Source organism: Gavia stellata, chromosome 1 (assembly GCF_030936135.1).
Source record: "Gavia stellata isolate bGavSte3 chromosome 1, bGavSte3.hap2, whole genome shotgun sequence".
Classification (NCBI taxonomy): Eukaryota; Metazoa; Chordata; class Aves; order Gaviiformes; family Gaviidae; genus Gavia; species Gavia stellata.
In genome coordinates this window covers 29,434,713-29,505,731 of record NC_082594.1, presented here as the reverse complement: position 1 = coordinate 29,505,731, position 71,019 = coordinate 29,434,713, and the positions used below count along the sequence as shown (strand labels likewise).

Here is a 71,019-nt window from a genome sequence, read left to right as displayed (position 1 = left end):
CTCCCGGGGAGCTGGGATCACGGCGGGCTCTCTTCGCTGGGGCTGCGGAGCCGCAGGCTTCGTGTGGTGGCCTGCGGGGCCTCCGCCGGGAAGGGGTGCCGGCGGCTTGCCGATGCCGGCTTCTCTCCGGGGGAGCGGGGAGGCTGCTGGCGGGGCCGTGTCCACTGCTGTGGGAGCCGGTTCCCTCCCCGGGACCGTGAGGCTGTGCCCCAGGCAGGTCTAAGGGAGCAGAGACGCAGGGGGACGGTGTGCGGGGCCTCCCGGCGGAGGTGCTGATGTCTGCAGGGAGCGCTTGGACCCGCTCCCCCGGGCTTTCGCCCGCGCTTGCCGGAGCAGTCTGGGGCTGCGCCCTCCCAGAGGTGCCAGCTGGGGCTCCTGTGTGCTTCATAGCTTGAAGCAGGGGAAAATGCTTCATCGTGAGGTAAAGATGCTGTTTTAAAGTTATTGTCACTGTGGCGTATTAGGTATAGTCAAAGAACCTTCATCACACTGCTGAGTGCACTGACTCTCACTAGCCTTATAGATAAAGATTGTGCTCTGTCTGCTGGTAACGTGAGCGTGAGTCTGCTGTAGGATGCTGGTATTCGCTGTTTCTCATACTGATCTCTCTTTAACTAGATGTGCTTCTCTTAAGACCAGCAGAGCAACAACAGGCAAAATGACAACTGTGAGGTATGAACAAGGGGCAGAGCTAACAGAAGCATCCAGGTGAGTGAAATGAACTGTACCAGTGTATGGTTTTGGGATTGCAGTATGCTGTGTGTGGTCCTCTGCTTAGAGTTTCTTAATGCTTTAAATATAACAAAGAGAATAATGATGGAGTGCTTGAAGTTTATATAGCATATAGTTTTTATATTTCCCCCCCTTAAAATGCTGTTGTCTGTGAGGAGTGACATCTGTGAGAGAAATATGCTGTTGTGACTGACTTCTTGTAAGTAGTTAAGACCTACAGAGCACCTAGCCTTGGTATAATAAGCTCATGGCAGTAAAGCCTGTTCTCTTCTAGCTTTCAGAAATACTGTCAAGCTCTCTTGCAGAGCAAGAGCATCTTGCTCTACTCTCCTTAAAAGCCTCAAGTCTGAAGTTCAGTGTGTGGAGGAAATTGGTTCTTCTAGTATATCCTCACTTTCTTCTCTTCCACCCTAGTAGTTAAAGACTAGATACAGTAGCCTGTGGCAGAGAGCTTGTTCCAGCTTGGACAACAAGTAGATGCAGAGTGCTCAGCAAAACAAACTCCCTCTGAGGGAGGCATTATCTAGAACTGAATTCTTGTGTGAGAGCACAGTGGAAACAGTGTACTCAGACTTGGTTTCTGTTTTCTGTTTGAGTTCAAGATTGGTTTCCTAACACAAAACACTACTGTTGCTCATTCTTATTTTGGCTTATTTTAATCACAGTAGAGGATAAGAAGGTGGCATTTGGTGCACATCATGTGTCTACAAGTATAAGCAAGTGACCTGCAGCAAAATTGCTGTAGCAGCAGCAACCTGCTTTAATGAGTGAAGCATTTCAGCTGTACATTAAGAGGAAACTCCCAAATGAATATCCTATAAGGAGAGCTAGGAAGCAAAGCTGAATGGCCATACATCAATAGAGCTTTGCTTCAGTTCTAGGAACAAAGTGACGATACTGGTGTCTGGAGATACTGGAGCTGAAAAACTAGCTTTAAATAACAAAATTGTTGGGGGAGGTGAGTGGGGAATCATTCATCTCTTCAGCCTGATACTGAGTGCAGGTGGTGAACCATCAGTACTGGTTGCTGATGCTGTAGGAAATGCATCATTGAACCTTTTGCTTAAGAGGGGGTTAGCCCACAGTGTAGAAGCAGCACTGGTGCATGGGTCTGTTGTGGAGGAGAAAGAATACTTGGATCCTCTGAGTTGTTATGCTAATGCTTCAAACATGCTAGATTGCCTCGGAGCAGCACAGAAACATCAATATTGAATACGTGAATGTAGTTGCTCCTGCCCAAGAAGCAATGATGCCAGAGATGGAGCAAACACTGTGGCTGTGCTATTATGCAGCACAGTATTTCTGTGGAGAAGGCTGAATTAGAAACTCCTGGATGTGGATGTTACATTTTATTTTCTCTGAAGTCATCATGTGGCCTTTGAAGCTTCTCAGGTGGCTGAACAAAAAGTTGATCTAAAGAGACCCTTTTAAGGAAGTTATGGCTAGCAGCCACTACCCCAAAAAAATGCTGTTCTAGCACTAGCTCAGCTGCTGCTGCTCTGGTCTTCCAGTTTCCGGTCTGGTATCCTGCCCTGCACAAAAACATCTCTGTGCTATGGCTTTTCCTGGTGAAAACATCTCTGAACAAGTAGTTTATAGTAATAGCATTAATGTCTTTTGGACTCTCTGAAGCAATTTTGCATATGCATATTTCCAGGACTTCCAGAGTCTGGACTGTTAAGTCCTCAGCAGACTCTTGGATGCCCTACTTCAAAGGCCTTTATCCTATTGCTGAAAACATCTGTTCCCTTCCTCCCCCAAAAGAGAAACTTCTGAAAGATGGATTGCTAACAGGAACTTGGTCAGTATGAGCCAAGGGGTTCTGCTGTGCCAACATATGGGAAGTCTTTCTTTCTCTGGTACTATGCCTGTGCTCTGGCTCAGGCTGCTGCTCACTGCTCAGCTGATAGTTAATAGTCCTTTCTCTGGAATAACAAAGGGTAGCAATGTATAAAATCGGCATCTGTATCAGTATGTGACTTGTGTTATTCCTTTGCCAGCTCTCCAACAGCGGAAGAGCCCACAGTAAAGATTGATGATGGTCGTGATGAGGATAATGAACCAGACAGCTGTTCCAAGTAAGCTAATGATATACTAAACGCTTTGCTTTCCACTTTTGGGGGTAACTTCTGAGCCAAAATAAGAAGGCAGATGGCTTGCTGAAGTAGAGATAAGCCCAGTAAGTTACTTGACATTGACCTTTGTTGTAGCACATAATAAACACAAGTAAGTCCAGGAAGCTTCTTTACACCTCTAGAGATGAAAGCCCAACCCAAGAACTAGCTACAAGTCCATCATATTATGGAGAATGCATAGTCCAAACTGCATTGATTAAATTTTCCCAAAGGAATGAGTTTGGGAGAGCACAGAAGGACAAATGCTGGTGAGAAAATTAGTATCTGAGGCGAATGATAGCATCATGCCCTTGTCAAGACCAAACTGTCTGAACTTGCTAGTGATTAATTCTGTTCTTGAAGTAGTTCTTTTCCAACAGTGTTTAGCTCTTGTCACCAGATTACTAACTTACAGCATACTTAGTCAAAACAGTGACAAGTGAGTAGACTTGTTTCTCTGTTCCTGCAGCTCAAGAACAGTAAGATTAAGCCTGTTATCTCAGTTCTTCTATGTGACAATGTGTCTTTCTAGAATTCAGAAGTTGGCATTTACAAATGCATTTCACAAAGGCTTTAAGCGAAGTATGTGAGCAGATGTGCCACATTCTCTTTAACTGATTTAAGATGTTGGCAGGCCAAATTGTAGGGCTGTATTTATATTTCAGTCTTTTGTGCACCTAATAAAGGTACTTGTCCTTAAACTGTGGAAGTTGAACTCTTGGCGTACTTCCTACACTTGCATTGTAGGATTGACTGGGCAAAGACATAGACCAGCAAACTGTTAGTGTAATTATTGCAGTGCTTCCATAGATATTAGACATTCTAAATGCAAGGAGAACATCCTATATGCTAGGCTGCCTTCAAGACAAGACTTGTTATCACGCCCTTGACTTCCAAGGCAAAAGTGGGTATGACAACCTAAGTATCTCCTTCCTGCTTAAGGATGCAGATGTTTGCTGGCTAGACCTTGTTTCTTAGTTCAAACTTTAGAACTTAATAATGAGAAGTATTGGCTAATTCAGTAAGCCCAGCAAAATGCTTCCTCATCACTACAAAGATACCCAGCCTTGTCTTAAAGTTATTGAGGTGTTAAGGATGTGCACCAGGTGGAATGCAATGCTCAAGTTACCCTAGAGGAAACAAGTAGCTCAGACAAGATCACTGGGGTGCAATATACATTATTGAGCTGACAAAGACTTCCTGTAACAGTGGTATCTCTAATGATGGTGGGGAGGGGAAGTGTAGAAACTGTGTATATAGCAGGAAAGATAAGGTAGATATGTGAACAATACAAAAGGAATGTACCAGTATTTTTTTGTCAGTATGTCAGAACCTTTCATTAGTGATATACTTGGAGAAGGTGTTTTCTTTTAAGTGTCTAAGAAAAGACTTGGTGCTTATGGTAGTGAAGTAATCCCAAGATTGGGACTGGCAATCTGTTTTTCAAAATGTCAGAACTTGGGGTTTGCACATAATTGCTTCTACCTTAGTTCTTGGTGTAGCCTAAAAAGACTTTCAGCTAGCAAGATAGTTACACAAAGGCATAGCTTTAAACTAGAAGGCTTAAGTACACCAAAGAGGCAACAGATCTTCTGTGGCAGAACACAGGAGCTGGAACCCTGCTACAGCTGGAGATACCTCTCACAATTGGAAGAACTTAGCTTCAGTAACTCATTTTCTTAAAAGGCACTTGAGTCTTCAATCTGAAAGCCAAACCAATATTTCTTTTTTTTTTTAAAGGTAGAAAAGGGATTTGTCTTGCTGTATTCCAAGAGCACAGAATCAGTAGTGGAGCTATTAACAAGTGCAGCTTTTTCCAGCCCTGGAAAAAAATCCTCTAGCATAATAAGCTAGTATCTTGAACAAGATACCTTAAGAGATGTTTATCCTTTAATCTTCCTCTTGACCAATAGCTATTATATAAGCCCCTTTCTTAAAGCTTATAACTGAGCATTAAGCCAGACTTCTAGTGTCATTGGAATTGTGACAGTGAATAGTGTTATGCATAAGTATGTACTGCTGTACTTCTAGGGTCTGTAATTCATAAATATACTTCTAACAAGTGGTCAAAGTATTACTTTAAGTACTGTCTTAACCTATATACTTCATAAATGCAACTGAATAATCTCCTCTTAAAAAAACCCACTACTGTACAGAATTCTAAAACCAAAAGAATGTGAACAAAAGAATGTAACAGTGCTCTTATGGCTAATATCAGTAGCAAAATGTCACTTGTCTTGATACCAATTCTCTTCTCCTGCAGTGCAATTAGGAGGAAAATTTCCCCATTTGTGATGTCATTTGGATTCAGGTAAAATATCATGCTTGTAATGATATGGGCAAGGTAGAAATAGTCTTTATTTATGGTGTAAGAACTTGGAAAGTTCCTTGAACAACAGTGACTCCAACCTGCTCTGTCTGGAAAGTATTGAATCCCCTATCACTCCTGAAAGGGTGACTTGAAAAGTACTTTGATTCGGAAAGGAGCCATAAACAGATATTGACTACATTCTCCAAGGAGAGCTGAAAGTCAGAACTTTAAATGCCATTGACTTGGATAAAAGCTCTATAATGGCTTACTCCAGGCTGTGGCAGTCTTTGAACAATCAGTTGGTCAGTTATATGCAGTCTAGGTGCTGCAACAAGGCAAGCTATTAAAGATAGTTATTTTTAAGGGACTACACTAAGTCACAAGTGGGAGGGAAGGTGAGTGAGCTGAAAGACAGCACTGACACTTGAATGCTTTAAAGCATGAATGCTTTAAAGGCACACATGTGGTTTGCACCACTTCAGGGTAGCTGTGGAATTACGGGTTAATAACTAGAGCTGAGTCTGAAGTAAATCTACAGTTCCACATGGATGATATACTCTGTGCAGATAACTTTAAAAATGCAATTTGAATCCTTCAGCTGCTTATACAAGCAGGCCTCAATCTGTATATAAGGACGTACTCTCCCTGGAACAGCTTAAAACAAAAATCTGGGCTTGTGCTCTTCAGTCAATAAATGTTAGCGATTCATTCCTACCTCTGAAGTTGTATTTTTCTTTTTGCAGAGTATTTGGAGTTGTACTTATCATTGTGGACATTTTAGTCGTGATTGTGGATCTGGCTATCAGTGAGAAGAAGAAGGGCGTTAGAGAGATTCTTGAAGGTGTTTCTCTGGCAATAGCACTCTTCTTCCTCATTGATGTTCTCCTGAGGGTGTTTGTTGAAGGGTAAGACATGGGCAAAAGTTAAGTCAGTGTGGCAAGCCCTCAGGCTAGTAAGGAAGCAATACTTCAAGCTTGGACTACGAACATGGATGCCCTGTAGGCTAGTTTTCTGGTCATAGACAATGGCCACATCTTTTCTTGGCTGTGCATATTGGCTGTTAGCCTTCTGTAGAATAATCTGTAAAGTGCTTTTAGTATAAATGAGCAGTTGGAAACAGCATCAGCTTTGCTGTGACTTATGTGTGTAGACCAGTTGTAAGATTATTTTATTAGTGAGTCTTCAGTACTTAGTGTTAAGAACAACTTCAGGAGAGTTTGTCTCTAGCAGTAGTTCTGTATAAATGGTTCTCTTCCTGAAGATGTGTGTCAATCTTTGTTATTCATATGGGCATCTGTCTAAAACTCTCCTTTGTTTCAGCTTCAGGAACTATTTCCGGTCCAAACTGAATATTTTGGATGCATTCATAGTGGTGGGCACTCTATTAATTAACATGACATACTCCTTCTCTGACCTTGCTGCAGCAGATCAGATACCAAGGTAAGAATGGTATGGCAGCTGTTAAATGAGCTCTCTTTTCTTGATAGTCTTCTAAAGAATTTTCTTGGGCACATCTAAGCTAGATGGGTGCATATTAGATCATGAATATGGCTGTGATAGTATTTCATGGTGCAGACTAATGAAGGATAGAGACACCTAACTTTGGTCTACAGTTATACTGTAGACGGTCCCTGTCTTGAAGGCAGAGATGATTTAAACTTATCAGTTGGGGTAACTAGAAGTGAATAGCGAGGCCATCAAATGGTCTGACTCAAGCATTTTTTTGGGAAGGTGTGCAGCAGCCCTGATAAAGAGAGGAGAGTCTGAAGAAGGTCAGAAAGAAGAGCTGAATTATAATAGCAAATGGAACAGACAACTGAGGGAGGATCTCCATCTAATGGATCTTGAGATAGAAAGAGTAGCCACACTGTCTTGTTTCCTCCACCTTGCTTTCCCAAAAGCCCCATGGTAACTATGTTGGATTTCTCAGCCATGCCCTGGGGACGGGAAACATGCTGTTTATGTGCATAAATTAATTCAAGTCGTATTTCCATCTGATTTCTGTAGTTTGATCATATGATAACCTGTGAGAAGAATCCATTCCTGATGGAGACAAACTAATCTTGGAGTTGTAGTTCTATCTGTGCTAGGTTTGAATTAGTGAAACTTGCTTGCATCAGCCAGGGAAAGTTGAGCTCTTTTTTAAAAAACAAATCACCCCCCACAATTCAACTGGCTAATGGGCACAAGGAATTCTTCTAGAAGAAACCAACTCAAAGTCTTGTTATTGAAGAATCCAGAGTTGGACAAACATCTGGAAGTACTAGTTGTCTCTTCAAATGCCAGCTAAACTCAGGTTTCAAAAAGTAGAACTGTCAAAGGAATAGCTTTTGCAGTCTCAGAATCATAAAAGGCTGTTTCCTTCTAGGTCTTTTTAAACATTACTCTGAGGTCAATGATTTCTTCTCATCTGTCTGGCCACATTTTTCTAAAGCAGCTTTCAGCTTATGGCAGCATCCAGTTAAAGGTAGGAAAAACAGCACTGTGACAGGGTAATCTGTTATCTTTACTAGGCTGTGTTAGTAGCAAACCAGAGCCTGCACTGATCCATCCTGTTGCAGATTGGTGTGTGCAAGTTCCTTGTATTCTGGCTTGCTGAAGTTGATGGGGATTTAGAACAGGCTTTTGGGTTGCATAAAAAGGAGTTCACACTGATGCTCTCAGAAGATACTCAGCTGGGGCCTACCATCTCACCCATGCAATTCTTGAGGCCCTCTGTACAACTTCTCTTTTTAAGGGCTCTTCAGTCCTGTTCTGACCAAAATACTATTACCTGGCACTAGATGATACCTCAGACTTGGCCAAATCCCCAATCTTCATGAGATGGTCTTCCCACCTAGCACTCCAGTAGTGTCCACACAATCCAACTAATTCCCAGTAGCCTACCTGGGGTTTATCACTCTTCTTTCCTCATAGACGTTCCTCAGAAGCAAACAGCAGTCTTAAAGCACCTGATACATTTCAATAATTAAAATCTGAGAGCTTTTATGTGGATGAGAGCATGTGTGACAAATGAAATTTCAGTGGCGGTCCATAGAGGTAACATGGCCTGTTAGAAGGGTATGGTCTCTAGTTCTAATCCGGTCTAGCTGGGTGTGCATTGGGATGAGCTACCCGTTTCCTTAAGTCTGACCTATAAAAGGGCGTTGAGGAATGGGAGCTGGGTACGAGTCTGTGAGCTAATGCTTAAATCACTCACTTCCTAAAGGGCAGAATGCAAACTGCTTTTTATTTTGAGGAGCTGCTTCTCACCATTGTGGTTCAGGCTGGGGAGAGGGGCTGTGGAGTCTTCACTCCAGTGTTGGTTCAACTTCTTGGCTGTCACCTCCCAGGGAACTCTCTGTTTTGAAAACAGTAGGGTGATCCTGAACTAGGAAGGAGCTGGGGGAAAAACTGAAGCTTTCCTTCAGGTGTCCAGGACATCCTTGTCTTGCTGACTTTAAGCTCCATATCAGTAGAGAGCAAACTGTCTTCAACTGGAGGTGATGGGATAATGTTTCTGTAATAGTTGTGCCCCTTACTGCAGGTATTCACCAGGATTATTGCCTAAGTGTATCAGGACCTGAAATATGTGCATGTGTTCCTTAGAAGTATATGCTCACATACCTCCCTAAGGAATGAATGTTAGTTTGCCCTAGTCCCTAAGGGTATGCAAAAGCAGCTGCCCCTGTTCCTTTGCTTCCACAGAATCACTCACATAAGTATCTTGCCTGCTTCAAAGTTCAATAGCAGTTCAAAGTTCCTCAAACCAAATCATCTGTTCAAGTTGCTGAATGATTAAACACAGGGTTTATACTGATCTGTTCTCAGGTTTCTTAATCAAGGCCTGCCTAGCTTCTCTTTTAAGCTATTTTTCAGGTGGCTAATTACACTTAAATGTATACTTGAACAAGCTTCAAGGAACAAGAATTTGAGGATAATAACATAGATAGTGTTAAGGAATTTGTTGCTTGCTGGGCAGAGGTGCCTGTGAAAGTCTGAGCAAGTAGGGGGTTTCTTAGTTCTGTTAGCTGTTCAGAACATGTACTCCCCAAAAAACCCTCAATAAAACAATTGTATTCTTCAAGCATAGTATTCTTTCTCCAAAATCAGCCTGGGAAGTCCTATTCAGTATATGAAACAAAGTTTTTTAAACTGTCTCTGAAACAGCTTTTAAATAGCTTTGATATTTACATCTAAGTTTAATTGTGTTCATTTCCTGTCATGGTGACTCTGACTCTCCTCTAGAATGGTTACTCTCCTCCGAGTTCTGAGAATTGTCATCTTAATAAGAATATTTCGCCTGGCTTCACAAAAGAAGCAACTTGAAGTGGTGACCAGGAGAATGGTAAGTTGGCCTCTTAAATATATCTAGCCTACTGTTTCCAACTCTCTCTTTCTCCAGGCAGCCATCAATGGTGAGTAGAAAGACTGCCCACAGCCTATTGGTCTACAACTGATAATATTGCTTAAGCAGCATGCTTGTTCAGCGCCCCTGACAGGGTACTAGAGCTTTGCCTCCAACTTCAGTATAGCTAATAATTCTTAACTTTGCTTGAGTAAGCAGTAACTTGACCTGAAAGGCCAGCGTATCAAGGCAATTCTGACACCGTGTGTCTCACTTGATAATTTCTGATTTGTGTGGTACATAGACTGTTTTCTCTCACATGGGGAAGATAAGAATTTTAATGCTTGTGCTGCTTTTTCCAGGTAAAAACAAAACAACCTAGCTGTTGAAGCCCTATCCATTGTAAATGCCTCTTCTTATTTTCATCAGGGATACTAAAGTGGTACTTGAAGCTCCAAGTATGTCCTCTTGCTCAGGAATAAGCAGTCTTGGTTATGCTGCCCTTAACTTTCTTCTTCCTTCCTTCAGCTCCCAAACACTCAAGTAGCCATGACAGATTCATGCTGCAGTCTGCAAAGAATCTGCAGTGTTAATCCCACTAGAATAAACTTCGATACTTCAGGGTAAAAATTCTGTATGGAGCTTCTACCTAAAAGTTAACACAATAAATGCTGTTCTTGGCTAATGCTGTGAACTTTGCTATAGCAAAATGAGGCTCTCCTACTCATTCTGAACTTCAGAGTCTAGATGGTTGTTTTTCCTAGTAACAGGCAACACTTATTGATCTTTGGCATTCCTTTGGAAGACTAACTCTACTCTTTTTTTTGGCAGGTCTCTGAAAACAAAAGGCGTTATATGAAAGATGGCTTTGATCTGGATCTCACTTATGTTACTGGTTTGTAGAAGCAAATGACACTTTGCAGCATGTTACATCTTGCTAACACCAGTTATTCAGTTAATAAGTGCTTGACATGAAATACAGGCAATGTTTTAGACTACCAAAACTTAAGTATGAATTCAAACAAGGCCTACTCATTTTCTGTGGGATTTCGAAATATGGGTTTCTGACACTGTTCTCGAGGATTAGCCTTCTGGGAGAGAGGTGGTACATGCTGTAGTAATGATAGAAATTCTCCTGAGACCTAGGGAACCAGAGCTGAGAAACCATTGACTAATTCCTAGTATTTTTGCCTGTGATTCTATGGAGACTGACACTTAATGGTAGTTGATGCTTCAGGAAGCATCATTCTCCTGCTCTAGCTATACTAAATGCAGAAGAAAACCTCTCAGAAATGGGTAAATGGTTCTTATTAGGGTGGAAATAAGCTGTTTCATAATAATGTTTCTCTCAATCATGTAGTTCCTGCATGTGGGGAGGGTTCCCCCTGTTGCTTCTGATTGCTGTCTTTTCCACAGATCGCATTATTGCAATGTCATTTCCATCTTCTGGGAAGCAGTCTTTCTATAGGAACCCTATAGAGGTAAAAGCCTCTCATCTACCAAGTTCAGTATTTCTAAATGCTTTTAGGTTCCCACTAATTTGCATGTGGACTAGATTGTCAAGTCAATTCTAGTCCTGCTGTCTTGGCTGGTTGGAATGACTAAATGGTGGTCTTCACTGTGCTGCACTGCTTGTGTTGTAATCTCTTAGCTAAGCCTAGTGAGATGTATCTCTGAGTGGGCATCAGAGCACCAGTGTGTGTACCTCTTCCTTGGGAATGCTTCAGATAATCAAGTCAGTTCTGTCCCAGGCTAGTAATAGTATGAGTGGTGAGAACTGTATATTCATCTAAATAAGATGTTTAAAAGGTCTGCATTAATGCCCTTTAGAGCTATGCTGTCTCATATCGTGGAAACATAAATATGTAGGGCAGGGAAGACAGTTCCAGTAGTACTTTTATTCCAGACAAGAACCTGGAAAGGCCTGCTGTCCAAGGGCTGTTTGTGAATGCAGTTACTGACACCACTTGGGGGGTGGGGGATGAGGTGGCAGTGGAAATGAGGAGTAGAGCCCTAACTACTCTGAACTTGTATCTTGTTATTGCTTTAGGAAGTTGCAAGATTTTTGGACACGAAACATGCAGACCACTATAAAGTCTACAATCTCTGCAGTAAGTATGTTTAGCTACTGACTATATTGAAATACTGCTAAACAGAAAAACATCTTTTCAAGGTATGATGCTGGCAATGCTAGATCTCCAAGAATTTAAAGTCTGTCAAAAGTAAACAGCTGTCTCTGACTACCTTCTGTCCTGAATGTGGTTATTGACTTTGAGCATTGTACCAAAGCTTGCAAAGGAGATACTGGATGCCTTGCAGTTTAGACTTCCTTGCTTATGCAGAACAACTGCATCAATGTTCCAAAACTCTTACTAAAGAAGTAAACAACTAAACCTGAGCTAAATCTTGGGGTGATGTTGGAGCATCTTTCTAATGAAGGCTTAGAAGAATGAATAGTTAAAGCTCTTCTGTTTTAGAGGTGGCTAAAACAATGAAAAATACTTCAAGAACAACTATCCTTTGTCTTCTGATCTCTTAGTAGAGCGTCAGAGCTGGAAGCAGACAAGGTATGGTATAGAAGCATCAATAAGTAAAACTGTCCTCTAGCCAGCAGAGGGGTTGATGAAGGGACACAGATGAGGAGTGTGGTATTAGCAGCTCCTTACCACTTTGTAGGTGGTTGTTGCTGTAGTTGACCCTGACAGTACATCAGAACATTAACTTTCAGATCCCTAAATAACCCCTATGGAAAGGAATGGCCATCTGGGCCTGGAGGTTAATTTTCACTTACAAGTGAGATGTGCGAAACTAGAAGTTAAGCAAGCATGATTTTAGCCAAATTACCTCATAGTTTTTCCACTTTGATCTATTTTTATTACTGTACTTTAAACACTAGTGTATGCTCAGACCAGCAGTTGTGTCACAAGCCACTTGCTTTGTTGCAAATCTATTCACTTTCCTGGTGTAACTCAGGATCTTTCCCTGTAGGTGAAAAAGGCTACGACCCCAAGTACTTCCACTACAGGGTGGAAAGGATCTTTATTGATGACCACAATGTCCCAGCGCTACAGTGAGTCTTGTCAAGAAATACATACATCATGATTGTTCTATGTGCACATCTGCCTTGATCCACTAATTTTCCTCTTATCTAGGGACATGCTGAAATTCACTGCCAGTGTCCGTGAATGGATGAATCAAGACAAAAAGAACATCATAGCAATTCACTGTAAAGGAGGCAAAGGTAGGGCTTCTCATGTGTAATCTGTGTATGCTATGAATTAAATGTTATTCTTATTGCGGCTTCTTTGATGCAAGTATGGCCTTAAGCCATAGCATGAGATGGGTTTGGAGTGTAACTTGACAAATTCTGCAGACATTGATGACTAGTAACAGTATAGTGCTGTGTGTTTAGTATTACACAACCCCATTTCTAGGTAGCCCAAGTTGGTTCTTAATCTAAGTTGGCATCTGATCTCTTAAAATGGTCTTCAATAACTTCCTGCTGTCCTGACTGCTGGGACAGCAGTCTCCCAGGAGAGTCTGGGGATAGGGAGCAACCAAAATTGCTACTATCAAAAGTGTTACACTGCTTTGCATCCTTGGCAGCCAGTCACCCACACTGAACATCCTGCACTGTAATATACCGCAAGCGTTTTAATTTCTTGTGATGGGTGGGTAGAGTGTTGTAGGTACTGCTGGATCTTAAATCAAGACACACAAGGTATTGTGTAATAGAATACAATGTAGCCTTATGGGAATAGGCTAGTCAAAGCTACTGCACATAAGCTGACCTGCAAGTGCTATCCGCAACATGTAGTAGTACAGGAGCTGTTGAAATGCATAGATAGCTGTGCAAGTAAGCCAAACTTCCCTGCAAACATCTGCCACATCTTTAGCTACCTGCTGTTACTACTGCAAATACTTGGCTTAAACCAGGTGGTTACTTAACATAAAGAAGGCTCTTTCCCCCACTTGGAAGCATAGCTTAAAATGTTTTGTAAAACTGAACATTGAAACTACGTGCAGGCCAAAACCAGCTTGAAGAGCAAGTGTAGGGAGGGGTGACTTGTCCTCTAAGGTGTTAAATTCAAAACTGAGACTATACTGAAGTCTTTGTGCTAGCAGTCTTGATGCCTTCTTAGTATGGTTGTGGAAGAAAAGTTGGAGCAGAGAAGCAACTCTTTGAGGCTTGGAGCGCTGGCAAGTGCCAGTCTATAACCTAATCTAGTAGTGTGTACTTGATGCTGTCCCCTGCTAAATGGAGTATGCAGATACTGGCCAGCTTCCTAAGTATCTCTAGAAATACTACAAAGAAATGTGGGGACTGCTTTCAAGGAACAAGTTAACAAACTGCAGTATCTTGTCTTTAACCCATTCTTCCCAGAAATACAGGCACTTGACTACTCTAGTGTCACTTATCTCATGTTATTTCTTCTATTTAAAAAATTTGTAACTTCATCATCACAAAAATAATCCTAAATACCGTTGAACTCCTGTAGTTCAAACTGTCTCTTACTTCTAATAACAGGCAGGACTGGAACAATGGTTTGTACCTGGCTCATAGACAGTGACCAGTTTGAGAGTGCAAAGGTAAAAAATGCTGTTTATTTTTTGATTCTTCTAGTATTCAAAATGCCCCTTTAGAACCTACTTAATTGGTGAAATGCACTAATAATCTGCAAAAAGTCTATACTGGAAAAAGGATACTGTGAACAATCTGTTCTACAAAAAAGTTCTTGCAGATCTTGCTACTATGTAAATCCCTTTCTGATGAAGACTAGTCTTGATCAGGAAGAACTGGGAAGGTAGAATTTAACAGGATACCAACTTTGAACCACTTTTTTTTCTTTTGGAGGCATAATAGACCTAGGATCTTGAGCAACAACTTTCTTAAACTGTAGATGGCTTCTGAGCATGCTCTACTAAGGATAGTGTCACTGTTTTTAAGTGCTTTTTTTTTTCCCCCAAATTTCCCTTCAAGTAGTGTGAGGCATCAAGAATTGTCTTGACTGTCAGCTTTATAGCAAGAAGCCCTTTTTGGGGAAAAGGAGAAAGATCAGCAAGTCCCAGCCAGGACAGATGCATGTACTGCTTTAGTATCCCAGGTTTGGTATATCAATCTGGAGACCTGGGTTGCAGAAGGCCCAGGTGACTCAAGGTAGTCTGGCCAGAGCATGTATCCATTTAATCACTTGTTTTTCTTTGAGTTTGGTTTGTGAGGATCCGAACTAATGTTCAGCTTGGTCTGCCACAGACCACTTGAGAAATATAGATTGTTCTAAAGCAATTGCTTAAGAAGCATATTGCTTTCCTCATTCAATGACCTTTATTAGCACTCTTCCATGGATGATGGATTTAATGATCTGACTTCCTAATTATACTTTATTCTAGTTAAAAGCCTCCTTTAGAAGGTACCAAAGCAACTGTTAGATATTTTCACTTGCATTACCTTATTGGAATTGACTAGTGTAATTCTAGTTTACTATCTACTTCTCAGGAAAGGGAATGGTGATGGGATGAATATATTAACCCTTGAAATTATCTTCCTACATAGGAAAGTCTGGACTACTTTGGGGAGAGAAGAACTGATAGAAGCACAAGTACCAAGTTTCAAGGAGTTGAAACTCCATCCCAGGTAAGCTTGAGCAGGTCCAGTAGCAGTAACCAAACCAACAAGTCTTGTGAGTGCTTATGCTACCCTACCTCCTCTGCCTTGTTTCAGAGATGTAGGTTCCTACTAATGCTTAACTCCTGAACTTTCTGTGCTCTTCTTTAAGGGTTGGAAGACTATCAAGTGGTAGGGTTGCACTGCATCTTTTCCCCCTTTCTCCAAGCACGTTCCTTATGCCTTTCTCTATGTAATATCATCAAATCTGAATTATGGTATCTAAGATAACAGAATTGTTGAGATTAGGGGAGCTTTCAGTCCAACCTCGCTGCTCAAGCAGGGTGAGCTAGAGCAGGTTGCCTAGGGCCATGTCCAGTCAGGTCTAGAATACATCCACAGGTGGAGACTCCATAACCTCTCTGGACAACCTGTTGGCAGTGTTTGTCCACCCTCACAGAGCATGACCCTATAAGACAATTGGGCTGTTCATCAAGGATGCACTGCAGCCTGGCCTGGGGAGGGCTATGGCACTGATGTGGCTGGTGGAGGAATGCATCCTCTAGAGACTGCATTCACAAGGAAATACTAAATAAGTTATTGCCTCAGACCACAGTTTGAGGCTTTGCTCATTTTGATTCACTGTGTACTGTGAGATTCAGAAGTACTGGTATAAAATAGAATGGAAGTATAGCTCTCCTTCAGAATATGCTTCTGTAAAATGAAAGTATCCTGTACATCTAAACATTCCGCCCCTTAAAAAGCTACAATATAAAAGCTCCTCACCTTCTTGCTGAACTCAAAAGTACAGAATTCCTCTTAAACATGAAGTTTAAATACTGCTTGAAAATGTAGATGTTGAATTTGCCTAGAGGATTGTTTGAACTGGGGAGGGGGAGGAGAACAAATGGCTACTTTCTTCTTAGCTTTGGATTTAGAGCTAAGAACTTGGTGTAGAAGATCTATTTAATCCTACTTCTTCCTAGAATTAGTCTGTGTGGGGTACAGAAACTGCATAATGTGTCTGGGTTTTTTGCATTACAGAGTAGGTATGTTGGGTATTATGAGATCCTGAAAAACAAGTATAACTTGAAACTCCCACCAGAGAGACAACTCAAAATAAAAAACCTCAAAATCCACTCTATACATGGTAAGAACTCTTGAATTTGAGCATTCCTCTATCTGGTAATGGTTTCCTAGTACAGGCAGCTGATCTCTACTGTCTCTCTTGCTAAGCCCATGATAGGAATGTAGACTCACTGGGATGTGAGAATTCAAATGGCACAGTTAAAATACAATGAAGAGCATTTTGGAGTGCAGTTGCCCCATGTGTTCTGTCACTTTCTGGGTGTCTGGTCGAATGGTGGCTCACATAAAACCTGCTCTGTTTTGGGAGGGGAATCACTTTTCAAGTGAGATTAACTCTGTGTGTGGAACTGAATCCACTAATGTTTCTCAACTTGATATACACACCTGGTTTTGTACATATGTACTGGTAATTTTGATAAAAGTCTAGAAGTTCAGCACTACTTGTTCAAGGGGACTTCAAACTGCTGTTCTTGTTCAGTCAGTGGAACTAGACTTTACATTAGCCTGTTCCTGCTCCACTAGTAGGATTCACTGCTACTTCAAAATACAGCTTTCAACTGCTGAATCTTGAGCTACCTTTAGCATTTGAGTTCTCTGAAGTCTATAGCAAGGTAGTCTGGAGAGAAGGCACTTTTGAAAAGGATTGCACTTGGTTTTCATGACCACTTGTCTCTCCAGCTAATGTATATACTATGGTTAATGCAACTCTTTCTTCCTAGGAGTTGGGAAAGGCAATGGAACTGATATGAAGGTGCAGATAATAGTGAAGAAGCAAATTGTACTAGAATGTGTATGTGCCAGTCAAGGAAACTGCAAGGTGAGAGTACTATGAAACTGTCAGTTGAGTCACAGAAGCTGAAAGCTGACTTAGAGGTCAAAAGTGTCTTCCTGTAAAAGTTGAATACTGGACATAAAACTATCTAAATAAATGGATGCTGTAAATTCTGAGAGAATGAAAAAGCTAAGCTTTGCTAAATCACAGGACAAGTAGTTCTAAGATAAAGATTTCCCTAGCAGTCAATTAAATGCAATAGCTCACTCCGACCTGAGTAGCTTAAGTTGTTGGCTATTATTCTAGCACTGCTATTGTATTTGTATACCATGAATGAGTAGCTAGTTATTGTCATGAATTGGTCCCTTGTTTCTCTGCAGTAACTTTTCATAAAAGTAATGCTTATTCTGTTTATCCAGCTCTTCTTTGATTCTGAAAGTGACTCTGTAGTCATTGGTTTGGAAGACAGCCCTGTTATAAGTGGTGATGTGAAAGTCAGATTTGAATCGCATTCTGTAAGTATAACAGCATGAAGACCTTCACTTTAGTATGAGGAGAGGCTTCAGTGCAAACTGCAGCTGGATGCTGGCTGTGCTGTGTGGGGCAGAATCTGTTCTCCCCCAGTAATACCTGCTATGTGGGGTGGCCCCGCTGTAGCAGCTGTTATTCCACCTCTGTGCAGTGAGTGATGCAGCAAATGTTGCCACATCAGCCTGTGCCAGCAGGGGAGGCATCTGGCTGTTCATACAGTACAACCAAGATGTCATAGTTGAGTACCTGCTGTTTCTAACATGGGTCTCTTACTTCATCATATTAAGTTTGAGTGACCTAGTCCTGAAATAACTTCAGTGAAAATAGTGATCTGGGTGTGATATTGGGCTCTTCAAGTGTACTGACTCTGGCACTGTAGCTTTGTAAACCAAACTACTGAAGACAGGTAGGTACTCTTGCTCTGCAAAAAATGAGTCCTATTGTCTAATGGAGTCCTTAAAGAAGGTCTTTGTGTTTAGGATCTCCCAAAAGGCTATGATGACTGCCCATTCTTCTTCTGGTTCAACACTTCCTTTATTGAAAATAACAGGTAAGTGATCATAGTGACTGCCTTCAGATCCTAACTTCTCATGTCTGAACAGAGTTGAGAGTTCCTAAATGTGGAACTAAAAGCTGAGATAGCTGGCTGATCTTAGCTTCTGTGTGGGTACTGGTCTCCAACTCTCAATTGAAACTTGTGAGCAGGCAGTTGGCACACATTGCTGGCACGGTGCCAAGTGTTTCAAACATACATGAGCTCTTTATCTTCATCATCTTAGTCCATTGGACTCTTTCCTCAGCACTCTAAGTGTTGTTAATGAACTTGATTTCAAAAAGGTAATGCTAACTATTCAACCCTAAGGCAACTCTGCCATCCTCTATAGCACAGCTGATTGAGAGGGTGGAACTCATTCAGCAGCTTAGCAGGCAAACATTAAGACCAGAGTTAGAGGTACTGATGCTTGGGATCCCAAAGAAAGGCTTTTTCTTACTGCTTCTCATGCTTTCTCACCAAAACTCCTGATGGACCTCCAGCCAGCAAAAGTTGGACTTGTCTGTCTTGCTAGGGGAGTGATGTAGAAATGCACAGACAGGAGATAATTCTTTTTCTGTCTACGAAACTTGACAGATTTAGACAGAGGAACAGTGAACTTGATGTATGAGATATAATTAATTGGGAACCCAAACAAAAAAAGTAAACCCATCAGGTTGATTGTATGTTTCTCAGACTACTTCAGATCCAAAGCCCTGTGCAGGCATGGCTGATACCTGTCTGAATTCAAGATCTGGGATGATATTTAGTATTCCAGGGCTGAGCTTGAAGTTCTCTTGACTGGCTGAAAGGAAAAATATGTCTTCTTAGGCTGTAAGATATGCTACTGAATTTTGTCTTTCAGACTCTACCTTCCCAGGAATGAGCTGGATAACCCTCACAAGTCTAAAACATGGAAAGTCTATAGTGAGACATTTGCTGTGGAGGTGAACTTCATTGAACCATAAGGGAAGCTGAAAGAAGGGAAACCTGTAAAATTAATCTCTTTTCCTGGAGAATGTCTTGCTGCTTCAGTATAAAGTGAAGCGGTCTCACTCTGATGTACTTAATGTATTTCTGTGTAGATACAACTTCTCAAATAAACTTACATGAAGTTCTGTTGGGCAGAGCAATAATAGTCTGAAGAGTTACTTAATGTCAGCTGAATGTTATGTCATGTGAATGAGCTTTTGGATCCTTTGGAGCCTAGATGTCTCTACACACAGGTAATCCCTACTTTATTAAACTAAGACAATTGTCTGTCTGTAAGCAAGAGCATTAACCTGATGGTGGGTAGAGACCAGCAGTCTCCAAAAATCTGACACCTTCCCTCACCATCAGGGTTTTCCATAGATCAGTAGAATATAGGAATTTGGAGGGAGGAATAGTAATCTGGCACAGGCAGACTGATAACTCTTGAGTACACGTCTGGTATTGAACCACTGTACATCAAAATCCGTGATGCAGGGTTTTGACCAACACCTGGCCTGGGAGCTGACTGTGGGGGTGGGAGACTGTGCAGGTGCTTCTCTGCCACTGTACCTCCCTGTAAAGGGCTGAGATGGCACATCAGCTTATGAGCATCCTGACTGCCTGGGATCAGTTAGCCAGGCTTGCCTTAACACCTACATGTGATGGGTTTGATCTGTGCGCTTGCTCCTTTGAGCTAATGCTGCACATGCTCACTGACCTCTCTTGAGCTAGACTAAGACCTATAATGCACAGACAATGCTTATTCTGCTTCCAGCTCTTCTCAGTAGTGCAGCTCTTCTGTGGAGACTGTTCAAGCCTTCCTTGATATGAAACATGTGTTGAGGTTAGCTTCTTAGTTCTGTTGCTTCTTTCGTCTTTTTACTGTTAGGAACCAAGAGCAGGAGGGCATTAACATAGCTTTCTATAGCTAATAACTAGCTAATGGACTAGGCAGAGAGATCTTATACCTTCCAGGTGCTTACTTGAGGCTAGTGGTATGCTATGAAGTACATGTGTAGACACAAGTTTTGCTGTTGCCGGGTAACTGGTATTTAGGGGCTCAGCTGTGGGAAATTCCCAGAGTTGGAAGCTGCTTCTGTCAGCACTGTACTTCAAGTGTGGAGGTTGAAACGTATCTTCAATGACAAAACATGTTCCACCAATTGTTTACAGTTCTAGCTGCAGGACAGAGTGAGGCTGGGTCACTTAGATACTGTGCGTGGAAGTAGCTGGAGGTCATGTAGTCCAAACTCAAAACAGGCCCAGCTAGAGCAAGCTCCCACAACCTAGTTCAGTCCCATAGGATAGGTATTTCACACAAGTCTTAATTGTATAACTACCTTTCCTTCCTGGTTGGCATTTGCCATGTTCCAAGTTGTGGCTGTTGACTCTTGTCCTGCCCCTGTATGTCTCTCAGAAGAGCCTGGTTCTACTCCCTCCCATAAATGAAGTAACTGCAGACAGCAGTAAGATCTCTCTTCAGCTTTCTGTTAGGGGTGAACAAACCCAGTTCTCTCCACTATCCATCCTCCTTGCCCTCTGCTTGACTTGCTCCAGTATGTCACTGCCTTTCTTGTACTGGGGAACAGGAACTTGGATGTGGCATTCCTGATCGGCTCCGACAGATGCGAGAGGTGTGAGCAGAGGGTCAGAACTGCTGCAATGGCTGCCTCCAGAGACTGCTGTTGCAGCCTAGCACTGCTGTTCCCCAAACTATAGTGTTGCATGTGCTATTGCACGTAACCTTGAGGGACAGTTTACTAAGTTTAAGGGGTGCTGGCAAAGTTAATGCACTGCCTGCACCCCTGGCTTAAGAAGAAATACCCACTCTCACAGGTGTGAGACCACAGCTGCATCACTAGAGGGCGACGGTGCAAGGAGGCAGCCAAGGCCTCTGTGTCCACACTGAAGGTACTACGAGCTGGAAGAGGATGCCCTTTTATCGCAGCTAGAAGTGGCTGATGACTAAGCTCCTTTTGGCTTAGCTCTGGCAATTGGATATCGCTGTCCTAGAATGCCCTTTCTAATTGCTTGCAGGGCCAATAAGGTGAACCTTCTTCCTGGTTATGCACTAAGCTAATCTCATGTAGCAGCAAGAAAGGCTTTAATAGCAAGAGTCAGATTTTTCTAGCTGAAGCATGCAGAGAAGTAAAAAACTATTGTATAAGCAGCAATGAGTAACAAAATAGCTATACAAGGGAGATGATAGATACTGCATCTCTCTTCAGAGATCCAAACAAACACCACTGCTCAGAAGATGGTACAATAGTTCCTAACCTCCCTGTAGCAGTGACCTTCTCTGGCTTCAGGGTTGTGAACTCACCCCTTACACAGGGAATTTAGGTGACCTGTGCTGGAATCCTGGCATTATTCCGGTAGGAAGCTTAACTCTTCTAGTGTGTATCATGGTAATCAGCAATCTAGAAACTTGGAACCTGAGTTGAGCCCTAACATTAGAACTGACTTTGGTACTAACAAAGCACCAAGCCCAGGTCTAAACTATGGGCTTTATTTTCCATAGTAAATTATGTAAAATCTGCAGTTGTTTCAAAGCATCTTGTTATAGCTGGCACTTTCCCTTCAGTTTTGTGGGCTTTATACCTCCATTGACTGCAAAAAGCCTTTTCCTTTAATTCTGGACGGGTGGTGACACTGACTTCAACCTCTCTTTGCTCCTCAGCTAGACAAGCTTTTTAAGTGTTGTTGCATAAGCAATAGTCAGGCACTCAGTTAATCAAATCAAGCTTTATTCCTGTGAATTCCTATACCAACATATAAAGTTCTGAGCGAACAACTGATACCTGTATACAGCTTAAGCAGCTGTGAATGGAAAAATTACTGCTTACATAAACTTCAAAAGGTAAACTCTCAAAATGCCTATCATCTGTTTCTGCCACCAGCTTCTTACTGCACGTTCAGTTCTAAATATCCTGCTTCTCTTGAAGCTTCAACGTTTGTATTAAAAACTGCAACCATCATCAGCTTTAAAAAATGAAAGCAAAAACAAATCTAAGAAATAGATTGAAGTATCCCACTGATGTGGAATCAGTTCTCATCTTTTCGTAACTATTAGAAATGTATACAAATATACTATTTTTCTTGGGTAGACAACTTTGAAAAGAAGGGGAAGTCTAACAACTCTTAAAGCCTTACCCTCACACCTTAGTTATTTAAACATTTGGCATAAATTCCTTTTAAAGTACTGATGATGTACAGTATTACTGCCCCTAGTGTACTGGTCAATCAAGGTAAATTGGTGCAACAGACACTGAAGATTCTTCAGCCCTGCCCTGCTTGTAACTGCTTTTTCTCATGGGAGTATGAAAGGGAGATGCACAGTTCCTGCTGTATGTAAAGGCCGGGGAAAGCAAGAAGAGCTTGTGAAACTGCAGCAAGTACCTTTCATCAAAGAGGCTGTAATAGTGCAGTGGAGTAGCCAGTTTAAGTACACGCTGGCTACACTGCAAGAGGCAGCAGGTATTGAGATGCTTTTATCTATGCCTAAAGATTTTTTCCTGCTTCTGGGGCCTGAAACAGAAACTGTAACATGCAAAACTGAGCTGTTCCAGCTGTGACTGTTGTCGGTCACTCACAAGCTGTGGTTGCTGTGACAAGTTGCTCATCACTATGCAGCTCTGACAATCTTGGTGGGTAAAAGAGCTCTGCTAACTCCAGAGGGCAGCTTGTCTGTGCCTTCCACCAGCATGCAGACAACATCCCTCTGTACAACTCCAGGCCTGAGTCATGAAGTGTGGTGCTCTGAGCCCTGCTTTACCTTCTCCCAGGATAGGCAGTAGCTGCTTCTTACAAAGCAAAGCATGCTTGTATAAAGAACATACTACTTCAAGGATAAAAGTGGCATCTAGAAATAGGTGTTATTGCATCATTTTGGATAATACCAACTGCATGTTTAGTCAAGTAACATGACAAAGCAGGCAAGCCCTCCAGGGCTGAAGGTAATACTAACTATCCAGTCATATGAGCTTTTTCCACTCAGCTGAAGAGGCACAGCAAGTGGCAGGACTCCAGCCCACGTAAGTGCGTGCTACACCACGGAGACCATGGTGTCAGTTGTCTTTAAGAACTCATTCTGGCTTTCTGCTCCTCTTCAGCTTCCTGTCCTTCAAGCATATAGACTCATTCACATCAAGGTGACCCAAACAGGAGCCCATACAAAGTTACAATTCTGTGCTCAAGCCAGCAGCTATTTCCAGCAGTCTCCCTTAAATTGTGTTTAATTCAGCAGCGCTTAGCATACTCCAGCACTTCTTGAAAGGATTTAGAAAATAATAAAATGCTGCCTTGACTCCTTAAACCCAGTAACTATGTGTTTTTATCTCCAATGCAGGCATATCTCAGGCTCTAAGTCATACAAGTACAAGGTAGGGGGTGAACACTTCCTACTTTTATAAGCCCATTCACTGGGATGGAGTACACAAGTCAAACAGTAACTGCCATGACCTTGGAAAGGCACAGAGCAGAAGGGAGCTGGAGAAGGGCAGGGGTCTAGCTGAGGGATATGTACAAGTCAGCCATACTCGGCAAGATGAGACAGGACTGCTGTTATTTTGAGTCAGACACTTGCCAGCAACAACTGGGAAAGTTCACCACCACAGCACAGATTTTCAAACAGTGCTTTGGCTTAAACAAATCACAGCCTACTGCTGCATGTTACATTAAACCCCACAGGTCAACATAAGTCTTTTTAGCACCATTACAGGTCAGGAAAATACATTTATGACATGCGATGTACCTAGTGCAGAATCTGCAAGTTGGGGATAGTTCTGCTGGTCCAATTCAAGCAGCATGTCCACACCTCTACAAAATCACCTGAATTTAAAAGATTACAAATCCTAAACTGGAGTCAAGTTCCTAAAATTAGGTCACTGATTTGGCCCTGCTCAGACCACGATGTGATCTACAAGTTTTTGATCATTTATTTAAATAATCCTTAAACAACTTTTTGTTCTCCATATGCTAGAAGGTATCAGTAAGAATCTATTTGTTTCATCATAAGTTTCCGGCTGTACTCATAGGCAAGGAACAGCGCCCCATTGGCCAGGAATGCACGGATCATAGTTGGCTTTAGTCCAGAATACAAGGCAAGTACACCTGGAAATGAAATCAGAGCCAGTTAGCAATTTATTAAATTGCCTGCTTGCATCAACAACTCTGTTTTTACCTTTAAAAGATACTGAGGTAATGCTTCTGCTTAGAGGAGCATGCACACACAGAGAGCTGAACTCACTGGTGTAGCTGCTAACCACAGTGTTACTGGATATTGATATAGAAGGTGTAGCTAGAGCTGTAACATGAGTTTAGCCATTTAAGTGCTTATGTTAAACGCTTCTCTCAGGTATGACAGGGTCTTCAGAAGGCTACCTGGGTTATCTGAGGATACAGTTCACAGCAGCTGTACCACAGCTGGCAAGGGGACAGAAAGAACAGCAGGACTGTGTTGGAGCTGTGTCCCAAATCTGACTCCTGCTCTGATGAGTATCTTCCCTAGCAACAGGGCCAGGATTCATATCTGCTGCCACGTACGTTCTTACACCATCTTCTGAAATGCCTGGCACAGGCCTTTTCCAGAGATGAGGCAGAGGCGCATGCCCCAAGTTGCCAGGCTAGATTGATAAATCAATCCTAACAGGCCTCAGTCAGGCATGTATTAACTTCTAGAGGTGAAGAAAAATTCTGTACTGAACTTAACCGGTTCCTTCAATTTTCTTGAATAGGTTTGGTCATGCGTAATGGAGCTCATTCCTTTATCTGCTTTTAATGCATACTGAGCTTTTGCTAGCTTTAAGTGAATTGTCTCCTGAACCAATAGGCATGGCAAATGCAGTAGGTCTCAATTTCTAGATTCCAAGCTTTCCAGACTACATGAAGCATCAATATTTGTTTGTTAGAAACAGTTGTTGTCTGTCTCCAACACATTATCAGTGGACTGGATTTCTTAAGCAATTTTTGGTATTGGAGGGTATAGATTTCAATCTGCAGCCCTGCAGATTCAGTTGATACACTGCATACTCACCTTCAGTTCTCACAACAGTTACAAATGTTCCCATAAAGCCTGCCTGTTTTCCAGCCATTGAAAGAACCTGAATTCTAGATTTGACACAGTCCACAGGATACACAGCAATCCACAGACAGCTGCCTCCAAAACCTCCGCTTAGTAGCAAAGGAATGGGACCTAAAGTTAAGAAATAAGCTTTTATACTCACCACCAAATATTCACCAACATAAGTATCACATTATTTCATCTACAGAAGTCAGAACACAGAGGAACCTGCTTATGACAAAAGAGCAGGTTTTGGTCTGCTCCCCCACAAACGTTTAAGTTAATTTTAAGCCACTGGTAAGCTGCAAGTCTAACCAGGAGCTCAAAGGTTATAAGGAGTGCCTCTTAAGATTATTGGCCATGCTAGAAAAGCGTAACTCGGAATTCTGTTTTGACTGTATTAACTAAATTAACTCCACTCCTTTCATACTTGTAATCACTTTCCAGTGCTAACTGTGAAATGGTTTAGAGTAACATCACATAGTGTCACTAATCACCTATAGAGATTATCTGGTACAGTGAAGTTATTTTGTGATTAGTTATTTTTCATGATTCAACCTCATTTTGTGTTTCAGATCAGATGTTTATAAACATTTTGCAGACCAGAATGCATGCAGCTGAAATCTTAACTCCCAGCAAGACAAAGTTTGATTGTGCAGTGTTTCAACAGGAGACAAGCAATCTTTATTCTGGCATCTCCTTGTTTTTTCATGTCTAATTTTCAATCTCAGTGTTCTCTTACTATCATTGTAATGACAACTAATGGTCAGCATACATTTCAGCATATACTTGAACATACAGTTCAAGAGAATACAGCTAAAGGTGTCAAAGTTGCTCTAAACAGCTGCTGAAATGGAACAGTTCAGAGTTGCATTACACTGTAGAGTCAGATATTTAAGTAGCTTTGTAATATTACTGTTAGTTCACTGTATTTATTCTCCATCTACAATACATCCTGCTTCATTGGAAAGTGGTCACTTCAATAATTCATTACTATATATACACAAAATGCTGACCTCCATATTCTGTATGTCCAGTTTCCTTTGTTTTACATGTATTTTACAACCGCTGTGCATTAAAAGTGTATCTCCCTCCCTTACGTCCCCCACGACAGCATGCTAGAATCCACCTGGAAAAAGGAGTACCATACCTAATTCATCTTTTGATCTCCCAGAGGCAAAGAAGGTCCGGCTCAGTTCATACCCTCCAAAGAAGAAGAAATAGCCGGGGACTTCCCGCAGCAAAGTGCTTGACAGGCCACGGTAAAATCCAAGGGGACCATCCTTTTGAATAACACCCTTCACTACTGACCAAACTGTACTGATAGAGAGGTTGATCCAGTTAGTGATGCTTAATAGCCAGACAGTAAGAAGGTTACAGAACAAATAAGCAACTGCAGCTACAATTAAGGGTTAGATCCATTGTGTAGACAACAGGACTCAAATAAGACTTAGAACAAGATCCTGCCAGGAGCCCTTCACTGGCACCCAGCTTTACTAGCGCCCAAAAGATCACCACGCTGCGACCCTCCCAGCCACAACTCGTCTCTGGTTAACAGTGCACTACAAATGTGACACTGAGCCAATACAGAATTAAAAATAATAAACGCACATAGAAGGGTTTCAGAGATACTGGGCAGGGTGTATACTTACTTGTGTCCCTGGATTATCTTTCCTGACAACTGCATTTCATGCATGGCCTGCAACCGGCACTTCACCAGCTCTGTGGGACAGAGGACAAGGGTGGCAAAGGCAGAGGCGAAGGAGCCTGCAGCAGCATTCTGCAGATCACTGCAAGAGAGAAACTGCAGAGGGTATTTGAGCACTGATCTTCAGTGCAGTGGAGCCAGTGCACCAGCAATCAGCTTCCTGAACCTATACTCTAAATATCATGAAGAAAAACTGACGGACAGTTTTGGGGGAGAGAGTCTCAAAGGAAACAAGCAGTTACTTGAACTTCGGAGATGAAAAAACTAGCTCACCCCATCTTCATATACAACTCAAATACATCCATTTGACAGGCTTTCAGTGGAAGATGCTAGAAATCTGAAACCAAGGCACAATGGACCACTATAATCCTTCTATGGATGTGCTGCCATGAATGCAACCATGTGAATCGGAGATAGCGCAGACTAACATAAACCACACCACTTGAACAGGACAGCACTGTCATCTGCACTGACTCACAGTATTCCAAAACTGGGATTTACTTTGAGGTGGTGTTACACATATCGCAAAGTCCAGGCTGCTAAACTGCCAGGACTCAAAAGGATGGTACTCCAGGATCGTACTGCTTTGTGATACACTTTAAATGGGCTCCTACAGACACTGGTGTGTGGGACAGGAGCTGCACAATAGCACAGAACAAGTGGAGCTTCTCTTTTCTTTCAGAGCCTGGGGAGTCAGCACAGCAGAGACTGACCTCACTGCTGCACAGAAATTCTTTCCATACATAGGAGACGTTTGCCCTGTGCCCAGCAGTGTATCAGAGATTAAAGCTACAACTTTTCACCTTACAGAAGCATCACGAACTAAAGTTGTGACATGAAGCAAAGGTTGTGACATATTCAGATATGGCAGTGACAAGAACTGTCAAAGTGGAAGAAATCAGCAACTGGCTGCAGAGCAGCAACTGAATAATATGCAGTAAATAAGCGGCAAGATTGATTGCACAACCCTCTTGCAGCACACAAAGCTTGGCTTAACAAGGATCTGAGATGCAACCTAATAAAGTTCAAGACAGAGCAAGGCAGAGTTAAAAATACAGTATGCGGCTGAGCCCTGCAGTCATTAAGCTATGAGCTAGAGCAAGGCAATAAGGTTACACACTAGGATAAGAAAATATGGAAGAGATGCCCTAAAACTATGCACTGAAAGCTCCACAGGATCCTTTCTCCTTCAGGGGAGAAAAACCCCAGATGCTATCAGACTTGAAAAGAATTCTGACACATGTACACAAAAGACTAGATTTAGCCATAATTCAGATCTTTTCTACTTTAGCCTGTTGATGTTTAGTTCTACATACAAAAATTCAACTACACCCACTGTTTAGGCTTTGGTCTTTAATATAGTGAACCTCATTGCAGAAGCAATAAGCCTTGAACCCTGTTGAAGTTCCCTCTCAACTCAAAATGCCTAATTCAGTATTTTTTCTGAGTGGGAGAGTTTTGATCACACAGCACAGGCGCAAGAATCATCTATTCTTACACTGCTGCTTCTTCTATAAAAGGCGTTTATCTTGTTTTTCAAAGAAAATAACCTGTTGAAGATGACGAGTCACGTACTGAGAAAGTCAAACTGAGGTGAACAGGGATAATAGTTCTCCCAGTTTAGACTTTGACACAGAACGAAATCAGTTCAGTTGGACTAAATGGGCATTTAAAGACAAACAGAATTTAGCACTTCTCTTTCCATTTGGTGGTCTCAGTTTAGACTTTAGCATGGAATGAAACCAGTTTGGTTGGACTAAATGGATGTTAAAAGATAAATGGAATTTAGCACTTCTCTCTCCATTTGTTTTCTTTTTGACTCATGCCTCAGTGGCATGTGTTCCTTTAAGTGGAAAAAGTGTTGTTCTGTAACTGTCCTTGTAACTGTTTTGCAAGGCTTCACACACTGACCAGAGTATCCCTAAACACAGACAGGGCCAGGCAAGTTTATTTCCAAGCCATTTAAAGGTATTACTGAAAACGTAACTAAGCAAAACCAAACTATTATAGCTGGTTTTGAGAAATCTCAAACACCATGAAATAATGAAAAAGTGACAAGCAACTGCTCAGATATTGGTAAGAAAAATGGTCAGGTTTACCTCAGTTTGCAACTTCATGCATTTTCTTCTTCAGGCTAAGACAATTTTTAAACAGCAGAGGCAATGAAGGTAATTATAGTTCCTTACTTGTCATGTCTGGAGGATAGCCACCTCATTATGGTTTCTTCCCTCCCCTGCAGCACACTATAAAGGCTTCTCAACTCTTCCACAATGAGAACGGGTAGAGACATCCTGGACAGACCCACATATACTCAGGGCACCACTGCAGACCATGTCAACACAACTCTCATACGTGCATCTCATAAGATGCGCCCACAATGATCCACATGAAGAGACCACAGGAGCAGCACCAAGGGAGAAATCTTTCCAGTAAACTAAATCCTTTAGTGTTTTGTCCTAGTACAGCCACGCAGTCATACTATTTGCTCTTCAGTCAACAATGAATTAAACAGCTCTCCTGGATCTGAGAAGTATCAATACCTGACCAAGGAAAGAAGGGTCAGATGTCAGAGGCATTTGCTATTGCTACATATTCAAATTACACTCCCATTCTGTACCCTGCTCCAAAGATGTGGAGTAGTACACCTACGCATACTGTCTGAAAGTTTCCTGCACCACCTCCCATTCATACACCCTAAACATGCTGTTTCAGTCACTTAAAGAGGTCCCAGGACCTCTGCAAATCGGTGGTCTACCTCGCAGGAGGGTCACAAAAGATCGTTAAGAAGCGAAGGATGTTGTTGGTAAGTCTACCTCTTACGTTTTAGTGGGTAAAAAAAAGATAAGGGGTCTGTAAGCTGAGCAAGCAGAAAATCTCTCATCTAAGAAAGCAGTAAAAAAGGTGGAAACAATTCTGTCTCAGCTGAGAGGTCTTAACTATGAGAAAACAGTGAAAGACAATGCAAGTAGAGAGCAATTAATATGTTTCTTCATCGCTTCATATTCCCTCATAGCACGCCTCGGTCTTAAGATACAGCACATCTTAACATATGACAGGAGAACATGTCACGTAATGCCACTTTTAGATACTTGTCTTGCACTTAGGTAGCTACCCATGTCATGTCAGAGACCTCAAATGCAGAATGATGGCCTCTCCAGCTACTTCCATTTGGAGACAGACTTGACAGAGGCAGAACAAAGCTATTAATAAAAAGCTGAATGAGGTTAACCTTGTGTTACTCTTTGAATGAATGGAGTTAGGACAGTATGAGCAATCTTTTACACATTGGGGAGCATCACATGGATGGAAAAGGTGCAGCTACTCTCAGTGCTGCACAGAAGACATACCTTGAGAATTGTTTAACAGTAAGGCACACTGAGACTGCTGGACCACTGACAGCTCTAAAGTGATGCACCTGGAGAAAAACCATCCTAGCTAGAAAAAGATTATCATTGTTATGCCAGTGCATAAATCCACAACTTGTTCACACCCTGAATACTCTGCACTGCTCTGGTCTCATGAGCTCAAACCCAGATGCATTAGAATTACAAGAGTTTCAGAGAAAGGCAACAAGGACAATTAAAGGAACAGCTCCTGAGTGCTCACTGACTAGGAGGGCTGGGATCCTTCCACCTAGGAAAAGGCTCAGGTGGGGAGAAGGGGCACAGAGCAATGGATAGAGGGTCTACAAAATCCCAAGTGGCATAGAGACAGTGGCTAAGGACCAACTGCCTCTTCCAGTTACAGAATTAATGATTATCACCTGCAGAACTCCCTGCCAAAGTGTACCACAGATGCAAAGAACTTACAAGAATTTGAGGGGAGGCTGGACAAGTGCTTCAAAAGAGATCCAAAGTCACTGACTGGATCAAACCAGGCTCAAGATACCCTCTGAACTAAGAACACAGCTGGCAGAGGACTCAGTCAATACTAAACACTTTCTCTTTCCTTGAGAAACCACTTACTGCCAGTACTGTAGATAACACACTATGCAAAATTAGACCCTCAGTCTAACCACCATTACATTCAAGCTTTTGAAACTTAAATAAGTAAGTTTTTAAAAGCAAGGCAATATTAGAAAAGTGTCCTTTCCCCTTAGTATGCCTCCCTGTAAGAGGAACGATTACTTCCCCTGCAAAATCAGAACAACATAGAGATAAAGAGAATTCCAACTTTCAGGTGTTGCAGTGCTCATTCCCTTTGGTAAGATGTTCCAGGTGTTGAATATTCCAATTAAGTTGTGATCATCTAAACCAGCCAGCTGCAGTGACAAGTAGATGGCTCTGTTGTAGTTAAGACACTATATCCTAGCACAAAGGTCTATATTCCAAAATTTACTACACTGCATACTGGCAGAGGGGGGCCTGGGACATCAGTTGCACCCTGACAATACAGTATTTGCAAGTGGCATTTGCATGACTTTTTATTTATTTTAAAACACAAAATAGTTTTCTATTACTAACCTGAGCTTTGTTTTCCTGTCTACTCCAACAATTCTTCTCACAATTTGTTGGCAAAATCCATAGCACATGAACAGAACGGAGTTCTCCGCGATGTTGGCTACAAGCGCTGGTGTGGTTCCCTTGTAGAAGCCTCGAAACCCCACTTGCTTATAGGTCTTCACAAAACAGTCAACAATTCCTTTGTACATGTCGGGGAACGTCTGCATCTTCACCTTTGCGGTGTCGAAGGGCTGGCCAGTCACCACGCATGCTGTCCCACCTAAGCAAGCAGTGGGAGTTAAGAGGGTGGCTGAAGGTTATCACAACTGAAACACCTATACACAAACAGCACTATTAGGAAAATCATGCAGAAAGCAAAGATGAATTAATTCTCCACATGAAAAGACAAGCGCACTGATTTTAGCACAATGGCATCAATTGTCAGTGGTGAATTTAGTTGCCCGAAGAAAAAAATATCAGGCATAAGAGCAATAAAAGCTTGATTCTCATTAAACATTTCTTTACCTTACTAAAAGCAAGCATCTAAATGAATCGGTTCATTCACATAAACAGGTACTGAATTAGAGGTATTGTTCTGCAATCAAGTCACCTATGTTAATGAGTTAAGCAGCGTATTCCCTTGCTCATTAATGCAGTGGTTCAGAAGCCATCTGATTTTATGTTCCAATAATAACAAAAAAATGAAAGATTTGTAATCAAGTGAGACAAAGATTCCTCCAGGACAAGAGCAACACCACTGAGAGAATGCTAAAACTGATGATATATTATAAACCGATAATCAAAGACTCAAGCCCTTTACTTCAAAACTACAAATGATTCTTATGTACATTTATTCCCACATACTGGAAGAAAGTGTCCAGTATAAGCTGAAAAAGGGCAAAAAGGCAAAGTTTCTCAACGTGTTATCTTTTCCAAACAGAACTGCAAGGTCAATACCCTGAAAACTTGTGAGATATTTCCATTGATGTCATGAATAACCACTTTGCCCACAGTGCAATGTTCTTCTATAAGATCTAACTCATTTCAGTAGTCTGCAGAAAGAGCTAACGTCACACTTTTTCAGCAAGAAATACAGGTATACACTGACAGCAATCTATTAGAAGCCAATACCTAACAGGAAGCATATGGTAGGTGTACCTTATATAGGCTTTCTGGTTTTGCTTTTTTAGCAAGAGAGAAGAATCATCCTAAAACAGAAGCTGATCTTTAACCAAAGCACAGTTGACATGCATATACCTTAAAGAGGGCAACTTAACAAGGTGTTTTTTCAGCTATGAAATGGAAGTATTTATCTGTAAATGCAGATAATGTAAAGAAACTGAAATAGAAACAAATGTGTGAATCCAATTAAGATCAGTTATTTTTCTTCTAAGTGGGGAGAAGAAAAGTAAGCAAGTGTTTGTTTAACCAGGGTTATTTTCAATCGATTTTATTCTTTGCAAGTACATTTGTATTACATCGTTAATGCTCCTCTGCAAAGACATACTTCAGGCCTTTAAGAGGAATTCAAGATCTAGCTGCCATAAAACCTCATCCTCAACCAGATGGATCATTAAAAGCTTCAGAGCAAATCACGCAAGGAAGCATGAAGAGCTTCTTGCTCCGGGAGGGATAACCAAGGAGAGAAGTAGGTGACTCAAACCAGTAACATCCATGTGAGCCTCAGATGAAAAGCAGAGCTGGAAAGGCTCAGCCAATGCTACTTGCAGGCAAGTCAGGTAGATATTAACCTGCAGGACAAATGCTAGGCTCCTGTGTAAAGGTAGACATAAAACATCCACAGGTCGTAAAATAATGGCTGTTGGAAGAAGCCCAAGAAAACCAGGAAAGGTCTTCGGATTGCAAAGCTGAAAAATTGGGAGTTGACTGTGAACAGCTGATCCAGAAAGAGGAAGGGCTCTCCTTACACTGTCATTGGTGGTAGCACAAGAAGCCCAGTAAATCACGGCAATGGACTTTGTAAACCTCAAGGTAAAGACCAAGAGTCCCAGTTAATATCTAAAATATTAAAGAAAAAAATAATTCTTCCAGCCAGCAGGTTACACATCTGCTGGAGGAACTAGCTGTTTGCACCTCGAATACTGTGTTCAGTTGTGGGCCCCTCACTACAAGAAGGACATGGAGGTGCTGGAGCGTATCCAGAGAAGGGCGACGAAGCTGGTGAGGGGTCTGGAGCACAAGTCTTATGAGGAGCGGCTGAGGGAACTGGGGCTGTTCAGTCTGGAGAAGAGGAGGCTGAGGGGAGACCTTATCACTCTCTACAATTACCTGAAAGGAGGTTGCAGAGAGGTGGGTGTTGGTCTCTTCTCCCAAGTGATGAGTGATAAGACAAGAGGAAACGGCCTCAAGTTGTACCAGGGAAGGTTCAGACTGGACATTAGGAAAAACTTCTTTACTGAGAGTGGTGAGACACTGGAACAGGCTGCCCAGGGAAGTGGTGGAGTCACCATCCCTGGAGGTGTTCAAGGAACGTGTGGACGAGGCATTGTGGGACATGGTTTAATGGGCATGGTGGTGTTGGTTGATGGTTGGACTTGATGATCTTACAGGTCTTTTCCAACCTTAGTGATTCTGTGAAATACACTTTCTAAAGAGTGCAGACATATGTAACACAGAAACGGGCACTATTAATGAACACAGGTAATACAAAGCAAGTATGTGGAATGTGTATGGAAAATAAATACTAGAGGAACAGTAAAACTATCTATTGCAGCAGAAGTAGCTAAGAAAAAGAACACAAACAATGATTTAGGATTACTGAAGTCATGTTGAAAGACGTCTGAATTCCTTTATCTTATCTGAAGGAAGGAGAACTACACCAGAGGAGAAAACAACATAATAACTAGTTCTAGTATCTTCTAAGCTCTACTGCCAAAAACCAGGCAAACCTCAAGTGCATGCCCTGTTAGCCTGAATGTGGACATGCAACAGTATCAGCAAGCAATGGATTTCTAAGCTAATGCTTGTTTCCAGCTCTTGTAGTAGCCAAGATGAGACACATCAGACTCAGAAAGACAAATTCCTAAGCCAGAGTGCTCCACTGCTCTGGATGTCAACAGCAGCATTCCTGAGCTGAAGTACCAGGAAGGAAAGCAATCACACCTCCCATTTAAGCACCTGGGAACACCTGCAAAACCATAAGGAACTGCACAGATATTAAGTTGCTACTTTGGGAAATAGAGCAGATATAATAGCTATTCTTTACTGAGGACCCAAAACCCAAAGAGAATGAACAGACTAACAGAAACGTATTTTTTTCTAAGGCAATGAAGGAATAACAACAGAAACTTCTCTTCCCTTGCAGAGAAACGGGGTGCTGTCTAGTCAGTAACATATTTTGCAAAGGCTAACAAAGCAGGTATTCACTGGGCAAAATGTGGCGGCAGACGAAATGCTTTATGAAGGTGACACATTGGACTCATGTTATCTGTCACCCCTTGCTTTCTCACTGCACTAAGGTTAACTCCACTCTGAAAAATTACCTCAAATAACCACCCCTGAACACACTTAACACCATTAATACTGTCATATTCACAGCATTAACACTGTCATAAAAGGACTGACTGTAATAGCTATTGTATAGGAAAGAAAAAACATGGAATTGTTTAAACTGGTTACAACAGTACATTAGACAAATCTTTCCTTCCATCTTTTCTGTATAAACATTGTCAGCTTAGAAATGTCAAAAAGACCCCTTTTCCCTGGTAGAGTTAAAAACCAGTTCATACCTCAGCCACAGACATTACCAACATGGTAATGTCAGCAAGACAATGCAACTGTTTCCATATTTGTAACTGTCACAACTGGTCCAACAAAACTTTATAGCACAGACTAGACTGAAGAGGAAGTTAGTTAAGCAAATTCATCATCATCAGTCCTACTACTGAGCTTGCCAGCTTTTAAAGATTCACACCGGGATGTTGGCTGAGCCTATAACCCTTCAGATAGCCTCCTGTCCATTTCAATTAGAGAGGGTTCATGTGACAAAAGCAGCACCTCAATCACTCACGCACTGTTTAAGTTCATTCCAAAACTCTACTTGTGAATGATTCTTAAACTCACATAAGCATGAGAACTGACACTGAAACTTAAATCTCCTTCTGGAAAATTATTAATCTGAAATAAGGGTTACACTGTTTGGCAGGGGTTTCACCAGGGAGAAGTGACAGTGATGCAGTTACAACATCAGCTGAGGTCAGCTGCTTCACCTCCATATCCTTAAAATACAGAAGGTGAGGGTTTTTATAGCAACAGGAAACTGCTTTTACATTTGTCAAAGGTATAAAAACTGTCCCTCAGAAGTGTTGTGCAATTAAGTTCTCTCCAGCATTACCTGCAGCTCCTGCCGTGAGGTCAATAGCGGCCTGAATAGCAGAGTTGATCCTCATGCTTCACACTTGTTTATCAGTTACTCCAGACTGAAGACTCCTGTTTCCTGGCAGGTGTTGAGACACTTGCCTCCTGAGGGAAGAGAAAAACGAAGCATACATAATTTACAACAACAACTCTGACAGGCGAAAGCATCACACGAATGCTTTCACTTCCACTCTTCCATATAGCTTGTTCTAAACCATTTAAAGACAGAAAATGCTTGTCCCCAGGACTGAGATGTAGCATATTTGTATTTTGACTGACTAGTTTTGCTGCATTAGGCAAGTCCTCTGGAGTATCACTGCCCAGCTTCAGATTACTTGGGCTTTCCAGCTTCTAGTCTCCTTTCTATTGATTACAGAAGCACAGTCTCCATCAGGTGTCCAAGGCTAGCTAGCACAAACATTCCCCCCACCTCCCTGTCTCAGCTCCCCACCTATAAAGCAAAACAGAATTGCTCTCCTCATGGTGAACAGCAGCTAAGAAAACTGTATTCATGATGATACAGGCACATTAGGTATTTCTACGTGGCTCTCAAAAGAGTAGAAAAGGAATGAATACGAACATCTAGAATTGTGTCTGACTATCATGTTCTCAGTGCAAGTCCCCCACACACCAGCATATTATAAATAAGAATTACACCTTATCTCTCAGGAAGGCAGCTGGAAAGCAGATATACAAAGGCGACACTTTCAAATAAAACATTCAAATGAATTCAGTTCTCAAGTTTGCAGCAAGGTGATTTTATTGGGCAAGCAGTTAAAACAAGCTTGCTTATTCAGAGTAAGATCACTGAGCCAAAGATCTCCCACTGTTTCAGAACAATGTTGCCGAGCTATACACTTGGCTGGCGGTGCTGTCAAAAAAGTTGCATGAGTCTTAAAAAACACACAAACACACACGAATCAGCCCTTCATTGACTGTTAAGCTTGTCTTCAAGCAGAATACATCAGTAAACAGAACATTTTTCATTCTTCTACCTACTTCAATGCTTCTTTTGAAGCCTGTTGTCTCCCAGAATATGTTTTGGAGTAATATGAATGGGAAACAATTTCCAGTAGGCTACATTGAAAGAATAATTAAAAAAACCCCACACTGTATGAACCACATCCTTTTTACAACTTTTACGTTACAAGCACAGATACTTGCACAGAAGCAAGGCTTTAAGAAAGCCTGTCTCTAAACAGATTTATTATTCCTGAAACTTAAAAACGACAGTAGGCCAAATACCGTCACTCAGTAACTTCACGCGTCCAATCTGTTTACGATGCGTTGCAGGAATCTGAACATAATGGGTTTAAAAAAACCCAGTCACTACTCTTGTAATAAATGACACTAATACACGCTACTTCAAAATTGCAGTTACAGATTTGAACTGTTTCACTACTGACAGCATAGTATACTAGGTGTTATTTCAAAACAGAGGCTCCAAGACCAAGTTACACTTCATTATCCTATATACCTCATTAGTGTTCACACAGCACTCCACAGTTTTACTTCTCATTTAGAGGAAGAAAAGAACAACAGATTAGCAAGACAGCCTCTAAATGAAGGGAATTACTAGAGAGCAACAATTGCCTGCCTTCAGTAAAATGTACACTGCTTGCATCATGCTGAGTACTTATCAACTTGTGCCAGTCCCCAACGGGAGCACATGCCAAATCACCCACAGATACCCACTGAAACATTGGCAGCAGAAGGAAAAAACAGAGATGCCTATAAAAATATGGAAGTTTTAAGAGTCAAGGCAGTTTAGTTTCCTGATCCGTAAGAGCACACTGCCACTTTCAGAAGATTTAAGGCTTAGTCAAAACTACACCGGTATTCTATATGTACATACCTTCCCTCCTATTTTTTTCTTATTTGTAAGAGTAGATTAAAAACTGCTTGTAGATAGGCAAGGCAACAACAACTCCGTTACTTCCAAAGCAAATCCAAGCCTCAAACCTGGAACACAAAAGCATCAGTTCACGTAACAGGTCCCGCAGAGTCCTTCACCCGCAGCCCCAGTTGTTATTCTCTGCTGATGCATTCTTCAAGCACTAAGCAGACGAACCCAGAAGGTAGCACTGCTCCTTACAAGAGCCCGCAAAGGCAGGCTGTAACTCCAGCTCTCCCAAGGTCAGAGCAGGCCGGCACTCCAGCAGCAGCAGAGCAACACCGGGGCTGCCCGCGGCAGGCTGTCACACGTGCTCACGGCCGGTGCAGAGCTGGACTCCTCACCAGCCAGACCGCCCGCTCCAGGCTGGGCAAAGCCGAAGGGCGGCCTTCCTTAGGAGAGGAAGGCTCCGGCTGTAATGGCGGTAACCCCCTGTTCCCAGAACACCCACCCACTCTGAGCAGCAAAGCCCCGGCCTGCGCTTGCCAGGGCAGCGCGGGGAAATGGCAAAGGCCTGCGGGGCAGGAGGCCGCCTAAGCCCGCGCCGCCCCCGGCCCGACGCCTCTCCCGGGCGGCTGCACGCAGCCCACAGCCTCCCGAGGGGCCGCGCACCGCTGACCCCGAGGCCGCGTCGCACGCGGGCCCGCCCGCCAAAGCCTACAGGCCGCGCGGCAGCCCGGCTCCTGCCCGGGGACCCCGCCGAGCCGAGCCGAGCCGAGCCGAGCCGAGCCGAGCCGAGCCGAGCCGAGCCGCTCGCTCCCGCCCGCCCATGGAGAGGGCAAGGCGGCAGCCACGGGCCGGCGCCTCAGCTCACCGTAGCACGCCGCCCGCGCGGGCGGCCCCCCCCGCCCCGCCGCCGCTGCCCCTATATAGGCGGCCGAGGGAGGCGGGGCGGCCCCCCCGCGGCCCCGGGGAAGACGCGGGCCGGGGAGGCGTTGGGCGGGCGGCGGGGCCGGGCCGGGCCGGGCGGCGGCCTGCGGTGCTCCCGGCGGCGAGAGGCGGTCCTGGGAGGGCGGGGAAACGCCCAGCGGCCGGCTTGGCTGCGGGGCGGGGGTCGGGGGCAGGGCTTTGGGGTCCCCACAAGTAGCAACTGCAGCACCGTCCCTGCCCCGCTCCCCATCCGAAACCCTGTGGCCTGGCAGGGGCCGCGGAGCCCCGGGTCGAGGCGGCCCTGAGACCCCCGCCCGGCGCTCGGGCTCGCTGCTGGCACGGCCCGCGGCGGGGTGTGGACGTGGTGGTAGTGGCTGTGAGGGCCGCAGGCGGGCGGCTGCTGCTGCTCAGGTCGGATACCGCATCGTCCTCATTTTTTCCCCCAAAAAACCCGTGATTGGTGGGCTGTGTTTAAGCTTACTGAGCAGGATTTAACTGAATTTATAAATTAGAACCACAATATCTTTTTGTTTTGGTTGGGCGGGTGTTGGTTTTTTTTAAAGAAGGATTTATTTAGGAATTAAGTATCCTGAAATAACAACAGCGTGTGTCTACGGGGGAACCACAGCAGAGGTGCCATAACTCCCGACCCAGGTTTTTATCCAGCAGCCACAGCCCGACTAGAGCTTTTTTTATGGCCTCCTGCTAGTTCACAGTATTTGACACATTTTTTCAATGTCATTTGAGCAACGCAGGAGAAGGAAAATTAACCTGTGGCCACCTTTTGGTACTACCTGCCTGAATAACAGTTATGTCCAACAAAAATGACTACTCCTCCTTCCCTAAAATACAAATTTCCCCATTAAGTTTCACACGTGTTAGAGGACTAAGCCATACAGGAGCTATTTTGTCCTTAAAAAATAGAGATACAGCAGTCTAAAAATCTCATATCTAAAGGTATAAAGTTATACTTGACATCTTGGATACTGAGTAAAATAGAAAAAAGGATTTTCTTCTGCCTCTTCAGTTGAATTGAATCGTCAAATAATTGCGGAGATACAAAGTAAGAGGTGTTCCTGTTCAGACGTCTGCTAAAAACTTTAGCTTTGCTTGCACATAAAAGGCAGCAACCTGTAGCACATTAATGTGCTACAAATCGGACATGGACAGACTTTGCAATAGAAAGCAATTTATAAGCAATCCGTAAGCAATTTGCTGCAGATCAACAAGTGACTTCGGCTAAGCTGAGGTGTCACTTTTGTGGTCCTAACTTTTCAGCAATATGAAGTGGAATATGGTGGCTCAATTCACCATGCTGAGGGTTAGTACCACTTTCCTCAGCTGAAACTGTGCAAAAGTCCTTTTTTTCTTCTTCTTCTTTGGATTAGGAATTAATAGAAGTGCTTGCAGTAAGGCTCTTCAGAAGCCATTGCCAGGTGAAAGCAGTAAGACACTGTACAGCCTGTGGAAAGGTAAATTACTACTATCTATAATGTATATCAGTGATCAGTAATATTTGAGATATTCTGCCACAGTAGGCAGTGTTTCTGGGAAGCACTGTACACTTGCAATCTCTGCCAAGCTGCATGTGTTTGCGCGGATTGAGACACACAGACCTACATAATTGAGCTTAGATCCATGGCATTTCCCCTGAAATAAAACTGACCATTCCTACTTTCAAAGCCCAAACCAAGGCAAAAGTATTATAAATACCAGAAAGTTAAATGTACATTTTATCCTGTCACTTTTAATTAATTGTAGACTTCAAATACAGCTGATTTTTCTATGTGGTTATTTTCTCAAAACATTCCTTTTAAATGGTTTGGGGCTATTCTTCAAAATATGACAATCGTTAAGGAAGAGCAGGCTAGGTTATAAATGGTTTTAGAAACAATACATCAAATTGTAAATTACTTTATTGCTTTAATGTAGAAAGAATTGCTGAGTCTGCGGTATACTGTTGGTGAATTAGTTGTGCATCTCAAATGATCTGAAATACTTAGAGATTACTGTTAGTGACAAAGAATTTTGACCTGTGTGCCGACTTCTATTTTAGCAGGACTGCAGCGCTTTTGGAAGATTCAGTTGGTGAAAAATATCTAACCCCTGATGTAATAAAGCTTGCAACTAATATGCCATTAAATCACATGCCCGCCTGCTGTTGCGGTTTGCCAGCTGAAACAACAAGCCTCGAGTATTTCAGAATGCTTGTTCAGAACCACGTTCCTTGGGCAGACCACCAGGCCTGATCTGCTTTTGTTTGGGTCCTGTACAAAAGATGGAGATGGTAAGAGTACTTGAAATGTTGCCTGGGAGATTTTATAGCTGTGGGATGCAGCACTACAGTGAGCATATTGCCACCACATGGCTATTTCTGCTACCTGCACCCGTGCCTACAAAGCCAAACTGAAGTTTTTGCCACTGTGCTGGCGTGGAGGTCCTAATGGACAATTTGTTTGGGGCTCAACTTCAAGCTTCCCCTCAAAGGATTTAGGCAGGATAGAAATGGGACACGTGTGCAGAGAGCTTGGCTTGTAAGTGCTTTGCAGGAACGTGGAAGTGTTTTCTGCAACTGAAGGGGTCTGGCTTGGGGTATGGGTGATTGGCTTTGGACGGGATGTCCCACTGTGTGACGGGAGGGACACAACCGCCCTTGAGCAAAGTGTTTTGGCACTGGAGGGATGGGTAACTTCTGGGAGCTGAAAAGCTGGGAGAGGGATGACATGGAAAGTTGTCTGACACAGGAGAGGAAAGGGTTTCCTCGCAACCTGTGGGATCCCAGCAGTCCAAGCCTGTCTCCTGGGCTCACCATCTTCAGCCAACCACAGGCAAACCATTTGCTCCCTGAAAACCATTTTGCGTTTCCTAATTCTTAGGGAAATCCTAACTGCGCAGGAGGATGACCGTCAGTTCTTTGCAACTATCGTCCCAGAATAGCAGACCATCAAAACCTTGCAGTGGATGTTGTCCAGACTGTTTGGAGAGGTGGGTCAAGCAGTATAGTACCACATGGGGGTTGTATATAGAGGAAAAGTAAGATGGTTTCTGCATGTGAGGCCTTACACAGGTGATAGTCATTTGGGTACTGATGTATTACTGTCAGCTGGAAGTGAGAGGACAGTGTTGGCCTTTCCAGAGTAGGTTGCAGTCAATGAAGTAAGTGAAGGTTTGAGGAACAGCTTTGAACCACATGTTTCACAAGGATATTTGGCCCTAACCTAATGCAAAATAGACTCCCCAAGTCAGGTGAGGAGCCTCAGCACTAGGTGCTTCGGCCTGCTAGTCCGTTTCTGTTGCACCAAATTAATTACTAGCGTAGATGGTCACACCACTTTGGGAACTCCAGAACTTCCTGGGCTGTGGCGTCTTCCTAGTAAGCGTGGACATTGAAGACCTTACTGCAAATCTATCTGGAAGCACAGGGATGAGGGACAGTGCAAGTCTGAGAGAATAAAAAGCTCCTGTTCTTGCTATAGGGATCATTCTACGAGAGAGAAGAGACTAGCTGTGGCCACCATTTTATCACTTGGTATTTGCTTGCTGTGAGTCTAAAACAATGGAGAACATGCAGGTAAACAGTGCAGCTGGGCAGCGCAGGATGCATTGCTGTATGAAAAGGCAACTGAACACCACCAGACTAATTTGGAGCAGATCTGATGACACAAACATTACTGTGACTACTTATTCCAACAGGAGTGAAAACATCAGAGGTGTTCAGCTGTGTTCAAGGATTGAGTTGATAGGGTCTGATTTACAGCAGAGTGAACCACCCGCAGAGATAGGTCTTTGGTGGAATGTTTCTTTGCAGTGTAAGAATTGTACTTCCAGGTTCTGTTTTCTATGCTTTGACTGCACAATAAACTGGTTTTCTTAGTTTGCTTTATATTCTTGATAACTACCAGTTGCTATGGAGTTATGGTGCACAATCAGCCTTTTCTGCCTGTTTATTAGCCAACTGCAAATACCTACCCTTAAAATCTCATGCAAAAACAGCACCCCAAAAGACCAGCACACAGAGCTGAAAATAGTATGTTTCTTGGATGTTTTTGTAAGACTTATATCTATTTTTTAATGACTAATGGTTCAGGCATACAATGGGGTTATGAAGAGTTAGTTAGTGAATATGAACCAAACTCTAGGAATTGTCTTGGTACATTGCCTCAGCCAGGGCAATGTGATACTACCAGGCAGCAGCTCACAGCAAAGGAGGGTCGTGATGCAAAAGAGTGGATTTTCAGGAGTAAAAGTCATTTGTTAGTGAAGTTATCTAGATTGAAAGATCTGTGGGGGTGAAATATGGGGCATTTGTATATCAAAGGTGAAAAAGTCACTTGGAAATTGCTGTTGCATGCAGTAGGAAAAAAATCTTGGAGAACAAAAAGCACATGGACAAGTGAGTATTGCCAAAATTCAGGCAGAGTTTGAGGAAACTGGCCAACAGCAGCAGTTTCCAGTTCCTTGAATTTTTGTTTTGTTTGTTTTCAGACTGATTTGAGCCAGACCCAATATTTTCCTTCCATTTTTGGTACATCTGAAGTTCCTCTGATCCTTTTCAGCTAGATCAGGGTTCTCGTTACCATTTATGCTCACAGCAGGAAGCTGTTTTCCTCAGCAATAGCTAAGGAAAGACACTGTATCTGTCTGTCCCCAGGCTGGACACCCCAAAGCCATCATGGGCATATTCTGGAACAGAGACAGGGAAAACACCAGGTTTCATCTCTTTGATATTTGTAAGCCCAGTTATTCTTTAGTTGTGGACAGATTTTTTCCAGTAAAAGAAGGTTGTCTCCTTTTTCCCTTCCCTTGCTGGCTTGTTCTTCCTATGCCATGGTTGACGTCTGCTGCCCAGCTGGAAGGAAAGCACAAGCTAAAAAGTGTGGCAGCCTTGATGGACACAGAGAGGGGCTCCACACTCCTTGGGCACCTGAGCTCCCTCTGAAAATGTCGAGAAGCGAGGCAGTGAATGGGAGCTGGGTGCCGAAACGCTGCTGTGGAACCAGCCACGCACTAAAAGCGCCGTACGGGCTGAAACCCCAGGCCCGGTATTTTATAGTCAATGTTTTCAGTATCACAAGCTTTAGAGAAAGGTGAGAGGCGGTTGAATTAGGTGCTGTAAAGGAAGTTACTTTTAAATTTCTTAAAACAATTTATGGTCTGAAATACTAGATCATCTGTCTTTCGGAGGGGTAACTTCAGATACTGTGGCAGCACAGTTCTGGGTGCTGCTACCGGTTTCATTTGTCCTCACCTGTACTGCTGACAAGTAAAAAAAATATTCCTTTTGGAACGTAAATCTAAGCAATCTATTAAATCTATTTCTTAAGTATCAAGAAATATGTACTTAATGCTTAGGAAACTGGTGTGGGTGAGCCATCCTCCCACTGGGGCGGGACTGGTGTCCCTAACGCACAGCCAATTTAGTGGGTATTCAATGACGGAAATAATGAGAACCATCTGACTATGACACGTGAACTTAATAAACACACATATTTTTGTTTCCTCCACAAAATCATTAGAGGTAAGTGCTTTGTGGCCCTGACTGAAACCCTTGCGGGTATCTGGCCTTCTGCAAGCATTAAGGGTGTCACAAGGGCCATCCCAAGAGTTGGTTTACGTCCCTGCAACTCCTGGCACCAAGCGAAAGTCTGTAAGAAACTGGCTGTGATTGGGGTGGTTTTGGCAGAGGACCTGCTCCCACCTGGAGCCGAGCGGGGCGGGCGGAACGCTGGTGCGCGGAACGCTCGGCGCAGCTCCTGTTCCCAGCCGGCAGCTCCGGGGGGACCGCGCAGGGGGACGGACCGCCGCGGGTCGCCGCGCCGCGGGCACGATGTGGAGCCGCGTCCGTGCCTGGGGCGGCGCGGCCGGGGGCTCCTGTCGCCTCGCCGCGCGGCTCCTCGCCGGCCCAGCGAGCGGCCGGGAGGCGGCGGGGGTAGCGCGGCTGGAGGGGAGGCCGCACAGGTACCGTCGCCTGCCGTAGGTCCTTCACCTGGGGGAGGGGGTGCCTGGCGGCGCGGAGGGCTTTGCCGTGGGCGCCGGGCGGTGTCCGCGGCCGTACCGCGCGTCGCCCCGGACCGCCGTCTTCTGAGGAGCGGGGTTTGCTCAGCTCCCCGGGGAAGGCTGCTCGCGTTAACCGCAGGTAGGGCCGGCCCGCCGTGGGCCGGGGTTGCCTCGCTGCGGCCTGTGCCCCGAGAGCAGGTTGCCGCCGTTGGCCTTTGCGTTAAACGGGGGCCTCGTGTTTTAGCGACTTTCTCCCGTGACCGTGGCGCCTGGACCGGGCGGGCGGGTGCGGGGGGAAGCCGCCGGAGCCCTGCGGGGCCTACGCGGCGCCGCGCTGTGCCCTGCTGCGGCCGGCCCGCCGCCGCCCCGCCTTCAGCTGCGCTGTTCTGGGTGCCTCGGGGTTGAAACCCGCTCGGGCAGCAAGCAGGCCAGGCCCCGGGCGGGCTGGGGCTGTGCGCTGCGACACCAGTGGGCAGAAGTCATCGGGAAAGCGAAGTCAAGGCGAGGGGAATGGCTCGGGCTGTGTTTCCTTTGGCTTTCCTTGCCGTTCTGCTCATCTTGGAGTGGCGTGAACAATACGCATACGTGACCCGAGCGTAGTTTTACAGCACGTGTACCAGCTGAGCGGTGCAGCCTGTTGGCAGAGGTACATGTCCAAAGCACTGGCTAAAAGTAGTCTTTGGATGTTCGTTTTTATTAAAAGATTTTAACTGCTTTTAACGAAAAGTCAGTTGTGCGTTTATTTTTTTTATTTCAAAGCTCCTCTCTATTTTTGAACGAGCTCCGATACCGTGATAGCCGCATGTATAAAGCAGCTTGGTTTCTTTTGTAGCTGTGTTTGCTTTCTAAGGCTAGGCTTCCGAGCAGAAGACAAACCTGATGGTAGGTGAAATACAGTAATGCAAGCTGCAGTGTACTCCTGGCTTTAAATGGTTAAGCCTTGCAGCCTTGCTGTGTTTTTCTGACGCTGTAAGCGAAGATCTCTGAATGGATGAATAGTTTTAAGGAGCATGCAGCCTGAATTAATGAAGAACATGTTTGAAAAAGATCTGTGGAAAATAGCTCTGTGTAAAACAGCAGGACTCTACTGTCTTCTCAGTAATGTGGTTCTGAAGCTTTCCTTAAATTTTCCTGTTGCTTTTCAACATTAAAATTTAGGTTTTAATGCTGACAGTTTAATGCTGGCAATTTATTAAGTGCAGAGTGACTGAAGTAATAATGTGGTGCCTGCTGATACTAGCAGAATTTTCTTTTTTGGCCAAAGAGAGGTGTGTGTGAGGCAGGGGGAAAGTATTTCAAAATTCTTTCAGGTCTATTGAAGTGTTTTATTTTGAACCAAAATATTTAATTGTAAGGTTTTTTTCTTTATTTCAGTAACTTGAAGGTGGTTTTTAAACAAAAAAGTAGTTGTGAATTTAAAGATTTAAACTTTTCATTTTAGAATGCTAAAGAGAACAGTTCTTTGACTTTTATGATAGTTTTTCCGCAGAATGCAGTTGTGTCTGTGTTGCAGCACTATCCTGTGAAGCTCCCTGCTGTCCCTGGCTTCACATCCTCACCTGCACTGTGCCAGTTTTAGCTTCTTTGCAGTGATGTGGTAAACTAGGTAGAGGAGCTGTTCCAGAGGGAAGAATAACCAAAATAACTTTTTTGTTCGTTACTGGGTTATCTTGCAGCAGGAGCCATTTCCCCATATGGCTGCACAAATTCTTGGCTGCTATATTGCAGGGCATAGGGTAGGGGAATGTGATCCGTAGTAGTGCCACAAGCATGAAACGATGTAAAGCTAAATGTGTGCGTACAGTCTTTTTTCAGGTGGCTAGGAGCATCTCTTTGTTGTATCATTTTAAGAGTTTCAGTGAGTTTTCTATAGTACTAATGAATTTAAGTGGCAGGTACCAGTAGATTCAAACTGTCTGCTACCTAATGCTTTATACTTTAAAAGTTTTAAGTTCATAGATTGAGCGCAGTTTGTTTGTGGAGGAAATAAAGTTGTTTATGTGGGGTTTTTTTTTGTGATGAAGAAACCATAAATAACCAAGAGTTTTAAATAGTGCCCTAGCCCTTCTCAAAAATCAAAAGGTAATGTTTGACATGTACTTAACATACTCAGTTTGCACATAATTAGGCCTAGACAGTTTTAAGTAGGTGGGGTTTTTTGTAGGCTTACAAAATTCAGCCTTGGACCCTATTTGTAACTTCCAATTTATTTTGCTTTTTAAACTTTGTGTGTCATCTAGCAAAATGCAGAAACTCTTCAGCACAAGCAGTGTGCTTTCTACTGAGAAAGATGAATCTACCGCTTCCAAAGACGGCACCACTGAAATAGCATCAAAGAGTCAGGAGAGTACAGCAGAAACACCAAAGCAGAAGTTGTTAGACATTATTGGTAGTATGAAAGTAGAAGTGAGCTACAGGAAGAAACTCCAACAGTTAAAAACACAGGAGATCAAAAAGCAAGCCACAAATAAGCTGGGAGGCCTGGACAGCGAAGGTAGTGTGCTTCAGAAAACTACAGAAGACACCCAGCGGTAAAGTATAACAAACTTTTCTTAGCCTGTTTTCTCCTTTTTTTTTCAAATTCTTTTTTTCATTATCTAGGACAAAATAAAGCATCAAATGCCATTTCCAAGTATGGAAAAGAATCTTGTAAGGGAATGTAGTGTACAGATGTAGATTACGGTAAATCATGGGTGAGAATCTGGACAAAAGATGTTGTATGCTTTCTGCAGTATGCTACCATTTTCTTCACTGAGACTCTCGAAAGGTAGCACTAGCATCTGCCCGTGGAAAGTTATTTTAATAGGAGGGGGAAAATACTGTTCAGATGATAAAATACAATAAAAACTGAGGAAAAAGGAAAAAAAATTACGAATGGTGTCATGATTGTCAAGTCTCATGGGTGGCTCCCCTCCACAATGTGTTACATCATGTTTGTAACCCTGCAGGTCTATGCTGCCTGTGGTCTTCCAGCTTCACGTCTGAGGGGCTATGCAGTAGAATAGGGCTGCTATTTTCCCAGGTTTGAGAACAAGAGCTTGTCAGTGTCATTTGGCAGTTGATGCCACATAGGGCAAACCTGGCCATCCCCCTGGCCACCCCCATTTGGGATAATGTGTAACTGTAACTTCTGAGTTATTAAGACATAAAATGACAGTACAGGAATGACAATTTAAATATATTATGGCTTTTAATTTTTGTATTTCCATATCTGTTGCGTCTCTTACAGAGGCAAACCTTTAAATCCAGAACTGGTGGAAGCTGCTTCTGCAGTTGCATCTTCCCTACCGCTCAACAAAAAACAGACAGAATCAGAACTACTTGCACAACTAAGACGACACGAAGAAACCACAGATAAACAGAAAAAGGGGGGAACTATTAACTTACGGTCTGTATATTGAATGTTATTTTCAATAATGTTTGAAATTCTGATTTTGCAATGTAATCTTGAAGGTGACTGGCTTCTGTGTTGGAAAGATGGCCCTAAAAGATATATTTGGACAGATTATTCTTGGAATTACTGAATAATGGGAACATCATTGGTCTCATTATACCAAACTGCCTAAATTTTGCCATCCTCATTCTAAAATGGTTTTGCAGAAATGGGATTGTTTTCCTGCCCAGGATCATTACTTTCTTGGACAGGCTAGCAAAATAACGTTTTGGTTTTTTTTTTTTCCCCCCAAGCTTCTGAAATTCTCGCACAATGGATGGATTTGTAGACGTTTCAGACATTCTGTCTGGACTGGTGAATTTTCATGACAGGTCTGCAGAACTGAACTAGAGCAGCTCTATTTATAGCCCCACCCTTCCTTTCAAAACTTTCCGGTCAACCAAAGAAACTCATCTCTTGGCTTAACTTCATTTCCAGTGTGGCTTTCAAACACGAGAAACATTTGTTTTGGAAACTGAAACAGTTGTGCATACTGCTCTTTTGGATGATGGCTAAAGACAGATTTTTCGTTCTCCTTTTTTTTCAGCTAGTACTCAGATAATTACTCAGAAAATAAAGCATTAAATCCAGGTCAAATGCTGAACTAAACAGAAAATTGGATCTTCAGCAAAATAGGAATGTGAAACTTTATTTATGGCCGCTTGTGGTGTGAACTGCAAGCTGCTTGTCACCTTAATTTATTCTGTGAAAACGAATTTGTCCCAAAGCAGGATTTAAGTTTGACCCATGTATTATTATTTGTAGGTTGCTCTAGGGATCAGTAAAGGATCTGCTTTGTATGTTTATCAATGAACTGCAAACAGAGCAGCTAACAAGCGAATGATGCTTGCAGCTGACGTCTGCCTTTTAAGTGAGCGAAAACCAAGGAAGAATGTGCCAGATGCTTGCAAATATGTTGAGTTAGATGTTTACAAATAGACTGGGAAGTGCAGTGCTCAGTGAATAACTTTACTAAACAAAATGCGTGTTCTTCAGAGGTTGTAAAGGGAAAGTTTCCCTTTTAGCCTGTATTCATGATTCTCTACCAAGAGCGCTAATGGTGGTTGTGGAGAGCAGAATGAAATTCTCTCCAAACATGTGAAGTCTGTGCTATTTGAGGAGGAAGTACGGTTTTAGGTAGTACACGCAAGCACCTCCAAAGGCTGCGTGTGTCCTCTGTTTTCATAATGTCCTCTCAGCCTGAATATAGGAGATCTCAAGAACTTGACAGAAGCTTATCTTGCCACAGGCTTTTGGAGCCAAAATGAGTAGCTTAAGAGGTTAGACGTCTGTCTGTTTTATGTACAATTGATGTGTCTCTGCATTTTTTTGTTTTTGTGTGCAGCATTACCAAAAATCTAAGAGGCATTTCTTAATACAAGGAGAATAAATAAGGAATATTTTATATAAAGGGTATGTTCATTAAACTATTAGTTACCAGTGAGGTTGTTCTATCTCTGTCACTGGGGTTTTTAGCAGAGCAGAGTACACAAACATCTTAATAATGGCATCGTCTGTGGGTGGCCAGCTTAAATGTAGTTAGAACCTACTTCAATTCCTGGTAAGATGTTGGAGGACTGTGCTGATACTGACTGAGCTAACACGTGCAGTGGCTAACCTTATGTGTACCTGCACCTGTTCCTTAAGGTATACACACTCTTCTCTAAAACTATTGATTTTAAAAAGTCTACCAGAAGGCACTAAAATGCTTTTAATAAATTAGAAAGCAATTACTTTTATTCATACGTGATTATTTTGTGTTGATTTTTATTTGACCACAAAAGAATACAGGCAATTTGACTTTTTTTTTCCATAAAGGTTTTGCATTCAATATACTGACACATTTTAAAAGCCAACATATATTCCACCATTATTTAAAACTATTGAAAAATGAGATACTTTCACAAGCAGTAGAGCCATATAATGCTCAACTGCAAAAAATTGGGACACTGTTATTGAGATTTATGAGGGCATGAAATAAGTTCTACGTTGGCTGGATCTTTTGGTTTGTACTATTTTTTTTTTTTCCACGATTGTTGCATGGCCTCCAGAGGTCACTGTTGTATGCAGTTGTCTCATCACCCTGTTTTGTAGACAGCATGAGGACAACGTGTTCACTAGGAGGGGAAAATATTAATAATACAGGAATTTATTTTTCTTGGTGTGGGATGAAGTTTCACTCAATGGAAATTACAACAGCACTATACCAAAATAAAATCAGCGGCACTACAAGTTGAAATTTCAGCTCCTGTTTTGGGTGAAGAAGTAAATTAATTCAGAGCTTAGGCTAAAGTATATCCAAAGCTCCTTGGGTCTCTGTTTTCACTGTTATAATAATTGATTGGTGATCAGGAAAGATAGAGCGTCTGTGCTTGTTACAAAAGCTCTACCTCTTCCCATCTCTGGAAGGCAGAAGTATCTAGGAGCTTATTTTTTTAACCTCATGTTGTGACATGAAGTAATATCATGTAATATCTAACCACTGTAGGTACACTGGGATTGGAGTATGAATTTGTAATCTGATGTTTATCATTACAAAACGCATTAAAAACATATTTGTAGTTTTATTTTTAGTTAATACAGGGGCACTTTTAATGATGGAATCATGAATGTTGCTGCCAGAAATGTTCATATACCAGTGATGACTTTCCAGTGAGAATATGATACCATTAACTGCGTGTTCTGATAGCTTGGTAGCATAGTCTGTCCAGACCTACTGTGCAAAACCACAAATAAATCAAGGTCGGCTGTGAGAAGAGCTTCTCTGAGGAAGCCTGATCCCCCTGTAGCACGGGAACACTCCAGCCTTGTAGGTCACAGCCAAGCCAAGCAGTGGGGCTGGGTCGTGTGTGACTGACCTTAGGAATTATGTCCCCTTGACCCTCAGAAGTGTGTCAAGCCTCTGGCCCAACACCAGCTCAATAATGCCAGTAGGCACTTCATAGACTAATTTCTAGTGTGAGATTGTTTTTTCTTTTAAGATTAAAATGAAATTATTTAAAACTTGTTTTCAGATGCCTTTCTTTCAAAGTAGGTACTTGAAGCGCTATGCTATTCTTGTTCTGCCGTTTGAAATTCTAAGAATGAAGCAAAAATCCTACTGTGTTGCTGCGGCAATTAGCTTTTACAATTTTCCAGAAGTATTTCTTTCTTGTTAATAAAACCTCTTTTGACTGAACCTACCAAAAACATAGTTTGAACTTAATTCAGATTTTCATAAAATGGATATGCAGTATTTTTGACTTGGCCTATTTTTGTTTTTTGAGACCATACTTATGTCTTAAAACTTTAGCATTGCAATTTTGGATGACTGCGTATTCCTGGAAATGGTTGGGTGGAGAGGATGGCTGTGAGGAAGAGGTATCAGCTTGGTCTTTACCAACTGACAGACTTACCAGTTAAGGGGACTAATCGGCGGAGGCAAAAAAGTGGTGTGTTTTGCCCTTTGCATTCAGAATGAACTGCAAACTGTGTCGGAAGAGATCAGAGCATTTGTTCTTCATGTATCGTTTTGACTACAGAATTATGAAGGAAGATGTGGTCTGTTAATGTTGTAATGTGATTATGCAATGCAACAGATAGCAGTGGATCAGGAAAGGTGACCTACTTATTAGGGTGGCATGATTGACCCATGTCAGCTGATGTGTGAAGGCAAGCTTCCTTTTGGTCTGCAGAAGCACAGCTCTGGCCCTGGGCAGTCTTGGTTCCTGTCAAAAAACCTGGTGATTTTTATCTCCCTATTTCAGTGTATTCCTTGTATCCAGAGAAATTCCTCATTTACTTAAGCAAAACATACCTAGTGCACTCTGTGAATATTGGTATGCAGATATATGAAATTTTTCTTTTAGTTGGAAACTAAATAATTTCAAAGAAAGCATTCATTGTAGATTTAGTAGGCTAAAATAGCACTTTTCATTTAATCGATATAGAATGTAACAACTGAGGTGATTTAAAAAACAAGACTTGAACGTTTGATGACTTAAAAATGCGTGTATTTTGTGACGAATATATAATTCTGTCTTATAGAGGCTTATGAAAACAATTGAGAGTAGAGTTTCTGGTTAATGCATGTGACAAACTTCCTTGCTTTGTCAATTTGTTGAGTTTTTACATTCATATTTTTAATTTCAGCAACGTTATTTCAGAAATGGCAGTTAAAAGGCAGGCCCCAGCTCAGAGAGGTGTGAGGATATCCAATCGCATTTCCTTGGAGTTGGATGAGGATGGTCAAAGAATCAAGCCTGAAAGATTGTCACCGCAGTCTTTTGACTCCAGAAGGTATTTTTGTTGTGTTTCATTCCAATAGAAGGAGTGCAAAAAATTACTAATGGATGATATTTTAGATTTAGTTGTACATATGCATGTTACCATGATACTTCAGAGCTTAAATAAATTACTAAGTATTTTTCAAAACAAGTGCTATTAGCGTTGAAATAAACGTTAACCAGCTAATCAAATAATGTGCACTTTCTAATATTAAATTTTAAATAATTTAAAGTACTTGGTGCTGAAATGTAATTGTGTTTGTTTTAACTAATTTAAATTATTCTTACTTATGCATAATACAATTTTGTATCACTTCCTTAACTTTCGGGGAAATGGAGGCTTTGAAGGCTTACTTTCATCTAATAGAAAACTTTGATAAATGTTCTATGTTTAGAAAAGTTTCATCCATTCTGTTGGGGTTTTAAAGAGATTTTAAAGTTGTTTTTTTATTTTTTTACCACCTTGATGCAACTGAGAAGTCGTTCTGTAATTGATTTCTTTATTGTCTGTGACATTATAATTGTCTATGAAATGAACTTTATAATTTACACGATGATTTCAGGGTACTCCTTAAATTAATCTTGCTGCTGGTTACGTGGCCAGTTCTGTTTTTAGTAAGATTAACTTCTCTAATCATTAATTTAATTTGCAAATTAATCCCCTTTTCTTGGAGTTAGAGTCTGGAAGTTGAGGGAGTCATTTGTTTTTAGATAAATAATGCTGAAGGCAGAATTTGGATAACTGAGGGGAAAAAAAAAAGCATGAATTTATGAGTAAGTAGATGTAAAATATTCTGCCCTCTCTGGCCAAGACATCTATTTCGGTATATCATAAAAAGAGAGTTGTGACTTCCTATAAGGAACAAATTGTAACATATGCATTGAGCCATGTAGATCATGCAAAAACATTGAAGAAGTGGCTGTAGGCAGTCATTGGAAGAACTTAGCCTGCTTGCTGAAATGTTTTTGAGTAACTTCCTTGTTCTTGAACTATGAAACTGTTAAGGTGTATTAGGGAAGTATCTCTTGGGCCTCTTCAATGTTATAAGGCCAGCAAGCAGTGTTTTCTTTTCTGATGCAAAGCTCGTAGAAAGTGCAAAAGGGGCTTCTTGTAATGGAAGTTGAAGGGAAGAAGTGGAACAAGGTTCTAGGCCAAGCCCTCCTGACTTACATATTTCTGTCCTGGGATTTTCATTCAGCTATAGGCTGCCAGTTTGAGGAGCAAGGGAACTGACTTCATTATCAGTTGCTGAATAGCTCTATAGATACTTTTAATCTGGCGATAATTATCAGACAGAGTTGGTAGTCACATGAAAGTAATTTTATTATTAGGCTATGATTTTTGACTGACTATGAGAAATATTGTATTTAAGGTGTTGGATTAAAAGTTTTTCAAAGTTTGAAAGAATAGAAATAATATGATCTAGAAGTATAAACTGAAAACCTGAGCTATTACGTGCTTGTACAGTGTATATTATTTCATATCTTCGCTAAACTTTTCATTTATTAACATACCGCAAAGTAAAGTGAATTTCACTTATGTTTGAGAACATTTATTGAATTTATGATATCTGAGAAGCTGTCTCGCCCTCTTTGTGTGATGAAACTGGACTTGGTATATAACTTCAGGAACAGTACCTTAAAATGGTTTTTAAAATCTCTGTAATGAGCAAACTGTCTCCAGTTTCAGTCCTAAGTTTCATCCTGCATCCCTGAAAATCTAACAGGTATACTTATCTATTGATAATATGAAAAGAATGGGTTAGGAAGAATATCTATGTTTAAATCAAGTTAGTAGATTTCAATGAAAAGTGTGATGTTGCTTTATAGTAATTTGAACTAGTAATTTCAAAATAAATGTTCTTCCAAGTCGTGCTTGTATCTTTGGCCAGTGTTATTGGGAGTTACACACAGATAGGAAAATACAATCCTAAATCAAAATTCTTTTAAGGCTCTGTAATTAGATTGCTCTGTGCTGAAATAGATCCCAGGTAGTTACATCAGTAAAATGTAACATGACAGGCGCATGTTTGCAGAAGTAGTTGTGGCCATCAGAAATCTGCAGTAAATCCAGAGAGGTGAAATTTTGAGGTCAGGAAGGGCAAGTATTGCCAAGGTGGTAGTGAATATGTAATAACATAAACTAGGAACTGTTAGAATTTCAATGGGAACCTGGAAGATTGTATGGTTAAAAACATCATTTGTTCTAAACTTCAGTGTGTTCGACAGTAAAGGCATTGTTTTCAATTTGTTTCCATTTATAAGAAAATTTATTTTGATTACTTGTTGAACTCTTGGATTTTTAAAAATTTTTTTAGTATAGGCTTATGCTAAAGATAAATATGAATAAAAATAGATTGTCAGAGTGAAATATTTTTATATTCAGAAGTGAGAGCATTAAGGTGATGCTATTTAAAATATATCGTACAGATATACTTTGAGTGTTTGCCATGTGGAAGAGAAGGTAGCTGTGTAATCTTCCAAAAAAGCTATTTATGTCATAAAGCAGGAATTGTTTGATTTAGCTGTTGCCTTTTCTCTTCCTGAATTGTGCAATATTTTTTACAGGGAAAAAACCCAAATTACCAGATTCACTTTTTAGTTGCAACTTTGTAAAATTGCTAGAGTACTGTGGTTTGATACTGTTTAGCTTTGTTCAGATTCCTAAATATTTCAGTAAAAAATGACTGCAAATATAACGTTTGATTTATGCTCATTCTTTCACATGGAAATGTTTTGGGAAGCTCTGTTACAGATGAATAATAAAGTCATAAACACTTTCTCTGGTTAAAAGCCTGAGGATTTAGTGAGAGTCACGATCTCATTTGTTTTTTCTCCAGAGATCTGTTAGCTCATAGGAATATTTTGTGCTTTTAAATTTGTTATCTGGCAATGTTGTGAAGTGTTGTGAAATACTAAATATCGTTTTTCTTTTTTGTTTATAGAAGTCTCAAAGTAGGAAGGAGACTGAATATATTCACTAAGGCTTCTACAGAAACAGAAGACGTACTGAAAACAGGTTAGTGGAAATTCAGTTATGAAAAACCCAGTGAAGCCAAGTTCTGAATTTTTAGAATATCAAGAAATTCACTGTTGTGAAGGAGACTTATCACCTGTTTACTTCCTGGTTTCAGACCTGTTAAAAAAAATGAATAATGTAACTCTGATTTTTAGTAAGCAAAACTTCCATGCAGTGTAATAGATTAATGTTTTCTGTACTAATTAGGTCATTCTGTTACTGAACTTGAAGGGTAAAATTGGCTTTTTGTCATTAAGGCCAGTCTGTCTTCCGCGAGTGTAAAACCAGCCCGGAGAATGGGTATGTTGGCTCCAGTAGCTTATTTGATCAAGTTGCAAACTTGCTGCATTCATTTTATGGCGGAGAAACACAAGGCTGTTATACCAGGGAAACTAGTGTGCTCTACAGGTGGCTAAGCATAAGCAGGGTAGGAAAAAAACAAGACCACGCATTGGATTGCTTTGTGGCCTTCTCTTGTTTAGTGTTGTATATGTAACTTGAAAGATCCTGCAAGTGGCTGACAAATGACGCTTTGGCTTTACCTACTGTAAAGCTCTTCATACATGTTCAGAATCATAGAATGGTTTGGGTTGGAAGGGACCTTTAAAGGTCATCTAGTCCAACCCCCCTGCAGTAAGCAGGGACATCTTCAACTAGATCAGCTTGCTCAGAGCCCTCTCCCACCTGACCTTGAATGTTTCCAGGGATGGGTCATCTACCACCTCTCTGGGCAACCTGTCCAGTGTTTCACCACCCTCATTGTAAAAAATTTTTTCCTTTTATATCTAGTCTGAATATACCCTCTTTTAGTTTAAAACCATTACCACTTGTCCTGTTGCAACAGGCCCTACTAAAAAGTCTTTCCTCATCTTTCTCATAAGCCCCCTTTGAGTACTGAAAGGCTGCAATAAGGTCTTCCCAGAGCCTTTACTTCTCCAGGTTGAACAACCCCAACTCTCTCAGCCTTTCTTCATAGGAGAGGCGTTCCATCCCTCCGATCATTTTCTTGGCCCTCCTCTGGACCTGCTCCAACAGGTCCATGGTTTTCTTGTACTGAGGATTCCAGAGCTGGATGCAGTACTCCAGGTGGGGTCTCATGAGAGCAGAGTACAGGGGCAGAATCACCCCCCTTGACCTGCTGGCCACGCTTCTTTTTATGAAGCCAGTTGGCTTTCTGGGCTGTGAGCGCACATTGCCGGCTCATGTCCAGCTTTTCATCCACCAGTACCCCCAAGTCCTTCTCCGCAAGGCTGCTCTCAATCCCTTCATCCCCCAGCCTGTACTGATACTGGGATTTGCCCCGACCCAGGTGCAGGACCTTGCACTTGGCCTTGTTGAACCTCATGAGGTTCACATGGGCCCACTTCTCGCACTTGTCCAGGTCCCTCTGAATGGCATCCCATCCCTCAGGCATGTCAACTGCACCAGTCAGCTTGGTGTCTGTCATCTGCAAATTTGCTGGGAGTGCACTTGATCCCACTGTCTACTGATGAAGATACTAAACAGTACTGGTCCCAATATGGACACCTGAGGGACACCATTTGTCACTGATTTCCATCTGGACATTGAGCTGTTGACCACTACTTTCTGGATGCAACCATCCAGCCAATTCCTTATCCACCAAGTATACATGCCAAAACTCATCTGAGTTAAAACCAAAAACCAATGGCAAAACAAGTATGACCCACCTTCGTATTCACTGAATGGCACAGCTCTGCAGGAACAGTCTTAATGCCACGTAAGGGGGATAGCTTTCATGCATGAAGACAGCTTTACTACAGACTGGGTTTTGGCTAAGAGTGTGTGAATTTGGGCAAGTCATGTAAAGAACTCCCTCCTTCACTTTTCTTTCTGAACAATTAAACTGCATTGTTAGCACTGATCTTTAATGTGCTGATTTCCCTGAGCTATTCTGAGGCCCTTTGGAAAAAAGACTTTATTCCAGTGTAGTGACTTAGAACTATATATAAAGCCAGCAGCTGCAGAAGAAATAGTATTCCTCTCTGATATCTTAGAAAATGATGCATATATGTTTCCATTTCAAGAGTAGGACTGTTAGTTTTTGCCAGATTCTGGCTGAGTAGTTTCCTCCCTTTTTTTACACTTGAAACTGCAGGGAAAAATTAATTTGTTTACTGAATTTCTTTAGTAAAATGTCAGTTAGTGCTATTTGCGTATTTTCAAGCAGCTGTGAGCTTTCTGAATGCAGCCACCTCTGTGGTGGACTATGAAAATTGCTTATTAGAATGGAATTCAATTTGCTGTTTTTTAAGACTAATTTCCTTAAAATTGGTCCATTTTACATATAAAAACATAATGAATGATGCAGCGTTTGTTTTTAGCTAGCTTGACAAATGTGACGTTCAGGTAACTGGCATTTGAGCTGAATCAAATTTACTCAGGTAAAATGGTGAGAATTTAACCTTTCTTTTTTTGCACAAACACAATGCAGGCACAACGGCACATAGTAGTCACCCTAGATAAAAAGTTGAGATACACAATTTGTGCACATTCCAGTTTTGTGTTTAAAAAAAAAAGTGTAAGAGAGCAAGTGAACTTTATTGGATTTGTAATTAGATATTAAGAAGTAAGCTGCTTTGAGCTTTTTATGTGGTGTTTCCTTGTTTGATTTCAGGTAGCCTTGAGGAAATCTACAATATATTCTAAGCCAGGAAGCTTGTTACTTGGCTTACTGACTAAGCCTAATGACAAAATTTTTTTTTGCATTAGTCTTGGGACATACCAGTGTGATACTTGATACCTTGATACTTGATTCATTTGCTTTCACTTTCTTGGCTCATATTAGCGGAGATAGTTAAAATATTGTTTGTGCATGACAGAAAAGCAAGTTCTGTGTTATGTATTGAATATTTATTTTGAAAACCTGAATGTTAACTGGAAAGTAAATTGGCATCCTGAAAAAATTACTCATAACTGTTAACATAAAATATCAGTAACTGTTAACATAAAATATCGGTATTACTTTCTGTTTCACAGAGGTGAAAATACAATGATTATCACCTTTACTGCAAGCTTGAAAAAATTAGTTTCTGCTATCTTCTGTTAGAAGATTTATTAGTAGCGCATTATTAAAGGTATTCTTTAAGATGTGGACAATAATTTCATTCTGGTATGGTTTCTCATGTTGTCTTTTAGTTGTATTTTATTCCTGCCTCCAGCCCTCAAATCGAAGTAGGCAGCTAGGGAATGTAGTTCTGGAAATTTCCCTGCTAAGTAAGAAATAATTTGAAAAAGTATCTTCTGATTTAACACAAAGAACGAAAACACTTTTCAGTATGTAAAAATATTATTTGCCCTTTCATTTTGTTTTTTCTTAAAGGAGAGGGGAGATTTTTTTTTAAATCCAGTTGAGTTGTATGTAAGCCACTGAGCCAAAGATGAAATTATGTCTCAGTTTCAAATACTTGCACTTATGAGTAGTAAAATAATAGCTGATTGGCTATGATCCACTTCAAATGGACTGTAACATTTGAATTCACATCAAGATCTCTGTTCCAAGGAGCTTAGGGTGAATTGATAACAGGGGGAGACAAGAAAACAAAGGGGAACATGGCTTAGGCCAGCTCATGAGACAGCAGCCCAAGGCACTCCCAGCGGTTCCTCCCTGTCCTGTGGTAACAGCTTGTTCCCTTCACTTCAGCGATGCGGTTCAGTCTGGGCTCATGACCAGTTCTCCTGGGTGGAGGGGCAGGAACTCCTTAAGAATAAGTCTGCTGCCATATAAGTACACTTTGATTTTTAAAAAAAAATAAAATTATATGCATCAGGAAAGTTGCATCCCTAAAGGGACTGTTTGACTTTGGGAGAAGAATAGGAAATCAGGCTTTCTCGAGCCCAAGAGACAAAAACTGGGACACTTATGTGTGTTGGGGAAAGAATTGCCATCATGTGTAGATTGAGTTGTCTCCCTGAAGGAGACTATGGTTGTGAAGTACCTAAAAACTCCTGTAGTAAGCAAGATTCCTTTAGCAGGGTGCACCAGTCAAGTTCCGAGTTTGTTGTATGTACAATTTGTGAAAGACAAAAAGGAAAAAAAGATTGTGGAAAAATTAAATTCCTGCTCTGTGTGAAAGGCTTAAAAATAAATTGTCCCCTAGGAGTTCAGAATATGTTTTCATCAGACATTTGTGAATTTAATGGACTTTCATTTCAACAGAGAATTCTCATTTGAGAAAGGTGATGCTGGCATCCAAGGTAGAAAAATTCACACAGCTTGAAAGTATTAGTCTTCGTAAAGGTTAATGTTAAAGGACTTTGGTTTAGTTAGTGAGAAGTCTTTGGCATGCTGACAGATTTTCACAAAGTTTTTTTTTAGCATCTTCACCAACAATTTGGGATCTGGAATTTGCGAAGGAGATCGCAGCAATGACTGCACAGCCTCCCCGAAATGGTTTTGAGGAGATGATCCAGTGGACAAAAGAAGGAATTCTGTGGGAGTTCCCAATTGACAATGAAGCTGGTACGTGCACTGTTAACTTTTATTATCTGTCTATAGTTATCTTTTTTGAGAATTAGAGCATGTTATGACCTTTGACTGTTTTACCATGGTGTTTCAGCTATGAGTCATGCATTTGATAGTAAACAAATACAACTTTTCCAACTGTCCCAAATCAGAAATGCTTCACATGAACTCATTCTGGCACTCTTCAGGTGAAGTCCTGCAGGTGGTTTGCCTGATCTGGGGACTGCCTGCTGCCAAAATGGGGAGAACTCCCTCCCTCCCTCCCTCAACCCTGATGCTTTCAACACCAAAAGGCTATTCAAGTCTATTACATAATACCTTTTACTATGCAACATCTTTAAAGAAGCTTCTAGCAGAGGATGGGGAATCTTAAAACTGCTGTGTGTGTTGTATAATGCTGATTCTGTTCTTTGGTGTGGTGCTCAGACCAAGTGGCTAGCCGGGTCCTAATCAGTTATCTGCCAGTTCAATATCTGCACCAGCCGAGTGTTAAACAGTTGTTTGCTCCCTTTGTTCTATCTGTTTCATACGAATAAACAGTCACAATATTCACTCACTCTGGGCATCTTAACTAGACATCTTTATACATGGTATTTACTTTTATTACCATTTTTAAAAAGAAAAAGCTCTGTGTGAAGTTAAGCCAGCAGAGAAGAGAGTGAATGTTAAGGAAGGGAAGAACAACTACACAGAGCAAGTGCACACTTTAGGAAAGGGGACTTCATAACTTCAGGGAGAGCTTGGCTGTGGGTTGGTTTTTTTAGGACTTTAAAGACATCAAACAGAACTACTTTAGAATGATTCAGTCACTGAAAGCAAAACAGGTTAGTATCTGAAGCTGGGAGTCTTTGAAAATCTGTCCTATACTGAGTTGCAAATTGCATAATGTGGTTCATTGTTTCTTAATGTTTATTCTCATCCTATTTTGGCAGTTTCTTCACAGAATTTAATCACTGCTCCCAGAATTGATCTGTTCCATCATGTAGAAATCTGAGTATACTCTAGTCATGTTTTTGCAAGCTTAAAACCACTGCGGCCAATGGTTTTTCTGTTGTAATGTGGCTGGAACCCTGCTGTCTGGGGCCGTAAGTGGACCAGGCGTCTCTGGCGGCCAGTGGTTTTTCTGTTGCAGCAATGTGGCCCGAACCGTGCTGTCTGGGATGAGGTGGTGAATGGACAAAGAGTCTTTACATATACTTAAACAAGAATCTTTATTGATTTGTCCACAAACACTAGTCATGTGGAAAATTCCAGTGGAGCGTTCCAAAATCTATCACCTCTCAGGTTGAAATATCAAGTCAGTAAATTCTTACCCTATCAAACTGCCAACCATGGGCTGTTAATCTGATCAGGTATGTCAACGCACAGTTAAAAGCTTGCTCCAATTACATCAACATACTGTAATTTCAGTGGCTCTGCAAAAGAAAGATGCCCCTTCCTGCTGTTGAGTGTTACAAAACTGCAAAGTTATCTCCCTCAATAGGACGACATTAACCTCAGCTTGTTCTGTATCAAGAAATGTGTCATTTTTCTTTTATGCCACAAGCACGTGGCTTTAAAAAACGTAAGTGTAATTAAATTTTCTACTGAGGAAGCACATATAGTCAACTTTTAGCATTATGAAAGCCTTTAAAGTTTTAAATGAAATACAAAAAAGAAAGAAGACCGCTTATAACTGTTTTCCTTGGCTCCAGAGCATCTCTGGTGTTCTCATTAGAGTGCTTTACCAGGGCACTGTACTGTGCTTTGAGGCATCAGGGCAAGGTCATGATTTTTGAAACTTTTCTGGCCTTGGTGCAAACATCTGAAGATGTGGCTAGAGTTACTGGCTTGCTGCAGTGGCCAGTAGCAGCCTTCCCCCCCAACCCGCTACCCTGTTGTCTGCTTCTTCCTGCATGTCCTTTTTCTAATCTGATGCAGCTGAAGTCACTGTTAGGCAGAAAACTACTTTTTTTTTCTGTCCCATCTCTCTGACCTCTGGTTAATTTTTACCAGATTAGCAAGCCATTAGAATAGCTTGCGTAACATCGTTCTCACTCCTCCTCCTTTCTGCCTGCCTCTTCTGCTTCTAGTAGCTTTACTTCTGCTCCATGACTTGCCATGGTAAAAAGTTGGGAAAAATGTTGATTTCTGCCCCTTTTTAAAATTATTTCTGTGCATTTATGCCTCGATGACTCAAATCTGAGGAGTGCAGTCATTAAAAAGAACAGTGCAGATTATTGGTGCTCCTGTGCTTTAGGACCTCATTCTGAGGAGCAAATGCATCTGGCGGGCCAGAGATTGTTACGGCAGAAGTGATAGGCATAATGGAAGTCTCAGAAAATTAATGCCTCAGTTGCCCCTGATGGCTTCTGTAGGCAAAAGTTCACCAAGTTCTCTTCTGGCTGTTCTGCTGATATGCTGTTCCCAGCAGAGAAGCATTGGATCAGTTTGCTAAGGGAGGTGGCAAACACTGCACAACCATTTTAGGGGGGGTTTGCTTTACTAATTCTGGGTCTATTTTAGGGACCTACTGTAAGACCATGATTTACCTCATTCTGAAAATCCTAGAGTGATGGTTTGTGTTGGAAGGGACCTTTAAAGATCATCTAGTCCAAACGCGCTGCCACGGGCAGGGACATCTTTCACTAGATCAGGATACTTGGTCATCTTTATAGCATGTCAGCAACACTCCCTATAAGGATTGACATCTGCATTTGAGACGTCATCTTTAAGGCAAGATTGATCATGTCTTGGAATGGTTAGTGTTTTAGCTAGAGAAATTCCGCAGACTTCCTGTTTTGTTGTACATAGGGGATTGGAAATAAGATATTGAGAGTGGATGACTTCTTGCTTTGAGGTTGGTAAAGAAAATCCTCTACTTTAGACTCCCACCATGCATGTTTTTTCAAATTAGGTTTCTGAGGATAGCTCAAGAGAGGCTGAGGTACAGGCTTGTTCTTCCCATGCAGCACAAGTTACAGCTTTCTGGGAGTGGGGGGAGTCACGCGAGCATATCTCATCTAATCAGTTCCCACCAGAGGTCTCAGCCTCTGAAGCTTTGGGCAATTGTGGTCTCTTTTTGTGATGTACGCTTTACTTTTCTGAGGACTGAAATATGTGGTCTAACTGAAATGTTTGGACTTAACACTTCATCCCCAAACCATATATCATGTCTTTGACAAATGGGAGATCAAAATACGTGATGTAGTATTTCTTTCTGACCTGCATTTTTGTGAGACTGTAAATGGTTTAATTTTTTATAGGTTAGAGATGAAAATTGGTGAAATTATTAATTAGAGATAATCTGTCCTGATACCCTATATCTATGCCCAAAAGAAGAACATCTAGAAGGCTAAATTTTATTGTCAGCATTATTCAGATTCTTTCAGTAGTGGGTTCGTTGGTTTAGTTCTCTCGGATTTTTGTGACCAGCAAAAGTATGGAAATCTGGAAAGGGTGTTAGCTTGTGAAAGCAACCAGCAGCATCCAGGTACAGTGAGATTCTGCCTTTTCTTGGTGGGGGAAAGTTGGTGTGGGTGGCATGGTAAAAGGATCATCTCTCTGCTTCTGTAAGTGGACATAGGTTTCCAAGCACAGCAGAAATACACCTTCTGAAGTTGACATGACCTTTTTTCTTTTTTCCTTTTAACATAAAGGAAAAAGAATAGAGCTTCTGAAAAGGAAACGTGCTTTCTTTTTCAAGGACAAGGGAGATAAATGTGGCATGTAGCTGGTATTGATAGACTCGCATGTTTCTGGGAAAAATCTATGGGAAAAATAGAGGCATTTCCCAGCTCCTTCAGATATTGTGATACCTAAAGTTTAAAACAGGAAAGAAATAATGTGAACTTAACAAATACAAGCTGAGAGACTTCTCCATCCCAGAGATGTGTATAATTTCTTCTGAAACTTAGAAGCTTTAACACAGGAGGAAGCCTAGGACTGACATGGCTACCTCAATTTTAATACTCCTGATTTAATGTTGTCAAATAATAGATAATATCCTAGCTAGTATAGAAAAACTTGTATACTTATGTCTATGGTGTAGACTTTCCATTTTTGTTGTCTGGAAATGTTCATATGCGATACTTTTCTCTAATAACAGGTTTTTACTTAAAGGTGCAAATGTCGTTTACAAATCTATAGAAAACTGGGACCAAATAAAAATTTTCATGTATCCCTAACTGAAGAAAAATCTTTCAATTGCAAATCCCAGTTTGCCTTGTTTTTTATCTCAGAATTGGGAACTGTGAAAGCAGCCTTTTTTTCTATACGTAGGAATTTGTGTTCTGAGTCTTTGTCCTGTGAACGCTAGCATCATAGTATGAACAACAGCAAAGGAAATCCACAGGACAGAACAAAAATTTGCTGTAGTATCTGAGCTGTGCTTGATTAGACATCTACAATAATCCCTTGTTCCATGTTCCTGTGGATGCTTTTGAATGCATCATCTTTTGCACTCGTTATGACTTAGAAGTAGCAGCTGGTGAGATACACAACACTTTTACATTGGTGTACACTCACAGATTCAGAAAGTGTTAGAAAAACAATTTTCTGTGCCCATTTGATAGCAATAGGATGTTAAAACCATGACATGGAATGAACATGCAAGTGTGTGTTAGCTGTTCAGTATTAGGTACTTTATGAGGTTGCCTCATTTGTTCAAGACTAGATTGTATTCTTTAATCCTCTGCATAATTTAGGCAATCAGTGTTTTCTTTAAGACTTTACTAAGAAAGTCTCCCCAGTCCAAAAGGTGGTACCCATGATGAATCAAAATTTTAATGTATTGAACAAACAGCTTTTTTGGCAAGAAGATTGATTGATTTATTTTTTTAATTATTCCCCCTGCTCCTGCCCCCACATCAGCTTTCAGCAAGATTACCAGCCAGAGAGTTGATTTAAATATTAGGTATTCTCATAAATGAGAGTGAAAAATGGAAGTAATATGGTAGACAGGAGTATGATACATGCTGACGCTTTTAGTGTGGAGGGAGAAAATAAAGTCTTAAAATTCTGCAGTTTCTTCCACTTCTGTGTGGTTGGCTTAACTGTGCAAAAGAATTAAAAGGCACAGAACCATTGATTTTACTAATTTAAGATTATTTGCAAACTATATCCTTTTATACTTTGTTAAATTTGCTGTTATATTATGATAATATCTTTGTCTTTTTTTTTTCGTCCCTTTTGTTAGGGATGGAGGATGATGCTGAATTTCATGAACATATCTTTCTGGAGAAACACCTCGAAGACTTTCCCAAGCAAGGACCTATTCGCCACTTCATGGAACTAGTCATCTGTGGGCTTTCAAAAAACCCATACCTCAGTGTTAAACAGAAGATTGAACATATTGAATGGTTTCAGAAGTATTTTGAGGAAAAGAAGGAACTTCTTCAAGAGATTTGAGACTTGGGGAAGTGCTTAACCTTGAAATGAAGAATCATTACATCAAAATTGATGATTTCTTATAATGGAAATACTGTCAGTACTTAGTAATCATGTGACCTGAAAGTTGTATTTTAAATAATAAACTGAAAGGTCATACTTTCATGTGTGTATGTCCATGTATATGTAGGTATTTTTTGACAATAGAAGAAGGAACTGAAAAGTACAGCTTTTGTAGAATATGCATTTAAAATTTAGTTTATCCAAATTGTTGTCTTTTAAATTTGAAACTAATCTTTTGACCATACAAAATATTAGGTCTAGTTCCACTTCCTACACCCTTCCCACTTGGTGTGTATCTTAACAGGTTTGATCATCTTTGCCATTCTGGAAAACTTGCAGTGCTTTAATTTCTAAAAGCTCCTGACACAGCTCTAATTTTGAAAAGCTCTTACTGAGATAGTAACAGTTCATTTTGCTAATTCATTAAATACACTGGTATTTGGATGGTATTAATCCTTTCTATCCTCCTTTCACGAATTATTGGTTCATTTTAAAATTTTTGGTAATGACTAAGTCATTTGAATTGAATGCTTGTTAGTTCATCTGTTCAATGAAAGGCTATTGTGTTCTTGAGATGTGTCCACAGCATAATAGTGGTGAGTTATATAAAATAATATGAGAAGTCTCTCCTACCATCCATATGTCCATTCTGAAGCTTTTGACCAACTTCCCATCAGTATTTGTTGTTTAAAAGTGGGTCTGGTTGTCAAGTAATCCATAAAGTTCTGTTTCATTAGAGCAAGCAGTTTTACAATTACTACAATTAAGCTGAGGCCTTATCTCCTGCATCTGCAGGGCTAGAAAGAGGACTTGACGTTGCTGGCAAGGAGAGTTGTTGCCTAGAGGTTGCTGTCGCATGATGCCACTGCTGTTTTCTGTCTAGTCCTCTGATGTTGGTGAAGTAACTTCATATTTTCTAGATGATCCTTTATTCTAATTAAGTTTGCATGGTCCTTCATATCTATTAAGCAATTGCAACATATTTTAAATTCAGTTACCTTTTGTTAAATTTTCGTCCAGAATTACTCACTCGGTCATTCAGAATCCTGGATTAGATCTCACTGCTTAACTTCCCAGAGCATTGCCAGCCTCGCATATTGCGTTCTTCCTTGTCCTCTCCCATTCACTCCAACCACTTCAGCAGCTATTGGCCCTATAAATATGCTCCTTTTTCTCACATTTCCTTGTAACCGATGCAGGAAGGAGGAAGTTATGGAATGACTGTAAAACACTGGCTGCTTATGCAAACTGATTTTTAATCAGAATTACAAGAAAGAAAATGAAAGAGTTGGCCTTTTTCTATGGGTTAGGATATTGTTGCTGTGTTCTGCTCATCTGCAGGACACGAGTTTGCCTGTCTGGCAAAAGGCAAGACTCGGGCTGTGGAAGGGAGAAGTAGCTTTTTGACTTTCTAGCTTGTAAGAACAGCAAGGTTCAAATTCTACAGAAATTTTCAGAGGCTTCCTGGCTTTGGAATGGACAGAGCGAGAATTGTATCAAAGTATCTCTGTTTAGTACTAGGATAGTTTTACTTCAAAAATACCATTCTTCCCAGATTTCTACCAAACTATGATGCACAGCCTGCGTTCTGCTGTATTTCAGGCCTTTTCTTAAAACAAGGTACAGAGGCTGTGAATTCGCCATGGGCTTTTAGAAATAGCTCCTCTGTGTATTTGCATCTAACCTGGTTTTTGATATGGGAGACAGGACACTCACAAGCTCAGCTCTTACTGGAAGAGGTTCGGGAGCATTAGCTGTGTATGAAAGTACTGAATGTCACAGCACTGGGAGTGAGGTGAATGTTGCCCTTTGAACAGATTCAGTAGGAGGTCAGTACTTTGACAAGCTCTTAACTAGAGCTCTTAGTGCTTAGGATCTTTGGAAAGCTGTAGTAATTCCTACTTAAGTGCTTAAATATAGATTTGAGAGTTAATACTAGGCCACAGGATTTGAATCATCAGACCTAGCTGCACATACGTATGGATGCTTACTGGGACTGCTCAAGGCACATTAAGAGAGCCCAAGTGGCAGGGCTTTTATGTGTGGGGGGTTTTTTTGGGGTACGCTTCTTGGTAGTCCCAAAGGAGTAGGCTTGCAGGAATTTAAAGCATTGCTTACAGATTAGTCACTTAGAAGCATAAAAATCACCCCTTTTCTTTTGCAGCCCAAAGGATAAAAGCTGTCTGCCGTTGTTCAAAGTGGAGCCAATGCTGCAGGTAATGATTCCCACGCTGGAGTCGTTCGAGCTTTTCTTATGATGGTTGGTTTTCCCCCTCTTGTAACTGCTTAGGTGGTATTATGTGTAACTTAATGCACTCAGCACTGGGATCTGTCCAAGGCAAAATAGCGTTTGTTACGTTCTGCACTCTTACATTTCCTTCTTTACGCCTTAAGCGGAGGTCTTGTTAATGTGCTGCTAATACTATACTTCCATGATACCCACATTGGAAAGTTGTCTTGCTTTTGCGGGGGGCTGGGGCAGTTGATGCTCCCTTGAGAAGAGCGAGAAGATGGAGCAGGCTGACCCAGAGCCATAATTGTGGGGAACGGTGTCCGTGTGCAATTTTTAGGTGACAGTTTTCCTCTGGGGTGGCTATAATAGGTACATAGCAGAAGAAGAATGTCTTGTTGAATGGAGATGGCTGAGCTACTTCAAAGTTGCATGCAAAAGCATAGAGACTCACTGTTGGCAATGGTGGTAGCTGTTGATAGCGCTGTGAATGATGGTCATGGCTTCCCCAGGTTGGCTGCTACCCTTGAAGAAGACCAAGTTCCTTTTTCCCCCCTTTCCATCACACCTGGGTAGTCTCCATTTTCCACCCGTCTGGCACTACTGCAGCGGTTCCAGAGGGTCTCTGGCCATCTCGGAGGAGACAGGGGCACTGGTGAAAGCACTGGCATGGCTAGAAGACGTGGCAGAGGGCAGTGGCTCCACGTTGGTAGAGTGAAAGAAGAAAGAGGGGAAAGAAAAGGACCCATATGGTTTGTAAAGGTGTAATGGAGAAGTTCAAGGCGTAACATTTATTACCTGCCTGTTTCTGTAACTTCTTTATTTCTGCTTCCCAAGGGCTGATCTTGCCCTGCCCTGCCAATGGTTGAACTCATTATGGAAGTTAAATCAAATCCAAAGCACTTGCTCGCAACCCGGTTTGAACCCAGCTCTGGATCTCCCCAACCCTAACTGTACAGGTTGGAAATTGGGCTGGAAAAAACCAAACTTCTTGGGGATGGTCCCTTGCTAAAAGGGAAGAATAGGAGTGAGTAGGGCGAGAACCCAACAAAGGGCTGAATAATTTATTGTGTTAATGCAGGGGGTCTCAGTGAAGTGCAAATGCCAGCCCCTTGGGTTATGCACCAGCCCAAACCTTGTCTTTGACATCTGATGGCACCCTCAATCTTCTCAAACCTATTTGATATGAATGTTTTGCTAGAAATCGGACTTGACGAGGCACTTTTTCCCCTGCTGTGGAGCAAGTGTGTTTGCTCCCCAGTGTGGTATTAGGCAGAAGCTGGAGGAATGACTGTACGGTTTTGTTGCAAGTTTATCTGTGTTGGTATTTCAGCTCTTGGCATTAACCCCCACCAAGCAATTACGCTGTGGCATTGATGCGGTCTGTGCCTAATAGGAGGGTTGTATTCCTTGAGCACTTACCCAAGCACTGGAAGAAAGATGGCAGTGGCTTAAGTTCTCATCTGGCAGAGGAGCTAAAATGAATGGAGTGAACAGGGAGGAAAATCTGGCACGTGTTCCCAAACTGCAGGCAGTTTTTGCTTAAACCATGTATTTTTAGATGAAGAGGAGCATTAAAGGAGTCCTGGAGAGCTACTCGGGTCCATTTACTTCCAGCGCTTACAGAGATAATAAAATTCCAGCATGAAAATAGCTCCTCATTGGAAGCTTGTACTTTGATGAGAAGCCTGAAGCATCGCGGCATTTATGCAAGAGGGGCCATGGTATTGCTTTCAGTGAGGATTTCAAAGTAAATAGTCTCATTTTAGTTGGATTTGTGAGGATCACTTAGCAAAATGATGTTCGTGGACAGAGAATGATGACTTCTGAGATTGCAGGGCCTGATTTTTCACTGCGGACACACCTGCAGGTGCTTTGGGAAGTCCGGCTGCTGCTGCGATGGTGTCCAGCGGGACACAGTGAGGGTGTAAAACCCACCCTGCCGCGTGGCTGCAGTGTTCTGGTCTCATGATCTCCACAAGATGTCAGTGTAGATTTATTAGATTAGATACAAAATCCTTGTGCTGTTCCCCCCGGCAGATTAAAGCAAAAACTGTTTTAGAGCTGCACAATAGGTTTGATTGTGCTCTGGAATGTGTCGCCCATGGAGGAGCGACATGGCGAGCGCTGGCGTTCAGGGAGGGGGCAAGTGACACCCCAAAATGGGAGCAGAGCTCCTGGCAAAAAAAGGGGCAATGCTTTGCTCGTATCAAGGTGCCTTTACTCCCTTGGGGACAAGTTGCTTATGTGTAATATGCAATACTGCACTTGTGCAATAAAATGCTCTGTATTTTACTCAAAGAAAAGCTGGAAGCCTGAAGAAAAACTGGAAGGGCCAGCCTGGGTGGCAGGAAGGATCTGAAGGTGATTGGGTCAAGTCATGTATTAGAGAAGCTTAACTGCTGGCGTGTGGTATCCAAAGCTTGCTGTGTGTTTTTTACATACAAAAAGTGGTCTTGCAATGTTGAGCAATGCATTGACCCTGCAAAAAAACCGGGGCAGAGCGTCCAGCCCAAGGGAGTTCCCCTTCACCTTTTAGCTCTTTTGCATAGCAGTCCCTGCCTGTGAGAGAAACTTTTTAATGCCTGTCGAGGTGCATTCAGTTGGATGTCAGCCACAGAAGAGGTTTTCCATGTAAGAAGATTCTCTGAAGTGCTGGCAGTGGTGGTGGAGATGTTGACCCAAGCCCAGGTCTGGCCCCATACAGGAGGGAGCTTCCCCAACCAGGCTGGGCTTCTCCGTGCCCCTGCGCGCCCCAGCCTCTCCTGTGACTACCCTGCCCTGGGCATCGCTGGGCCAACTGAGGTCCCCCTGGGCTGCCAGCTCCCGGCTGCTGCAGCCACAGCAAGGAAAAGCGGCAGCATGGTCAGCAGCCAAAGGGATGTTTCAGAGCTACCTTCCCTCTCTTCTCCCTTGCAGCCCCTGGTATTTATTCCCGTTTTCCCGACAAAAGCTAAAGGCAGTGCAGACCCCCCCGCCTCCCCTTGCAGCTGGGGCTGCGGTCCCCCCGCCCTGCGGCGCGGGCCTGGCGTGGGTGGCCCCGCTCCCACCGCCGTGCTCGAAAGCCGCGGGAGCCGCCGAGCGATGATTCATTTATGGTCCCCGGCAGTGCACCCTGTCACCCGCAAGAGAGGGGAGGGAGCAAAAGGTGACAGTATTTGTCAGCGGTGGCAGAAATAGCCACGTTTCAGATTTCACTGGGGAAGTGGGGAGGCAGGGAGGGAGATAAACACCAATGTGGTGCTCAGCCTGGTTCCCAGACCTGCCTCGCAGCTGCGAGGGAAGAGCACCTCGTTTTTCTTACGGGCAAGCATCTGCCCACCTAAATTTGCCTTAGAGGATCCCAGCCACCCCCCAGCATTTGCATTGGGCAGATAAGCTAGAGACCGGGATGCAAACTCCCCCTCCCCTCGATGCATTATGTACCAGCTCACCCTGGGGACAGCCAAGACGACTTCCTGGGCTCAAGGGGTTCCCGAGGAGGCACTCGTGTTTTCCTGCCCTCCACGCCACAGCAGCTGCTGGGCTCCACTGGACCGCTGGCCACACTGGAGAATTATTCTTATTTTTCTGCTGGCAAAGGTGTTTTGCGTGTTCAAGGGCTGGACTCTGCCCGCACGCTTGCCACTGGCGTGGGTCAGCGGCTGGGATGTGCTCCCATGCTGCCCAGAACAGGGGATGGATGCTCTGCAAAGCCGGGCAGTTTCCAAAGATAAGGGATAATCTTATCTTTAAGGCTGATTTTTAAATAGAATGAATCCTGGTGCTCAGCACACCGCAGCCACGTTGGATAAGGAAAAAGGTGCAAACAAAACAGCCGCCCAG

General features: G+C 42.1%; 3 protein-coding genes across 3 annotated transcripts; 2 read left to right on the top strand and 1 right to left on the bottom strand.

Annotated features, from left to right (window-relative positions):
* Positions 1 to 646: 646 nt before the first annotated feature.
* LOC104250977 (phosphatidylinositol 3,4,5-trisphosphate 3-phosphatase TPTE2) lies at positions 647 to 19,013 on the top strand. The gene is made up of 18 exons (XM_059820073.1): positions 647 to 708; positions 2,733 to 2,810; positions 5,110 to 5,157; positions 5,901 to 6,062; positions 6,478 to 6,597; positions 9,385 to 9,484; positions 10,316 to 10,379; positions 10,901 to 10,965; positions 11,535 to 11,595; positions 12,473 to 12,554; positions 12,637 to 12,725; positions 14,013 to 14,074; positions 15,039 to 15,119; positions 16,134 to 16,239; positions 16,898 to 16,995; positions 17,370 to 17,465; positions 17,961 to 18,031; positions 18,879 to 19,013. Exons 1-18 carry the CDS (start codon positions 659 to 661, stop codon positions 18,979 to 18,981), a joined length of 1,536 nt encoding a protein of 511 aa, XP_059676056.1. The 5' UTR covers positions 647 to 658; the 3' UTR covers positions 18,982 to 19,013.
* A 4,575-nt stretch (positions 19,014 to 23,588) lies between these two features.
* On the bottom strand, positions 23,589 to 35,661 carry SLC25A15 (solute carrier family 25 member 15). Its single transcript, XM_009815336.2, has 6 exons — positions 35,551 to 35,661; positions 31,218 to 31,476; positions 26,699 to 26,836; positions 26,197 to 26,366; positions 25,020 to 25,178; positions 23,589 to 24,097 (listed from the first exon to the last, which is right to left on the bottom strand). The coding sequence occupies exons 1-6, from the start codon at positions 35,603 to 35,605 to the stop codon at positions 23,973 to 23,975; spliced, it is 906 nt and encodes a 301-aa protein (XP_009813638.1). The 5' UTR covers positions 35,606 to 35,661; the 3' UTR covers positions 23,589 to 23,972.
* A 5,995-nt stretch (positions 35,662 to 41,656) lies between these two features.
* MRPS31 (mitochondrial ribosomal protein S31) lies at positions 41,657 to 65,061 on the top strand. Its single transcript, XM_059826166.1, is given in 9 exon segments — positions 41,657 to 41,777; positions 44,021 to 44,145; positions 44,147 to 44,295; positions 46,575 to 46,865; positions 47,564 to 47,722; positions 51,899 to 52,045; positions 54,978 to 55,051; positions 59,388 to 59,531; positions 64,711 to 65,061. Coding segments are annotated over 9 exon segments (1,422 nt in total). The 3' UTR covers positions 64,923 to 65,061.
* The last annotated feature ends 5,958 nt before the right edge of the window (positions 65,062 to 71,019 follow it).

What these genes read in the sequence shown, in the direction of transcription:
- LOC104250977 (XM_059820073.1), top strand. Translation starts at nt 659, where the DNA reads ATGACAACTGTGAGGTATGAACAAGGGGCAGAGCTAACAGAAGCATCC. An exon ending in GTGATGTCATTTGGATTCAG is followed by an intron (nt 5,158 to 5,900) that starts GTAAAATATCAT and finishes TTCTTTTTGCAG; the next exon opens with AGTATTTGGAGTTGTACTTA. An exon ending in AAGTGGTGACCAGGAGAATG is followed by an intron (nt 9,485 to 10,315) that starts GTAAGTTGGCCT and finishes TTTTTTTGGCAG; the next exon opens with GTCTCTGAAAACAAAAGGCG.
- SLC25A15 (XM_009815336.2), bottom strand. Translation starts at nt 35,605, where the DNA reads ATGAGGATCAACTCTGCTATTCAGGCCGCTATTGACCTCACGGCAGGA. An exon ending in CCTCACGGCAGGAGCTGCAG is followed by an intron (nt 31,477 to 35,550) that starts GTAATGCTGGAG and finishes CTGCTTGCTTAG; the next exon opens with GTGGGACAGCATGCGTGGTG. An exon ending in GAGATCAAAAGATGAATTAG is followed by an intron (nt 25,179 to 26,196) that starts GTATGGTACTCC and finishes TCTTAACTTTAG; the next exon opens with GTCCCATTCCTTTGCTACTA.